The sequence below is a fragment of the Sphaerodactylus townsendi genome, linkage group LG05 (assembly GCF_021028975.2).
Source record: "Sphaerodactylus townsendi isolate TG3544 linkage group LG05, MPM_Stown_v2.3, whole genome shotgun sequence".
NCBI lineage: Eukaryota > Metazoa > Chordata > Lepidosauria > Squamata > Sphaerodactylidae > Sphaerodactylus > Sphaerodactylus townsendi.
In genome coordinates, this window is record NC_059429.1 from 63,028,462 (window position 1) to 63,081,313 (window position 52,852).

The 52,852-nt window shown below is 43.7% G+C and overlaps 1 protein-coding gene across 1 annotated transcript; it reads right to left on the reverse strand.

The window, feature by feature from the left end:
- Positions 1-3,288: 3,288 nt before the first annotated feature.
- LOC125433500 lies at positions 3,289-8,707 on the reverse strand. The gene is made up of 2 exons (XM_048498041.1): positions 7,525-8,707; positions 3,289-3,679 (listed from the first exon to the last, which is right to left on the reverse strand). Exon 1 carries the CDS (start codon positions 8,427-8,429, stop codon positions 7,653-7,655), a length of 777 nt encoding a protein of 258 aa, XP_048353998.1. The 5' UTR covers positions 8,430-8,707; the 3' UTR covers positions 3,289-3,679; positions 7,525-7,652.
- Positions 8,708-52,852: the final 44,145 nt, after the last annotated feature.

The window sequence follows — 52,852 nt, forward strand, 5'->3', positions numbered from 1 at the left end:
CAGATCAAGGAGGATCAAGATTGGTAGCCATAAATCGACTTCTCCTCCATAAATCTGTCCAAGCCCCTTTTAAAGCTATCCAGGTTAGTGGCCATCACCACCTCCTGTGGCAGCATATTCCAAACACCAATCACACGCTAGTGAAGAAGTGTTTCCTTTATTAGTCCTAATTCTTCCCCCCAGCATTTTCAATGAATGCCCCCTGGTTCTAGTATTGTGAGAAAGAGAGAAAAATTTCTCTCTGTCAACATTTTCTACCCCATGCATAATTTTGTAGACTTCAATCATATCCCCCCCTCAGCCGCCTCCTCTCCAAACTAAAGAGTCCCAAACGCTGCAGCCTCGCCTCATAGGAAAGGTGCTCCAGTCCCTCAATCATCCTTGTTGCCCTTCTCTGCACTTTTTTCTATCTCCTCAATATCCTTTTTTTGAGATGCATGCGACCAGAACTGGACACAGTACTCCAAGTGCGGTCGCGACCACTGCTTTTATATAAGGGCATGACAATCTTTGCAGTTTTATTCTCAATTCCTTTTCTAATGATCCCCAGCATAGAGTTTGCCTTTTTTACAGAAGCTGCCATGCATTGAGTTGACATTCCCATGGAACTATCAACTAAGACTCTTCTTAAACTCCCTTTCCTGGTCTGTGACTGATAGCACTGGACCCTGTGAAGGCAGTATGTGAAGTTTGGATTTTTTGCCCTATGTGCATCACTTTACATTTTGCTACATTGAACTGCATTTGCCATTTCTGAGCCCACTCACCCTAATTTATCAAGGTCCTACGGAGCTCTTCGCGAATCCTTTGTGGTTCTCACCACCCTACATAATTTGGTATCATCTGCAATCTTGGCCACCCCGCCACCCACCCTTACTTCCACGTCCTTTAGGAATAGCTTAAAGAGCACTGGTCCCAAAGCGGATCCTTGGGGACACCTACTCCCAACATCTCTCCATTGTGAGAACTTCCCATTTACACCCACTCCTTGTTTCCTGTTTCTCAACCAGTTTTAATCCATAGGAGGACTTCCCCTCTTATTCCTTCATTGCTGAGTTTTCTCAACAGGCTCTGGTGAGGAACTTTGTCAAAAGCCTTTTGGAAATCCAAGTAGACAATGTCCACCGGTTCACCCCTGTCCACCTGCCTGTTTACACCCTCAAAGAACTCTAGTAAGTTTGTAAGACAGGATTTGCTCTCTGCAAAAGCCATGCTGACTCTCTCAGCAGGTCTTGCTTTTCTACATGTTTTATAATTTTATCTTTAATGATAGATTCTACTAATTTACCAGGAACAGATGTCAAACTGACTGGCCTGTAATTTCCCGGTTCCCCTAGATCCTTTCTTAAAGATTGGTGTGACATTGGCCATCTTCCAGTCTTCAGGGATGGAGCCTGATTTCAGGGATAAGTTGCATATTATAGTGAGAAGATCAGCAATTTCATGCTTGAGCTTTTTAAGAACTCTTGGGTGAATGCAATCTGGGCCAGGGGATTTGGTAACATTTAGTTTATCAATGGCTGCCAGAACTTCTTCCTTGTCTACCACTGTCTTCGATAGTTCCTCGGATTTGCCTCCTAAGAAGCTTGGTTCAGGTGCAGGAATGTTCCTCACCTCCTCTTGGGTGAAGACAGATGCAAAGAATTCATTCAGCTTCTCTGCAATCTCCTGCCATCTTTTAGTACACCCTTTGTTCCTTTGTCATCTAACGGCCTACCGCTTCCCTTTGCTGGCTTCCTGCTTTGATGATGTACTTAAAGAATTGTTTGTTGCTGGTCTTGATCTTAGCAAGCATGCGTTCCTCATAATCCTTTTTGCCTCCCCTTACAGCTAACTTGCTTCTCTTTTGCCACCATTTGTGTTCCCTCTCATATCCTTCATCAGTAAACCTGGACTTCCATTTTCTAAGAGACGTTTTCTTTTTGCTGATAATTTCCGCAACCTCTCTTTGTTAACCATGGTGGCTTTCTTTTGGACTGGGTGCTGCCTTTTCTAACCTAAGTGAACACACATTCCAGCTGAGCTTTTATTACTGTGTTTTTTAAATAACCTCCAAGCATCCTGGACAGTTTTGACTCTCTTTGATTTTCCCTTTTCAGCTTCCTGGGCAAGCATCAACCCCCTCATCTTTGAGAAATTTCCCTTTCTGAAGGCGAATGTAACTACACGAGTAGTTGCCAGTTGTTCGCATGATGAGATACTGAATCTGACAGAATTGTGGCCGCTGTTCCCTAGTGGCTCAACAGCACTGACTTCGTGCACCAGGTCCTGGATCCCACATAGAATTAGATCTAGGATCACCTCTCCCTGGTTGGTTCCACAACCATCTGCTCTAAACCACAGTCATTTAGCATATCCAGGAATGCTCTCTCCCTTACTATGATCTGAACATGCATTTTTCCAGTTTATATGGGGATAGTTAAAATCACCCATTACCACTACATTTTGTTTTGTTGGCCTCTCTAATTTCTTTTTTCCATCTCAGAATTCTCTTGTGCACTTTGGTCAGGGGACCTATAATATATTCCTAATATTAAACTGTCCTTCACACCTGGTATTGATATCCACAGTGATTCTGTAGGGGAACCAGCTCCCCTTGCATTGTCTATTTTATGTGATACTATGCTCTCTTTGATGTAAAGGGCAACTCCACCCCCAATGCACCCTGTCCTATCCTTCCTATAGAGCCTGTAGCCTGGTATAACAGCATCCCACTGGTTCTCCTCATTCCACCATGTCTCCGTAATGCCCACTATATCAAAGTCCTCCTTCAAAACTCTGTACTCTAGCTCCCCCATTTTAGGTTGAATGCTTCTACTATTAGCATAGAGACACCTGTATATCCTGTCTCTGTCCTTAACCTGGGATTTATGTGCTTTACCCTCAAGTCTTTTGCAGACACTATCCCTTGTCACATGCACATTGCTATGTTCCTCGCTTGTATGTGGTTGATTTATTTATTTATTTATTTATTTATTATTTCGGCTTTTATACCGCCCGATCCCCGGAGGGGATCTGTCTGCATCCCCATAGATACTGTATTCCGAACTGAAGTCACCTCAGCTCCTGTCGGCTTTCCCCCAGTGATCAGTTTAAAAGCTGTTCTGCCACCTTTTAATGTTGAGTGCCAGCAGCCTGGTTCCTCTTTGGTTAAGATGAAGCCCGTCCAGTTTGTACAGGCCTGCCTTGTCCCAAAAGGTTCCCCAGTTCCTGACAAATCTGAAACCCTCTGCCTTACACCACCTTCTTTTTTTTTTTATTGGAGAATTTTTTTTATTTTTTTTTAAATTAATAAGTTTATTAGTAAATTAAAATATAATACAATAATAGATATCTTGCATTATACATAAAAAAACCTTACTGTATATAAAGTTGGAAATAATACATCGTTACAATCTAACGGCATATTTCTTAAATTTTCTTATTTAAATTCTCCCATAATGGGGAGTATGTTTGCCGAATAGTTAAGTAGGCTTCTCTTCCTTATTAACAAATTAACAAATTAACCTATTATCAAAATACGGAAAATATAACTTTTAGAGCTTCACTTATGTAAACATTACACTAATAATTTTGAAAACATTCAGCGTTGAATTTGACTAATTCATTTCTGTCTTGTTTTGAAAAAAAAGGTTTTCAGGGGTGTCCAAATATTTTCTCTTTTCTTTGTATCTTCTTCCTGTAAAGATAATGCAATGCAATCCATATCCATAAGCATGTAAATTTTTTCTAACCATTCATCTAAAGATGGAACCTTCTTTACTTTCCAGTTGGCTGCAATTAGTAACCTTGCTGCCGCCGTAAGGTAAGTTATAAGCTTAGAATGCGGTTGGAGTTCTTTTATGTTGTATAGCCCTAACAAATATAACCCTGGTTCCATCTTATATTGTAAATTAAGAATTTTTTGCATTTGAGTATGTATTTTACACCAAAATCTCTTAACTTTTTTGCAGTGCCACCAAGAATGGATGAAGGTACCTACATCTCTCTTGCATTTCCAACAACATATTGGGTATGTATTGTTCATTTTCGCTATGGCTACTGGAGTTAAATACCACCTATGTATCATCTTGTATGCATTTTCTTTTATGTCCATACTTAGAATGGATGTATTTGCTCTCTTCCAGACTGTTTCCCATTCATTTAAATCAATGTTTCTTCCTAAGTCTTTGGCCCATAGTAACATAGTATTTTTCACTAGTTCGTCTTCTGTTTCTAGGTCTATTAGATACATATAGATCCTGCTTATTAGTTTTTTGTTGCCTTTAGATAGAATCTCATCGAATTTAGTGGGTTTATGGTGGAAACCAGTATATTTTTGGTCTTTTTTGAAACAGTCGGTGAGCTGCAAGTAGGTATACCAATTGCATTCTTTCCCTTCTATTTGGATGTCGGTTCTTTCTTTTAATTTGGGTTTTCCTCCATCAAATTCTAGTGTTTCTTTATATGTTGGCCATCGGGTGTTTCTCGGCCAGCCTTTCATATTTATTGCTTCTAGACTTGATAGCCATAAGGGGGTAGTTCTATATAGCAATAATCTATATCTATCCCACACTTTGATTAATGCTTTCCTTACGTAGTGCTGATTAAATTATCTATATTTTTTGTTCTCATCTATTAGCCAGAGTCTTTCGTGCCAGCCATAATTTAAGTCATAGTTTTCCAAATTTAGGATGTTTATATTGGACAACTCTACCCAGTCCTTTATCCAAATTAATGCATTCGCCACATAGTATAAATGTAGGTCTGGCAAAGACATACCTCCCCTTTCCTTCCTGGAAATCATTATTTTGTATTTAACTCGGGGTTTTCTCCCGCCCCATATAAATTTGTTAATATCTCTTTTCCATTCTTTGAAGGGTTTTAAGTTGTCTATAAATGGAATAGATTGTAATAGGTACATCAGTTTGGGTAGTATTGCCATTTTGACCAATGCAACTTTCCCTAGAATGGATAAGTTAATATTTGTCCATTTGTTTAGATCTTGTTTAAGTTTTTTCCATAATCGTACATAATTGTTCTTATAAATGTCCTGGTTGTTTTTTGATAAGTTGATTCCTAGATATTTAACCTCCTGGACTATTTTACAGCCTGATATCTCTGCCAATTGAGTTTCTTCTTTTTTATTCAGATTAAATGCTAGAATCTTTGTTTTTGCTTGGTTAATTGTGAACCCTGCCAGGTTGCCAAATTCCTCTATTGTCTGCCAGAGATGTTTAATTTTGTTTATTGGATCGTCTAAGATGATCAACGTGTCATCTGCAAACGCCTGTATTTTATAATTTATTCCTCCAATTTGTAATCCTTCTAATTTTTTGTCTTTTCTGATGTTTTGTAGTAGCAGTTCTAAAACCCATATGAATAGTTGGGGGGAAAGTGGACATCCCTGTCTCGTACCTCTATATATATTAAATTCATCATGAGCTTCACCATTTATTTTTAAAGTGGCCTTCTGGACTCTATATATTAATTTAATTATATCCAAAAAGTTCCCTTTTAATCCTATTTTTTCAAATAGTTTTAACATAAATAGCCAATTAATTTTAATGTCGCCTTTTCACATCTAGGAAAAATGAGGGCAAGTTTTTATTTGGTTTAGCTTTCAGGATCTCAATAATGTCAATAGTCGTTCTGAGGTTATTTTTACTATGTCTGTTCTTGCAGAAAACCTCTTTGCTCTTCTTTTATCCACTTTACGGATAGTTTTTTTTAGTCTTTCTGACATTACTGATGTCAGAATTTTATAATCGACATTTAATAAGCTAATTGGCCTAAATTTGTCTACTTCAGGGATTTCATCTATTGTTTTGGGAATTAATATGATATGATTTCTTTTCCAGGTATCTGGGATATCTCTAGCCCAAGTTATATTGTTGAAGAGTTCAGTAAGTATGTTCAAATTTTCTTCTTTGTATGTTTTGTAAAATAATGATGTAAAACCGTCTGGACCTGGCGACTTATTTAATTTTAATTTATTAATTGTTTGTTCAATTTCTGTCTCTGTAAATGGGCAGTTCAGCCCCTCGAGGTCTTCTTGGGGTATATTTATATGCTTGTGGCTGTCTAAGTAACTATCTATCTTTTCTTCTGGTACATCAATTTTTTGATATAAATTAGAATAATAATCATTCAGTTCCTTAGCTATTATTTTTGGGTCTGTTATATTTATACCATTTTTTTAATTATATTAATAATTTTACTCTCATTTATCTCCCTTATTTTTGAAGAGAGCCATTTCCCCGATTTATTAGCCTGGGCATAATTGCGATATTTGATTCGTTTTAAGTTTTGCATTAGAGATCTTCTATTTCTTTCTTCCAATTGTTCTCTTATTAATTTTATATTCTTTTTCAGTTTTTTGTTTAGGGGTTTTTTTTTGGAATTCCAATTCGAGATTTTTGAGGTTTGACCATAAATTTTGCTCTGTTGATCTCCAGATTTTTTTCTGTTTTATTTCTTGGCTTATATATGAGCCTCGCATGGTAGCTTTAAAAGCATCCCAGGACATATTTAAATTATCTATGGAATTTTTATTTAAATCCCAAAACTCTTTAATTATTGTTTTGGCTTTGTTATGATGTTCTTCCATTTTAACTAGCCAATTTTTTAATTTCCATAGTCTGGATTTTTTCCTTGTGCCAATTTCTAGTTCGATCGCATTGTGATCTGACAAGAACTTTGGCAAGATCTTAATATCTGTAATTTGTTGGTTAATCTTTCCTGTTGCCCAAACCATGTCCAATCTTGAGTGTATTTTGTGTCTATAAGAGTAAAAGGTGTAATCCCTAGAATTTCCATTTTTGAGTCTCCAAACATCCTTCACTTTAATTCTCTCCACTAGTTGGAAAAAGATTTTTGTAAGGACATTATGTCTCTTTTTTGGTCTATTTTTTTTACTTTGTCTTGTTTCTTTCCTATCTATTTCGGGGTTTATTAGGCCATTAAAGTCGCCCATTATTACTAAGTTGTCTTCTGTAAATTCTAATAGCTTGTTTAATAAGGTAGAGTAATAATTGTTTTTCTTGCTTGTCTCTGTTGGGGCATAAATACCTACCAATATAGTTTTTTCACCCCTTATTGAAATTTCTATTATTAAAGTTCTTCCTTCATTGCCTGTAAAAAGTAGTTTTGGGTTCAGATATTCTTTTACATAGAATACAACTCCCCGTTTTTTTTTCTTACTAGAAGCATGGAAAACTTTCCCCAAGGTATCATTCTTAAGTAATCCCACGTCATTCTCCTTAATGTGTGATTCTTGGAGACATATTATGTCATAATTTCTCTTTTTTAGATATTGGAACAGTTCTTTTCTCTTCCTAGGATTGTTAAGGCCATTTATATTATCAGAGTATAGTTTACAATTCATAATTACCTTTGGTTATAACAGATAACAAAATTAATAATATTTCTTTACTCACTAATACCCATCAAAAAAAATTTTCCCTTAAATTCTTACTATTACGTTCTGCCTTTTAACTGTTTTTACAGATAATAAATTACAAATAATAAATTAATATAGCTTACCCGGGTCTGTGACCTTAGCTACATAATAAACTAGGTTTGTGAGTTGTCAAAAAGGCCTGTGCTTTTTCCACCGAATTTATGAGGATTCTTGCCTCCTGAAAAGTAAAAGATAGACCCTCCAGAAGTTCCTATCTAAATACAATTTGGTTTTTCCTCAATACCTCAACCAGAAACTGATAGTCTTTCCTTTTCCGTAAAATATAACTTGGGACCTCTTTTAAGACTGTCAAATTTTGTCCCTCGAATCTTAATTTATTTTTTGAGTGGAAATGTAGTATTTCGTCCCTCATGGACTTTCTTACACAGTTTATAATCACATCTCTAGGTAGTTTATTGTTGCTGGCATATCTTGAGTTAATTCTGTAGAGACGATCATATTCTTTATATGTTTCTTTTTCCTCCATTTCCCAAATTTCAGCCAATATGGGTGCCAGTTTGAGGGGAAGATCTTCTCCCTTTTCTTCTTTAAGTCCTCTTATGCGCAACATTTTTTCTTTTTGTTTTAAGTCCATCAGTGCGATGGTGTTTTGGTATCCTTCCACTTGCTTCTGGAGGATCTCATATTTATTGTTCATCACCTCTAATTGGTCTTGATTGCTTTTAAGGGTCTCTTCGATTTGGCCTATGGAGCTCTCCATTTGTTTAATTTGATTGATTTCTGTTTTCATATCTTGGAGTTCCATGTCTATTTTGTTAAATCTGTCCTTGGTATCTTTATCCAATTTGTTGAATCTTTTTTGCGCGTCGTTGTCAAGTTTGTCAAGTTTTTCTTTAGTGTCTTTTTGAAAGGTTGTTATCAAATCTATAAGTTGTTCCATTTTTGGATCTGTATTTGTCTTCTCTGGAGTTCTTGTTTCTATGGCAGCTATACCATTGCCATTAGTTTTGGTCTTTCTTGTGGCCATTAAATAAAAAACAAAATTAATTCACCTAAAAGTGTCTTTCTATTAAAATAAAGTAGCAGAATTCGCCACAAGTTCTACAGTGCACAATTACTCTTTCAATGACTCACTATTAGCCGTATTCAAGTTCTTACAGTCCGTTTTGCAACTTAACCGTTTAAGCAAAAAAGAAAAAAGAAAAACTGTATCTCCAATAGACCAATCCTTCGTCTGCAGCAAAATAAAAAAAATATTCTCTTCTTAAATCAACCGGTTACAAAGTTATTAACTCACTCGTCAAACTTTTCGCACAGACCCGCTCCGTGATTTGTTTTCACACTCTCATCTTGCACTTCCTGACTATCTAGGAGTTCTTCTTTCTATCATTCCTCTTCCCCTCCGCAGCCGGAAGTGCTTGGAGTCTTTGTTTACAGTCTCTGTACTCCGCTGGTTGGTTTTAAAGCGGTAAAGTCTTATTCTTAAATTACAGACTTGGTAATAGGGGTATAGAATTTTCTATAGTCAGACTACCCCCTCAAGTCCTTTAAAAATATTCGTTTACTTTTCCCAAGCAGGGCATAAAGAAACGGACCATACCATTGGCGGTCCCTTTCTAACTGCTCTTAAAGTTCTTTGCCCTGCCTTCCGATTGTCTTGTGAAGTCTCTCTTTTGGTAAGTATAAACTTGGATGGGTGTAGTTTCTTTCCGTTCATATGGAAGATGTCTTTCGTCGCAGACCTCTTTGTCTCTCTTGTAAATGTTTCCTTGAATTTTGGAGAGTATGTTCTTCCAAAGGTCGGCGGGGCGAAAGGCACGGCAGAGGGGGAGGGATTCTTCTCCCTTGCTACCTCCCAATGGTGGCCGTGATGGAAGCCGGTTCTCTCCCCCTTCACAGGTCGTTCAGGAGAAGAGTCACAGCTCCCCTTCTACGGTCTTGTGTGGCTGGTAAAACCCCCCTTCAAGAGAAGGTATATTCCATGGGTTAATGCCAGCAAAAGACAGAGAATAGCAAGGATTTGCAGCGCCTGGAGTAGACGCGACAGCGCCTGGAGTAGACGCGCCTTACACCACCTTCTCATCCATGCATTGAGACCTTGTATCTCTGCTTGCCTAGCTCACCCTGCGCGTGGAACGGGTAGCATTTCTGAGAATGCCACCTTTGAGGTCCTGGACTTCAACCTGTTTTCTAGCAGCCTAAATTTAGCTTCCAGAACCTCCCGGCTACATTTCCCAATGTCGTTGGTGCCAATATGGACCACAACTGCTGACTCCACCCCCAGCACTGTCTAAAAAGCTCTATCTAGGCGAAGAGTGACATCCTCAGAACCTTCGCACCAGGCAGGCAAGTCACCATGCGGTCATCAGCCTCTCACAAACCCAACTCTACATTTCTAATGATCGAATCACCCACTACGCAGGGAGCTCCCCACCTCCCGAGGGTATCCTCAGTGCGAGAGGATAGATGATCACCAGTTAAGGAAGGGATCCCATCTAAGGGAGCATCTTCCCCCACCTCAGACTGGCACCCTCCGTCCCCAAGACCTTCATTCTCCATGACATCTGAAGAGATGTCACCTTGGGAGTGGGACCCGGCTGTTAAGTCCCTGAAAGCCTCGTCTGTCACCCTCTCTGCCTCTTTCAGCTTCTCCAGGTCTGCCACCTTGGCTTCAAGAGAACGCACACGTTCCTTGAGTGCCAGGAGCTCATTGCAGCGAGGGCACACCCACGACTTCTGTCCTAGTGGCAGATAGTCATACATGTGACACTCAGTGCAAAACACTGGAAAGCCCCCCTCCCCCTGCTGGCTTTCTGCCTTCATATCTGATTTGTTTAGATATTTAAATATTAATAGTTCATAGTTTGCTGGCATTTTTAAAGAAGAGGACTTCCGTCTGAGATTGTTCTTTTTCTTTGTGTAAATGAAAACCCCTTGAATTGCATATGTATTCTGAATGAATATGTTTCAAGTCTGAGTCATGCACAACTAAGATGAATCTATCCATCATACACGTTTAGAGTAAAAACCTATATTTGCTTTTCTTTTTATCCATACAGATTCGATCACCATAGCCGGTTTGTCATTTACTAAATACATGGGCTCAGCTCTCTGGGACCCCAGCTCATCAGTTATCAAGTGAGCAGTCTGTCATAGAAGCTTCGCATATCATCTATTACTGTCAGAAACCCAGAGATCAGAATCTTCCTTGAGTGTCTTATCCTTTGATGACTTGGAAATAGAATGGCTGTAAAACCTTGTTTGTATAAGAAAGAAAAATACATGGCCTGAAAGCAGAAGAGATAGGTCTTATCTTTCTGACAGACCAAACAATAGGTTTGGATATACTTGGTTTAATACTAGCTTTTCAACTTATTCAGAAGTTCTCTTGGTACAAAATGTGTTCTGGCCATATACATTCACTTGATAAGTGATACTATTCCCTCTGTAAGTAAAGGTTTGACCTCCCGTGCTAGATTTCCTATTTCAGCTTTTGTGGTTATGGAAATTGTTTCTGAGAGGGTGGGAGTGAATTCCTAGAGTGGTTATGCAATTGTGTATTGGGCTCTTCTTGGCAATGGATGTGGGGCATTTATTTGAAAAAGTTAAATGTCTGAACAGGTCCTAAGTTAGTCATAATATGTGTCTGTCCTATACTTCAAGGTTGGTAACAAAGGCAGATTCTGCATGGGCCAAAAACAGCGGTGTGAAAATGGTGTAAACCCTTTTACACCATTTTGAAACATTTTACACTGTTTTCACACAGTTTTCACACTGCTGTTTTTGGCCCATGTGGAATTGGCCAAAGTTTGTCTGTCTGATTATTTACTGTAATATTTATACCCCGCCTTTCCTTTTGGGATCAAGTCTGAAGCCTTCCTCCAAGCTAAAGAGCCTTCTTCCAACTTCAATGGCTCCAAAAGAAGAGCTGCTTCAACTAGAAGAAGACACCTTGAGGATATTTGGATCCATTCCACTATATTAATGTTAAGTTCTGTGTGCCACTCTAATGTTTCACCCTCATCTATGGCAGGCATCTTCAGAGGCAGGTGATGATGAGATGTGTTTCTCTCCATGGCACAAGTACAGTATAGTAATGGGCCAAGTAAAACAATGACCTAAAACTATAATAAGAATCCATCAAATGTAATTGTTAAAATGAATATTAATGGTGGTGAGGTCCAAAGCCACACTAAGAGGTTTCAGAACTATTTAAAAGTATTAGGCCGTTTCCGCACGGGCATTTAATGGCGGCCTGGAGACGGCAAAAACGCCGTCCCCAGGCCGCCATTCGCACAGGGGGTGCAGGTGCATCGCAGCCGCCGCTTCCCTCGACCACCACCGACCACCCCGGCGGTGTTTCCCAGAGCCGGAAGCCTTGTTGGGGAAAATGCCGCCGGGCCACTGCCGAGCTTAACAGCAGCGGCTTCGGCGCCTCACCCCACCTCGCACTTACCTTGTCCCCGGCCTCCGCCGCATCGCCCGAGGTTCGGGGACTTCGCCCCATGTTTCACTGGAGCAGGCTACAGGGCTGGGTCCCCAGGCCACCGGCGATGCGCCGAGGCCCGACATACCAGGGTCGGCTAAGACCGGCGTCATGGGCGCTGGCTGGCCGGCTCTTTCCAGGATTGTCCATGCGGACAGTTCCAGCGTTGCCTGTGGTCGGGCTTCCTGGAGGGAACAAAGCGCCGACCGGCGGCTTCCGCGATTCGTAAGCGGAAACGGCCTAGGTAATTTTAAGTGGGCAAGGTCTGCTCCCAAGGCTCAGTTTCTGATAGATGACAATCTACATACCAATAGCAAGATGATCCAATGCATAACTACTAGCACAGGACAGCACACATTGAAATCAGCATGGAGCTTTGTTAACAGCCTTTCAGCACAGCACTTCTTTCCAGTGAAGAGATGAATGTTTATTTTGGCTGTTGTGGGACTTCTGGGCTGTGTCGCTGTGGTCTGGTAGTTTTAGTGCCTAATGTTCTGTCTGCTATGGCTGGCATCTTCAGTAGCATACCACAGTAAGAAGTGTTTCTCTTCGAGACACAGTGCCATGGAGAGAAACACATCTTCCTGTGACATGCTATTGAAGATGCCAGCCATAGATGCAGATGAAACATTAGGGGCTAAATCTACCAGACCACAGCCACACAGCCCGGAAATCCCACAACAGCCAGTTGATTCTGGCCATGAAATTCTTTGACAAATCTCTGGTTTGTTTACAAGCAGTGTCTCTTTAGCAATGCAAAGAAGTCTTGTGGCAAAAACAAGGAACCAAGCTTTGGCTCATGAAGCAGTTTTTAAAAGTTTGTTTAGGACATTTTATTTATCCTACCCTTCCTACAATGATCTCAGGAGTGTTTATATGCTTCTCCCATCCTTATAGCAACCTTCTGAGATGGGTCACAGAGAAACAATGAGTGAACTAGTAAGTTACGTGTTATATGGATGGGTGTATAACTTCTTAGAAAGCAAGCCTCGGCCTATTTAATTTAAAGGATGTTGCTGCAGACAAGATGGGGAATGGTTACCTCAAAATGGTTGTCTCACCCTCACCTCTCTGCCATCAGTGCTCACATTGTGCTTGTGAAGGCAGTGTTTGTCTGGATTTGGAGTTCTTGGGAATCCCCCTCCCCCAATATTTTTAAATGGTAAAGAATTCCCATTAAAATTTCCATGGCTAGGGGCAAGTATAACTGCAATCCGAAAGGAGAACTGATGCCTCATTGGAAGTGGCAGAAGGGGAGTGCTGCATCTGTGCCACCAGTACCATATACAGTGGCATGGACACCAGTGCTGAGGCATTTATCCCAATGGCCAACTGCTGCAGCACCCAGACCTGGAAGATGGGCCTTCGGTAGCTTGCTGCCACTACAAATGCCTGCATCAACATTCCTGGAGGCAGAATGCACTTTCGCCCCCAAAATGCACTTTCACTCTGGGAACACCCATTCCCAGCAGCATAGGCTTACTCCATCAAAAAGGGTGATAGAAATCATTTTAAGCTATGGGCTTTCCCAGGGGAATAAAGATTTTAACCTTCTCCTTTGGCACACTGCTGATTGCTGCTTTGGAGGCAACACAGCAGTGCCATCCCCAGGCACCACTCTACCCACCCCCACGCCGCTATAGGTTGGCCCTGGTAAATAACAGTGTCTGAGTGTTTCAGAGACAGTAAAGTAACCACCTCCAGTGTTCACTCTAGGCCAGTGTTTCCCAATCTTTTCGACATCACGGTACCTTGACCTCACTCTTCATATCTCACGGTACCCCTGCCACCCCTCACCTTCCCCTCCCAGTGCCCCTGCTTGCCACCCCCCCACCTTCCCCTGCCAGGGTGAAGGGAAGCACGGTGTGGGGGGGGGGGGTTTGCAGGAATTGACTGCTGACCTTGCAGCAGGCCCTGCCTCCTGGGCCAGCTCCATGTCCTTGCTGGCGCCAGCAAGAGACACCACAAAAGTGAGGGGGGCGGTAGTGTTGCCGCAGTACCCCTGGGACCAGCTCATGGCACCCCAGGGTACCACAGAACCCTGGTTGGGAATCGCTGCTCTAGGCAATACACAGAACAGAGTTAAGTAGCTGGCAGTTTTGTACATGAAAAAGTAGTCTTTTTGTCTCCAATGCACACTTTGTTCTCTGTAATTAATAAGGAAGAGGGAACACTTGCATATGAGTCCTTCACACTGATTTTGGGGTCAAGTTCTCTATAAAAGAGCACATAATTGTTCATGTTAACCCCTTTAGTGACATCATAGTGGAGATTTTCTAGATAATGTAACTTGCTGTGTGGTCTTGCTGTTTTTCTTTCTTTCAGGCAGATGAACAGGAGTCCAGAGCTGACTAAAACTTTTCAGATATCATCTATGACACTGATCTTGCACCTCACCTTAGCAGTAGTGTGCAGACGTCAAGATCCTAGGCCTAAGGCTGAAAAATGAGCAGCTTGCAGGTCTCAGCAAAGCCTGCAGGTCTTGCAGCAAAGACCTTACGATTGAGCTTGCAGGTCTCAGCAAAGACCTTACGATTGGGCTTTGGAAAATGGAGGAAAATTCCTCCCTTCAGTCATCAACAAGCTGATGGGCAATGAAAACAAAGAGCGGGAAGTCTCTTCTTTGGTCTTTGAAAAGGGAATTGACTTGGAGGGGGACAGGGTATGTGCTTGCGGTCCTTTTCCAGTAAAGCCCTAGAGTTAGAGTGGTGGCAGCTCATCAAGCCCCTTACTCACTATAAAACAGGAGCGGTGTGTGGGGGAAGGGATCCATGGAAAAAACTTCCCATCCATCATGGCAAACCTGCAAAGCCCCATCTCTTCCCACAGCAAGAGCTTTCTTCCCCTGCTTCATGTCTTAGACAGATTCTTGCACTCAGTCTGCTACTTTTGGCATTCCCAGATATATTCTTATCTTAACACTATCTCATCACTTAATACCGAAAATGTATACATGCCTATTACTCTCTAATAATATATTTCTCTGGTGCTCCATCCAAACCTCCATAGGTAGTAAATTTCTAACCACTCATACTGTTAGCTTCTCCTTAATCAGTTGTATTTGCCACTCTGGTTAAAATGCAGCATTTTATTAGGAACTCATCCCCTACTCTACTTAAGAATTTTACAAAACAGGTTAATTTTTTACCTTTCCAATATCTCTTTTAAATAACAGCATATTTTCTGATCCCCCCCCCCCCGCCCGGTTGTTGATCTAGCCAATTCTGACCATCTAACACCCCCTGGTTTGGAGCCATCATGGTATTGTGTTTGGAGTCCAGATTAGGAGAGGGTAAACCTGTGTTCAGATCTCCACTCGACCATGAAACTCACTTGGGCTAATCATTATGCCTCACTCTAGCTGGCTTCAAAGAACTGTTCTAAGGATAAAATGTGGGTAGGAGAAAGATCATGCACACTGATGAGAGCTCTTTTGGGAGGAACATTTTAAGTTCACTAACACATATAATATATCCTAGAAAAAACCAATCTTTAGCTGTTCTGACTGTAAATGTAACAAGGTGCTTAAAAAGAAAGTGGGGGCAACGGTTTAAGGATGTCTTTTTAATATTCTGTTAATGTAGGTGTAGATATTGAAGCATCCTGGATAGCCCAAGTTAGCCTGAGCCTGTCAGGATCAGCCATGGGCTGTTTTGCAGAAGAAGGTAATGTTTCTTTAAAATCACCACATGGTGTTGGTTGTGTGTCTTGATAGAACTTAATTATTGTATCATAGATAATGTCACCATCTAGTGGCAGAAAGTGGCACTGCCAGCAAAATGGAAAATTGTGCTTAAAAGCATTTGTTTTTTCAAATGTGCAAATTAGATGTTTGCTTTATTACAATTTCTTAAGTAACTTATAAAGTTAGATATTAATATTTAAGGTTGTAACTATTATGCTACGTTGACAAATTCTGTCTTGGTCTGTCTTGACCTCAACATTTCAGCTTCTACACATTGTGCCAAGGGTTTGGGTCACCAAAAGTATCACTTCAGGAACTGTGACTTGTCTGGTCACCTCTAAACCATTAGACTTTGGGGTGGAATCTTAATACTGTGAATGCACTGCACATAGGATCTGGTCACATTCATGTATCTTTTCTGTTTTAATCAGCTATATTTTTGCCCAGTTGTAGTATACAGTGACCAGATGGTCACCTTTGAGATGCAAGACGGGGAAGCGGCCGTGTGTGCGCGCGGCCGCAGAAGTGCACAGGCTTCTGGGGCTTGCCGTTTGCCGCCCTGTGACAGGGTGGCAAACGGCAAAGCTTAAGCCCGCACTCCTGGCGATCAGCACGGGGAGGCTGCTGCACTGCCTTGCGCCCCCAAGGCAGTGCAGCAGCCTCCCAAAAATCGGGACAATTTGTAGAACCCGTGGGACACGGGACAAATTGTCCAAAGGCGTGACAGTCCCACCAAAAGTGGGACGGCTGGTCAGCCTATTGTAGTATGAAGATGGGAGGCAATGCTAAAACATTTAATTGAGATCCCTCCCTTTTGAGCAAGGGAGAGAAAAATATCCTAGGTGGAAGAAGCTGATCCTTGACTCAGTGGCAGGGGAGGGGGGGGGGATGGTGCCCAGGGCAAAATGGTGCCTGCCCCCACCCCCTGCGGCACCCTATTCCCATGCCCCCACCCCTCCCATTTACCTTAGTTCAGCTGGCTGCAAAGAGCAGCCAGCTGAAGAAGCAGCCTGTTGGGAACTACACTTCCCAGGAGACCTTGCGAGCCCCAACTCCTGCAGATGCCTCCCTGAACTAAGGTAAGTGGGGAGGGGGAGGGATGTGTGTGGCAATTTTCCACCCCCACGTGACCTCAATGGTGTGCCCAGGGCGTGGCACCCCCATCCCATTGCAGCTATGCAATTGCCTTGACTTTAATTCAAGGCAATGAAATACAGAGAGAATTGTGACCTTGTCAAGGACTTATAAAAATTTCTCAGGTGTGAGAAAAATCATTGACCCCCCCAGTTCTTTGAAGTCTCACCTGTTAATGTGGGCATTCCCTTCTTGAATGGAAGGGGGGCAGTGCCAGGCTTAGCTATGTATGCTACCTTTCACACAGCCTTTCACTCTCATGTCCAGAGGTAATCCATCAGATCTCCTTTCCTGTGCTGTTACACCCTAATGGCTGCATTCAGTCTAGTTTGACATGACTTGGCAAGGAATATGTTATCTGCTTTTCGTAAGCAGTCATGTCTCAGTTCATTATAGATCATAAATACAAAGCTGTTTCTGATATAAAAGACTAATATTACTCCTCCCATTCTTCTTCTCCAAATTGGATCACTTCCTAAAGAAGCCAGCTTTCCCCTGATAACCCTCAAACATACGAGGAACCAAATGTTTATCAAGAGCTTCTCCACAACTTGTCACTTTTCTTTCATGTCAGCTCTTCAGCTCTTTAATCATTTCAGCTTTACCTGTGTCTTAATTTCAAGTTGATTTACCAATGACATCTTTTTGTGTAATAGCAATGTATTTCAGAAACAGAGTAACTTTTATCATGTTACGCCTTTTATTGTGGTTTCTCATATGTACACCAGACACCTGACTTTCTGCTGAAGAACCATGCCAATTTCCAGCATCAGGGTAGTAGCGAAGAGAGAGCATGCAAGATTATTCATAGATATTAGAATCCATATAGTCCACAACACACCATCAAGAACACACTATACCAACATTAACCTTGAATATCTTTGCCTTTCTCATTGTATATAAGTCCTAAATGATCCATTAGCAAACATTTTTGCATGTTAATTTTAGTTAATAGCTATCTAGCAGAAATAAATGGCCTATGTGAGGGGTATATATTATGTGTATCATAAATTTGGGTACAGTTTCTAGCCTCAGTGGGCCTGTTTATGTCCAGGGGAACATGCATTTACATTGTTTTATTTCTCTTGCATAGTACAGTGTAACCCGCTCCCTGTGGTGATATGTTGACTTAGTTTCATTTTCACAATTTTCCACTGCCTCTTCAGTCTTGCATTTAAATAGTCTCATTTCTTTTTGATATGGTGGCATCTCAGCAGAGGTATAGTCTGACCAACCCTAACATTTAGCCATGATATAACATCATTACTGAAACCTCTGCATAGAACTTTTACTCTGCTGGATCTTAGAAATACTCAGATTTTGATGAAGAATTGCCTCCAGCTGCTTTATATATCGATGGGGAGTCATAGCTTCTGCAGTTCCCCACTGGATCTGTAGTACCATGGTAACAGTAAGCACTTCCAAAACAGTAAATGTCAGCACACTTACGGTGAGCCATGAATGCCTTTCATGAAGAAATCATAACCCCCCCCCCTTCCTCTTGCATATTCAAATCAGTGCTATGTACAGAGATGCAGCCAGTGTTCTGTTTCCAGTGTTGCTCCTGTACAAATAGATATTATGTCAGTTCAGGTCTTAAACATTCAGAATTGAAGCATTTTTATTTTATTGCCTAAAATCAGTTTCATGAATTCTTAGCTAGTTGCTTAGAGCTTTGAGGTAATATTTGTCTCTTTCTGAGACCAGTGCACACAAAATGGCTGCTACATCAAAACTGCTTGAGACTATATGCTTTGTTGCAACTGCCTCCATGTAGCAAGCCACTGGTGTGCAATGACCTGTCATAAGAGCTAAAGGATCTTCTTCATGATTCTGTGCTTCTACCCCCTTCCCAAGGGTTGCAGCAATGTGAAGGAAATCGCCCATGGTGAGCTGCTGTTCGTATACTGCTTTGTTTCCGGGAAGTATAACAATTTCAGTCTTCTAAAGGCAACTTCCTCACACACATTGGTCCTTAGAGTTTGAGAAGCAGTACATTTTACAAGTGCAAGATTGAAGTCCAGAACATGCTTTCACCAGCATCTCTTAAATGTAGATTACTCAATCTTATGGTTTGCTATCATTCAACTGTTACACATTTCTCATATATTAATTTGGGATTCCTGCTCTTTAAAAGGTTTATGTTCCACCTGTCCAAAAACCACCAATGTTGAGAGAAAGAGGCTGTTGAAAACAAAACTCAGTTCATTTGGGAGTGAGATTGGCTGAGTGAAGTTGTGGCAGAAGAGCAGCATAATGCTGACTGAAGACAGGTCAATTTATATGGAAGAATCCCAATGCCTGAACAGGGAAGTAGTTCAGAAGTTGAACTGAAAAGAAAATTTGTAACCTCTACCTGATTTACTTCAATGTCACATTCAAACCATAAATATAAGTTAACTCCTCATTTGTTTAACCCTGTGGGATAGATGTGTATGGCTGCAGGGAAAGCGGAACACACACACACAAGCTAAAATGTTTGCCTATAGATATAGATATGAATAGCTGGTGGCAGCATGTGAATGAAGCAGTGTTTGAGTCTTCAGTCACAATAGCTCTGCACAGTGGCAGAAAGATGATTATTAAAAGGGACTGTGATGTCTCTATGAGCGTGAGAGAGGGCCTGGGATATATGATCATGGCTACGGATTGGTTCCGGTTCCGGTTCCGGCACGTCCGTGTGAGGCAGTTTGTTTTTTGCTTTCCGTCACTCTTTTCAGATAAGCACAGAATTTATTTTCTCTCTATTGCCATAAATATAGTGGGAGTAAAGTTGTATGCTATCTTTGGGCTGTTATATTATGAGGAGACAGAGAAACAGCAAATTAACCTACTATGGGTCATAAAAACGTGGGAGAGATAATGAGAAGGGTATCTCCTCCAAAGCCAAGCAGACAAAGGTTGACAAATTTTATTTAGTACAAATATCGACAACAAATCGCTATGGAGTATTACAGGCTGAGGGAGATGAAGAGAGTTCCCCTACAACCAACACCCGTAGAAATGAACAAAAATAAAAATACAGGAGACAGAACTTCTATTGTGGAGGAGGAGCTACTCACAAACAAGTATGCTGCAGCAACCAATGCAGCTGGGTATGCCCAATTGCTCTTGCTGACAGCTGAAATGGTGGAGAAGATATTTAAAGCAATACAAATTTTAAATAATAAAATAGACTCTGTTCCCAAAATAAAAGAACCAAATGCAATTTAGGAGGCAGAAACTGACAACTTCAGATGAAAAGGGACTGATATTTAATGAAATTGAAAAACCGTCACAACCAATGTTTGCAACAAATAAGATCTGTCTGGAATTTGAGAATAGCAGAACCTCCTCTTCACAATGTCTGATAAACAATGGGTGGAAAGGTATTTGAAAGATTTATTGAGAAGGATAGCTATACGCTGTGATTTGAAGACTATAGAAATACTCCCTACTCAACCAGAGGAAAAGAATAACTCTGACTTTTTACTCAAATCATATTCTCCCAATTTTAATGACCATAAAGAAAAATGCTAGAAGGAAGATTCTTTTTAGGTGAATATTTAACAACGCCTTGCTCTGGCCATTAATATCCAGGTTAAATAAAAAATAACAAAAAGCCAAGTTAATTCCCCCAGAGAAGATGTTATTGCAACAACTAGTTACAAGGAATTCTTATGCCAGTCAAAATGAACAACATACTGAGAACGAACAGAGATAATGATCAGATTTTACAAAATAAGCAAACATATCTGGCATCACTCAAGGCAGATCAGATGGATATCATTATGAGACTGGAGACACCAAAACAAGAATTAATTAATTGCAATAAATGACTCTCTGAGGCCAATCAAAACTCTAAGAACATACTGGAAACAAACAAAATAGAAAGGATAAGATATCACCAGACACCTATAAAAGAGAGCAAGGAGAATGGAGAGAAAGAACGTGATAATTATATGTAGGTATGCAGGGAATTATAGCAATGCACCAGAGTGCATTGATCTACAAAATTATCCACACAAAGATGGACTCAATTTACTGATGCTATCTCCTCCCATTCATGATCAGAAGGTGCCTACAGAAAAGGAAGCCTCATCATCACCTAGGCCAAGAGGCAGTACATTGCAGGGAAACCTAAAGCAGAATCAGTATGATCTAGAGTTGGACTCCTATGTCCTCAAAAGTTTGAAGTGGGAAAAGAAGTCTGGAAAGTCCTGGGCTAAAGAGCTGACATTATTGGAACTTGAAAACTCACAATTTGATCAAGGGATAAAGTTCACCAAAGAAAATAATGATTTAACATCTACCCTTAAGGAGAAACTATCCTATGTCAATAGACAATCTAAAAACAGTGGATGAATCTTTATAGATAAAACAGGCCATCTCAATTTGATCACAATTGACAATCAAGCTAATCAAATAGGGATTCATAAAAATTATACAGAATCGACCAAAGTAAAGACAGACAATATACAACCGCCCCTCGTTATGTCCACAGATGAACACTCAGCTCAATGACTATTGTTAAATTGCAATGAAAACTGTGAAAATGGATACATTAAACTTATCTTCTGGAATGTAGCAGGATGGTATCACTGCCTCACTTCCTATATAGATGTCCCCTTCCTTCAACAGGACTTTAATATCATTGCCCCACAACAAACATGGACAGACCACCCTCCTGAGCTCGACGGCTTTCAGAGGTATAACTTGGGTGCAACACCAACGAAGTTGGTAGAATGAAAAGAGGCCTAAGTGTATTAATATCCACTTCTATAAATGCAAAATGTTCCCTGAAACTCAGTTTGCTCAATTAGTCATGTCTATCCACATAACTTGGGCAGAGGCCAGTCTAATTGTTATAAATGTGTACTTGCCTCCCATGTCTAAGAAAGCACAACTAGAACAGAACTGGAGTGCTTTAAAACAATACGTAACCCAAATGTCTATGGAATACCGCTAATTTTAATTGCAGGTGACTTAAATGCCCGAATTGGTTCTCCCCCCACAAGTGTTTTTATTAGTTACCTTATATAATGAGCGACATAAAAACAACATACATATAAACATTTCATTATGATGAACAATTGAGGAAGGAAATTGCATTAAATAGTAAACAACATAGAAGCAACATGCAAACAATTAATTATTGACATAGCAGTTAACATACAATTAAGAGAGATGGAGAGGGTTGAAAAGGAGAGCAAGGAATAGTGTGTAAAGGGTGAAAAACAGTGGGAGATGAAAAATTGAGAAAGGGAGAAAGAAGAGAGGGAAGAAGTAAAGGGAAGAGAAGAAAGGAGAAAAGAAAAAGGAGAGAGAGTGAGAGAGAGAGAAAGAAAAAAATGTATTTATTCTACAAACTATAGGGGTGGCTTCCCCTGCTTGATTAAAGAATCTCCCGTCCGGTTTCAAAAATTGCCAAGGTAAGATTTAACTTTGATACAAATATTCTTCTGATTTCACTATTATTTCATAATTTCTCTTTCTATATTATCCTTGTAACATTTTCATAATCCATTGATCATTATTATTGTTTTCCAAGTATATTATAAAGTCTTTCCAAGTTTTTGGGAATTTACTGAAAGGTAAATCTTTGATTCTTGTGAATGAATATCTTGTCTATGTAGAAAAAAATCTGTGAGTCTTGAAAACCAATCTTCTAATTCTGGGCACTTGTCCAGTCTCCATGTCTTCGCTATTGTTAGTCTAGCTGCTATTGAAATATATAAAAACAGATTAATGTTCGTATTTGGAATTTTCTTAATGCCTAAGCCTAGCAAGTGCAATTCTAGTGTATTCTCAAATTTGATGTTTAATATTTTCAATGATATCTTGTGGATTCTTGTTCAGAATTTCTTAATCTTTGGGCATCCCCACCACATATGAAAAAAAGATCCTATACTTTAGTGGCATTTCCAACATAGAAAATTATTATTATTGTAAATTTTAGCTAATAGTTGTGGTGTGAGGTTCCATGTGTGTAGTATTTTCAAAAAAAAATTCTCTCAATTCCAGGCTGGCTGAAAATTTACTATAGATTTTAAAAGCATCTTCCCAATCCTGCAGTAAGATGTTCTTGTTTAAGTCTTGAGCCCATTTTATCATAACTTCTTTAACTATTTCTGTTTCTGTTATTAAAGTTAATAATAATTTATAAGTCCCACTTATCAGTTTTTTGTTGTCCATTAAAACTATCTCATCTATTTCTATTAGTTTTTATTTAATCGCCAGTCTTTGAAGTCTAGCTTAAATTGTTGAAAGATGTGCTGATAAGTGAACCAGTGACACTGGTCTCTTTCTATTTCTATGCTTGCTCTCTCTTTTACTCTGGGCTCTCATTTTCCCATAAGATTAAGTCTCTATAGGTAATCCATGGTTTGTTGTTAGCGTTTTGTGTATTTAAACAGCTTTCTGTTCTGGAGACTCAGTGACGTATTTTTTGGTAAAGTTATATTTATAATAATTCCCAATTTTTATAAGTGGTTTTTTAATTAAATGATAATTAATTTCATACGTGCTTGTTTTGTTTGCTGGCCATAAATATTCATGTCACCCAACTTTGTTATTAAAGCCTTCTGGATTCAATAGAGTATTGTCCTCTGAAGTTATCCATTTTCGGACCCATAAAAGTGCACAGGCATCGTGATAATTTTGTTAATCTGGGAGGGAAAAACCTCCCTTAACTTTGGTCTGAATTAATGAGGAATATATTGTTGAAGGTTTTCATGGCCAGATTCAACTGGTTGTGGTGGGTTTTCCGGGTTGTGTGGCTGTGGTCTGGTGGATCTTGTTCCTAACATTTCACCTCCATCTGTGGCTGGCATACCCCACTAAACATTCCCTTCTCACTGGACACAGTGTGTAACAGACTTTCCTCTCTAATACACCTCTGAAGATGCCAGTCACAGATGCAGGCGAAATGTTTGTCCTTACTTCTGGTTGTGTTTGCTGTTTCTTTGGGGAAGACTATATGCCAATAATAACAGCCATTTCTTTTAATTTGGGGTGAGGTGAACTTTATTTCCCCTTGAAAGAGGACTTCTGTTTGGGTAAAAGTGGGTTTAAGCTGACATTTCTTCCTGTCTTACTTTCTGCAGGAAAACTGTTCTTGTAGTTAGTAAGTATAAACAATTAGTGAGAATGGGAGAAAGAAGGGGAAAAAGTGTTAATGTCTGCATGTTTAGCTGTTGTTGCTTTTCTACAGTTCAGAATCAGACTGCTACAGTATCTAACCAACATGCCAGAGCGGCTGTATTCCTTGAAACTCTATTGTGAAGCTTCCTTGTTGCTAGCTTCTCTTTCCACCTCCCTCCCTTGGCTGATCTAGTAATCGATCTTGTTACTTTGTTAAAGTAACCAATGGTTTCCTTTCCTGGCTCTTATGCAATATTATAGTTAAACTTTCCGGAGATTAAGGTTTTTAAAGTAAGTTTAAGAAAGAAAAAGGAAAACAAATATAAACTAAAGATCTATAAAAGCTACAAAAAGGCTAGTTTCTCCTTTAAACAGGTATTTGCAAATAAGTGTTTTCAGGACCAAACAATGATCCAAGGTAGTCTTTCCCTTCATGAAGCCGATCTGTTCTATACCAATGGGCTTTTTTTAATCAAGATCCAGGTGAGAGGATGATTAAGTAAAGATTTGGCATACAATTTGCCTGAAATTGACAAAAGATTAATTGGTCTGTAGTTGGAAGGTAAGTTATGGTCCCCCTTTTTGAATAGAGGAATAATAATGGCATTAGTCCACACTGAAGGAACTAGACCTGAGTTGTTCACCATGGTGAATAATCTGGCTAACAGGGGACAACCAGTTGGGGAAAAGTTTATGAAGTTCAGCCAGCACACCATCCGGTCCGGGAGCTTTATTGGACTTAAGATCTTCAATTAATGTCCTTATTTCATCCTCTGATACAGGTAGCCACCTAGGAGTGTCATTGAGCAAAGGGTGATTCTTATGGTTTCTTAAGTAAAATACATTGCCATCTGAAAGGTACTTATAATTTGCTGCCACCACTTGCTGTGAGCCTAGAGAAATGATCTTCACTGGGGTTGCCTCAAATGATTATTGTATATTATTGTATATCTGTGCCCAGCAGATGAAATTTACAGAACTTTTCCAGAAATTAAAGTATTTGGCAGCAGCTTCCAGTTTTAACTTATTTCCTTTCTGGAGGCTGAAGTTGAGGAGCACAACAGCATTTAAACCCTATAAAAATTCACATCCCATCAACAATGTGAAATACAAAAGATATTTTAATTCCTTAATAGATATTAATAACATTGCCACACTGCAAGCAAATGAAAATCTCATATTGCTATGGAAACTCTACTATTCCTCTACTATTTTTCTGTTGGTGAAGAACGCTAGCCACCACCCCCTCACAACACCTCTTTCAGTGGAAGAAACTTTTATCAATAAAAATTTGGCAGTCACTGGGATGGGCAAAGTTACAATTCCCATGATGGAATGCAAGGATGTGAATGCATGAACAGTTTGCCTGCTTTCAGCATCAACAAACACTGAGTCAGGCATCTATAAGGGACAGAGAGACACCTCACTTTTGTAAGTAATTGTGAAAACACTGTGAAGTTTTATTTTAAGAATACCGTGAACATTAGGCAGAGGAAGGCAGCAGTGGCTGCAGATGGGGAGAGTCTTCAGAGAAGCAGTATGAAATCATGAATGGCTTTTCTATTTGAATCTATTTGTGCTCAGAAGCCAAACATGGTGCCCATCTCAGCTGGTCTGTCTCAGCTGGTGAACAATCTATGGCCCACTCCACACGGGTCATTAAACAAAAGTTTAGAAGAGGGAAAAATCCATTGTAAGATCTTACCCCTAAAGTGAGTCTGCCCTGTGTTATTTCCCCCAAACCAGTTTTTTTGAGAATCACGCTATTCATGAGTCTTTTGAAAAATCCTGGGTTGCAGCCACTTGCGACTGAACAGCTGGGCAGCAGACACTTTATTTGGCTATGCTTTCCTTTTTTAAAAAAAATTGTGGCTTACATCTACATAGCCACGCAGGTGCAGATGGTCGTATCGTGGTATTGTGAGACGCCAGCATGGCTGTAGGGTTTCATTTGTGTATGCCTGCGTATCTACGCATTTGAAGGCCTCACAGCAACCCGCATTGTTTCCGTGAGCTCCAATCGCTGCCTGCATGAATGCATGCAAATGCGAAAACAGGAAAGCGGGTTATTTGACCCCAACTGCAACCCACTATACATTTGCTGTGTGGAAAGAGCCAATGAGTCAGTCTGGTGAATGACTGAGCATTATACAAATTATTTGTCTTTAATATATTTTAGTTATACACTTGTTCCATCTAAACAGGTGGCAGTAAAAGACTCTGCAGTTCATCATCTCCAAACTGGGTTTATAGGTTAGAGAAATGCACACTGGAGTATTATGGATTTTGAGAGTGCTCTGGGTTAATTCACCTATTTAAAAAGAATCAGGAATTAATACGAGTATTCTTAGCATCCTAGAATCAAATGCTAATGATGATCACAGTGTGGTGTGATCATTATACCACTCATTATTTTAATAATAAAATGCATGATGGTTAAGAGAATGATTTTATGAATCTGATCACATCCTCTGCTTGTGTGTACCCACATGTGGTTTTGTGTGATCCTCAGCGAAAAGTAATTGTAATTTGGATGATAAAAATGTTCTGCAATTCCCAAGATTCACAACTTTATGGAATATCTGGAGGCACATGAAATTCTTAAGATGGAATCTCTGTCTAGTTTGTTCTGGCTAATTAATGTTTAAATGGGGGTGGGAGAGCATAGTGAATCAACACAATTTCTCAGCTTGATAACAGCTATATAGAAGAATAGAATGTTCAGTGTAAACATACCAAACATTTAAACACATCTAGGATAATAGAATATAATTATTTGTTGAGGTCTCATTTGTTATGTAGTGTCTAAATGCATTTGTCAAAGGATAAAATTTACAGAAAGAGTGTGGTATTTTTGTGGGGATCTAGTGCACAATAAATTAATGCTAGATGTTTATCAATAATATGCCTTGGAATGGCTATCTTTTAAAAAAATAAATGTGAGAATTCTGTTGGGAAATAGTAGATTTTACTCTAAGAAATAACTTGAACATTTTGGCAACCGTAGCACTTCCTTTTCAGGCATAAATGGGAAAATATAGATTAGGCAAATTGTTAGGAATAGATAACATGCTCAGAAAACAATAGAATGGTTTCTGTAAGGAAAATCCTACAGAGCAAAGCATAGTCTGTACAAAAAAATATGGAATTCTATAAATTTTTCATAATTAACTCCCCAGTGAGATTTTATAAAGACTTCAATTTGCCTTAATGTCTGCACTAATTTGGGTTTTTGCCTTCTGTTTTTTTAATTGATACATCAGTATGGCTTTCCTTTCTAATAGGAGAATTAAAATACAAACGCTACTTTTTCAGTTGAAGGTACTCTTGAATGACAGTTTGCTTGTTTAAACATGTAAGGCAAAAAGGTTACCTCTTCTCAACCGTAGAAACTGAATGATGGATAGGGTTTCCCCCCCAATATATATCTTATTATATATTATTTTCCCTTTACTTATCAGTTTCTATTACTGATTCTTGAATACCTATCAGTTTGGCTCAAGTTCTGTAAGCAAGGAACCAATTTTTTGTTGAGCCCTTCAGCTGTTTGTAAACAAACAATATAATGAAAGGCAAATGGGAGCATTTTATCGGGAGCAACAGCCGCAGAAGGCCATTGCGTTCACATCCTACATGTGAGCTCCCAAAGGCACCTGGTAGGCCACTGCGAGTAGCAGAGAGCTGGACTAGATGGACTTTGGTCTGATCCAGCTGGCTTGTTCTTATGTTCTTATGTTCTTATCATGTGCATTGTCATATTCTAATGGCAATTCTAACTCTCCCCCCCAGCATCTGTCCTGCATCTATTCACACATCAGCCAGCAGCAGTTCTGTCTCACCTGAAGTAGATTTCAATGTATTCACTCACATTCAGCCTCTCACTCCCTCTGAACATCGGTATAATACTGGAGAGACATGTTGGTGACAGTGTGTTCCAAACGTCCAGATTAGCTCCTGCAGTGGTTTCATGTAGATGTTAAAAATCATAGGGGATAACAGAAAATCTTGTGGAGAACCCATAGTACTAATAAGAAATGCCACTGAGAACACATGCAAACTCTGTTAACACATGTAGTCCTAGATTTCTTTGTCAGGGAAAGTTGAAATGAGTACAAACTTCAGCAGTACCTCAGGGAGGGACTTAGAATGACAGACAGTGAGAGGGACAATGTTTTTAACTCTATTGAATGCATAAAATTAACAGTAGGGAAAGTATGAAATGCAGGTAAAATGAAACAGCAATATAAAATACTAAATTTGGGGAATTACTGTAATGCAAATAGCTAGATGGCATTCAAAAATTACGCAAGTATTTGGAGAATGAGAAACAACAAAGCAAGTCAGATGATTCCTAGTGGAAGCTGTGGAAAAACGTATTTTCTTTGGCTTTCTAGACTGAGCAAAACCTTCACCTGCAGTTTTAAAAAGTTATTATTTCTTGACAGAGAGAAGGGGGGTGGAATCAAGTCAGCTGTTCTCCAGCTGTACCCCACCATGCTTTAGAAATGCAAATAGAAGTCCTGGCCTGAAACCATGAAGGGGTCAGCTCCCACCCCAGCTAAAAAGGTGAGTCACCAAGTGCCAATACACCAAGTTTTCGTCTACATTTTCCAAATGTCATCCTCTTCTTTTTGCAAGAGAGGGGTGCAATAACAGGGGCTGCATGAGAGCAGCAGCACTGCTCACCCGGAGCCAGGAGGAGGCCGAGGAGGGCCAGGGCTGGCAGGAGGGACCGGGGGGGGGCTTGCCGGGGCGCATGGTGCCTGGCTGCCGCATGGCCCATCTGCGCAGGGTGAGGGGGATGGCCAGCATCTGTGGGGGCACGGCAAGATGGCGGGGCTGCGAGGCTAGCTTGCCGGCTGGCGGGCACAGGTCGATTCTTTGGTTGGGGCGGTGGCCCGGCCACATGGGAGGGCGCGAGAGCTGCGACAGCCTGGGCTCGAGCATCCTGTCTCGTGCAGCCCTGGCCTCCTCCCACCCCCGTGGAGGGGGGCAGCCAGAGTGCAGGGGGATGGGCCGAAGTGACCCCTGGGGATCAGAACCATTCCTGCAGCTCCAGCCAAGAGCCGTCTCGACATCATCGTCCCCCTCAAAAGACCAAGGCTGCCTGCTCGCCTCCCTCTCTCACCTGCTGCACACACGGAGCCAAGGAGCATCCCAATCCTGCCCTCCCCTGCCCACCGAGCACCCCCGCCTCAGGTGCCCTTGAGAGGAAGAGCCCTGACCACCATCACCACCATCCTCCAGCTGGGGACGGAACTCCCTCTGCTTCTTTGTGGGCTGGGCGCGTTGGCAAAGCCCGGCTGACCCGGGACTCACTGCCCGGCCCGGCCTGTTCACCTCAGGAGCCAAAGGGGGAGGGGGTTGCTGCCCTCCGTTCCTCCTCTCCGCCCAAGGCCAGGGGATGCCCCCCGTTCAGGGGAGGCTGCTGGGGGGGCGGGTTGGTGCTCAAGATCCAGGCAAGTTACCCCCTGTCCCTTCCTTTTTGGCCAAACCGCCCCTGGTCGGAGCAGCCGCAGCCTGACCCCAGAGGCGTAAGGAGGCAAACCTACAATGTGTGCGTCCCACACAGGGGGGCGCCCAGTGTAATGCGCACCCCCTGTCCCCTGGTAGCTTCATCTCTGAGGAAGAGTAAGAAGTTTAAAAAACTAAGCCGAAAGTTTCATATGTTGCCTGATCTTCCAATTAAATGCAGCTGGAGAAGTTCCAAAGGAGCAGGGTGGGGTGGGGATCAGGGTAACAAGAGGAGGATTTTTGTCCAGTGATTTTGATAAGGAAGATCTTTGAAGATCAAATCGAAGTTAATTTAACTCTTGCTAAGATACCATTTTTATCCTGTTTTCCCTTGGCCATACTAATGAGGCCAAATCTCATCATTAGTATTTTTGGAACTTTTCTGGCTTTGGGCCAAGTTCCCAGAATTCAGTCTGTAATTAAGCAGTTATGGGATATTTTCTGATCTGAGGAATATTAAAATTATGGTTCTGATTAGGGGGAATTCAGAATTCTTTTATTGTTTGGTTTGGATTTTTGTAAAGGTAAAGCAGAAGATGACAAAAATGGTCATAAGGTAGGAAAGAGGGAATGGTGGGTGCAAGATGAGGCAATGAAGAAGGCAGGATGATTGAATCTTCTGGGTGTGATGAATAAGTTTCCTGAGTGGCAAGTATGTTTAAAAAAAATTGAGAGATGGCTCATATTTCGGTTTTCAAGGAAGGCCATGTTCTTAGGCAGATGCTGATAATAGAAGGTAGAATAGTGTTCTGCAAACCATGATTGTTGTGATCTGAACTTTCATGAGGCCTCAGGAAGCCAAATAGTTGAACTATTGACAATGAGTATCTACATCCCAAGGCGAACCTGGTATAACGGAAGGCGCTTATATATTCTTTTCTGCTTTTCGCTGCCACCAAAAATATTTTTTTTTCTCTATAGCCCACTCAAACTGATTTTCACCAGACACCACCCTTTGCTGGGGAACACACAGACACAGACAGAAATAATAAACTGGACAGGTTTATAAGATGAACACAAAACTTAAACTTTTATTGCTGGCTTTAACAGAGGCTTCTCAGGTAAACTGGAGAGGAAATAAGCGTATTGGTTGCAGAGAGAGAGTTTGCTTAAGCTTAACGGTTTCAGGCACTTTACTTCAGTTACACAACGTATGAACACTCGCAGGTGTCACTTCACTCCAGATTTTACTTTAGGAAAAAAAATGTTTCTTTACAGATGTTATTTTAGAGGTTTTACACTCTCTTCAAAAATAAAGTTTTCAGTCCGCTGTTCCTCACCACCAAAATAAAACACTCAGTCTATGCCCAGTGGGATTCAGGCATAACAGCCTCCCTCTCCCACACTCCCAAAATCTAGCTTCTCTGCCACAGGAATTGGGCCTCCCAAGACTGATGTTCACTGGAGGACAGACTTTCAGACTTTACAGAGGTTTCCCTCAAAAACACAAAACAAAACACCTGAGGGCGGACACTCTCCTCCAAACTCAGGGTTTTCGATGGCCTAATAGCCTCCTCAGCTATTCCTAATCAACAGCCGTGAGAGATCTGGCAGATTCTCCTCACGCTTCTACCAAAAAGTACCCGAGGGCACACAAGCTCACCCAGAGCCACAAGTCCAAAGACTCCAAAAAGAAGAACCCTTCAGCACTCAGGCTGACAGTATTTATAGTCTCATCCAATTTTTCTCTGGCCAATCAGGGCTGGCCAGGGCTTAACTCTTTCAGGGGCGGGTCCACCCTGTAATCTGAATGCAGGATAAGTGCATTTGTCACACCTGGCTTCTTCCTTATGAGTTTCATACCCTGATTTCCTGTAGCCTGACTTTAATCACCATTAGTATCAAACATGCAGTCTCTCCCACAATCTCAGACAATTTACAGCCTGTGATCCAAACTCTTGGCTCCCTGCCCAGGGCTGCCTTGGGCAGTGCAATAGGCCAATGGTCAAGAAATCAAACAAAAACCCTTCAGCAAACATCATTTGTGACTTATCTTCCAGGAAAGATTGAAATCAACACAGGACAATACTGCCTTTGCTCTTACCAGATAGGTTGCTCAAAAGGCTATCATGGTTGATATTATTGAATGTTGTTGCAGGACCAGGAGAATCAACGGGGATATACTCTTTCTGTCAGTAGACTGAGATCAAAGGGGGGCATCATTGTTTTTACCACAATCTAAGTTGTTATGATACATTCTTAAAAATTACAACAATTATTACAATATTTTAAAGGTATCCAAATGGGTATGGAAAGTGCATGGTGACCATGCTTTCTATATTAGAGAAGTTACTTGCTGGGGAGAAAAGTCTCTGCCCTAAATCCTAACCAACCACAAAAAATATGATCACATTACAGTTCAACCATGAAACAAAACTATGAAAATCAATTTTCTTGTAAAATCAAAATAATTTGTCCTATCCTTGTGACATTTGATAATAGAGGATACTGTGGTAAGCAGGATGAACTGTCCAAATATCAGACAAATGGGATGGAAAATGACTCTATTAAAGCAGTTTATGGATGCTTCCTATCATTACATTCTAGATAAACAAATATATGTTCAGCCTTTTTTTGTCTGGTGGTACAGATGATGTCAAAATCTAATGCCCCAGTGAGATGTGCTTTACTTTTAGTGTTAGAGAATTTGTTGTGTACATTTACTGCATTTCCCTCTTGTTCAGTTGAAAAATTTAGATGTTATGCATGTTGAATGGCAACTTGCAACAGGAGGCAGGGTGAGGCACTTTGTTTGCAGCTAGTAAGGAAAAAAATCAGTGAGGAGAGAGATGTTAAGCAGGGACAGCCCAACACAAGCTGCAACTCTTTCTTTTATTTATTTACATTGTTTATGCCTTGCTTTTTGCCATCATTAGGGCCACCAAGGCATCTGACTGGCAAAACAAGTATTATAAAAACACAACTTAAAAACCATTAAAACCAAGCAACAACACATCACTAAAACAATTAGCCCCAAAGCTAAAACACACATACAAAAGCATAAAAACAACATCTAAAACATAGGCCAGGAAGGAGGGATTCTGAGGGAATGCCAGATCACACATGCTCTCAGTTCCACTTGATTGGGGACACCCTGGTCACTCTTTTCCAAGCAGGGAATCTGGGCATTCAGTGAACCTAGACTTCAGCAACAAGTGTGGTGTGCCAGGCCACGAAGGGTCATTCCTATGTCACACCAAGCCCCTGCCGTACTCCCCCGCTGCCCCTCTGCTGAACTCCCCCTGCAAAATGCCATCCTGGCAAAACACAACCCCAACAAACCTTTTCCTCCTCTCTGTCTGAGCGGTACTAGTCAGCAACACACAGGAAATAGGACCTCCCCACCCCCAGTGTGTTTCTGGCCAGTGCTATTCAGAGGAGGGGAAGGTTTTTTTGTGGGGTTGCAGGGATATCAGGAGAGCGGCAAGGGTGGTTTGGTGGGGGGAGAGCAGTAAAGGTAGTTTGGTGGGGGGCAAGGCGTTCAGCAGGGGCTGGGCTGGGCTGGGAGAGGAGGAGAGAGGGCAGAGTGGGAGCCAAACTGGTGGGTCCTTGGGGACTTCCTCAACAGTTGGAAGAATAAACTGGGGGGCAGGGAGGAGGAGAAACAGAATGGAGCTGGTTGGATCCCATGGGAGTAATCACAGGTAAGGTGGGAAGGTGCAGAAAAGCACTAATTGTAATTCTAAAAATGTTGTTTATGTGTTACAATGTTTCTATAGTCTTTATTACATTGGAAACACAACAAGGAGTGTCAAAACATGAGTTTTAGAACATGTCTCTAGGATCCCCCATCAAGACATAGAGGCACCCATGGTGAACCACTTCATCAGTCATCAACACTCTAGAACATGTCTCTATGCTTTTTTGCTCTGACAACTGTAACAACATCAGCGAAACAATGCTTTAATGTTCATAAAAGACTTCTCCAGATATATCGTTTAAATTGTGTGGAACTTTTTGAACTTAACCAGAATCTAGCTACCCCTATTCATTTGAATGTTGGTAGTTTGTGGTTAGTGGTTACAGCTATGCATTAATCAGCCCCACAGGTACTTAATTGAGATTTTTCCCATAGTTAGTAAGGACTTGGTGGGCAAACACTAGTTTGAAGACAATACTGTCCTAATGTGGTAACTATGAATTTTATATATTTACTCTATGGTATCTTTTGTTATTATTACACAGATCTCATTCTGTCATTTTGTTGTTTATATTGTGGATAGTATATGAATAAATTGTTTTGAGCAAATTTACAGTAGAATTTAGAGGGTATATTCACTCTGTAAATGCATGATTTGGCAATTTTAGAGTCAGTTTAGGAACAATTCCACTGATGTGCTACCCCCCCCCTCCCTACCCCCCATGCTAGGATGCAGCATCAGTTCCCTCTAGGCCATTCATGGTGTTGTGTAGCGGCCAGAAATGTAGGCTTACACCTTTTGGGTTGCATAAGTCTACTGAGCCTCATAGACGCTTCTCGGTTGTGGGTAAGATTTTTCATTTTTCAAGCCTTCCCATGCCACCGGGAAACCTCTTTGGAGGTGTAGTCAGGTGTGGCTGTGATGGTGCAGCTGGGTGCCCAGCTTTTGGATGGGGCTGCCCACCTCTTTGAACCCAGGGGGATTTACATCTGAGTAAACATGCAATGTGCTGAGCTGCACCTCAGTTTCCAGTGTATTGTACATATTTAGGATATAAAAGTGTAAAATAGTACTTATAAAAATAAATATTTACTCCCAAAAGTCAATCTTTGATGTTTAACATTTCTGTTGCAGTAGGCTCCATGTGTAATGACTTTCTGGAGAGCTGGCATGATGTAGTGGTTAAGAGTTTCAAACAAGTATCTAGAAGGCCCAGGTTTAAATTCCTGTATATGCCATGGAAGCTTGCTGGATGCCCTACAACTCTTTCTCAGTCTAACCTCCCTCACAGGGTTATTGCTGTGATGATAAAATGGAAGAGACAAGAATGCTATAAACCACTTTGGGTCCCTGTTGGAGAGAAAGGCTGGGTACAAATGAATTTAATAAAGACATGAACACACAAGTAAAAATCAGTACTTTCCCCAGCAATGTTATAAAATAAAAATCAAATTATTTTCATAATTTAATTGCAATTCTAAGAACTTTTTTCTGAAAGCACATCTTTGACCTAGTGCACTGAACTTTTCTTTGATCTTATCTTAACTCCTAGACTGAAGATGACATTTTATTTAGATATGCCCAACTTTTCTCCTGAATGAGGGACCCAAAGTGACTCTCAACATTGTTCCCCTCCTTCATTTTAAGCCAACAAATCCTAAAATGTAAAGGTAACCACTATATCACACTATACCAGAGACAGCTGGGAGAAATGTTTCCTGGGTAGCCTACTTTCAGTCTCCATTTGCTAACTTTAAATAGCCACTTGCTAGCTTTATATATGCTGGCCTGAACAGGATCCCTGCGGGTTTTGGGGAGGGCACAACTTCAGACCTTGCCCTGGCCACTATTTTCTGTAGATATGCCCCTGACTGTGAGTTCTGTTTTTGGTGTAGTCAGGTTCTTTGGTTACTCTTTCTCCTAAGGTTCACCATGAGCAAACAGGAACTGTGACAGTTTGGGCAGGAAAAATCGTTGCACTAACTCTGGAGAAGAGGGACGTCCCAGTCGGTTCCTTAGCAGCTAGAAACTTCTATTCCGAGGCTGGCCTGCATGTGCACAGTCCGAATATGTGTCTGCACAATGAACAGCAGTTACAGGTAAGTGCAACCCTGTTTTATATGAGAAATAGTAATCTTTTTAGAAAATATGGTTTCGAAATCAGTCCCAATGACCCCAGCACTTCTCATCCAGCACCATTGAGCAGTAAATTTGTCCCTGCTGTTGTGCTAGCTAAAAGTACAAGAGTAAACTTAAATACATTTCTTATTGATTTACTTACTAAAGAGTTATTGTGATATTAAGTTATTGTGAACTATTGTCCACTACACCAGATGTAAGAAATAGGCTCTATATTGGTACATATATGCATGTATGTACAAATATAAAATTAGAGACATTGTTTGGATCAATGTCATGTGGAATCTTTGTCTGTGGGCCTATAGTGGCTTTTGGCAGTCTTGATTAGGTCCCTCAGGGCAACATACAGTTCAAAAAGCATTAAAGTCATCTTTAAAAACAATATCTATATATATAAAAAGCAGAGGCGTGTCTAGGCAAACTTGAGCCCGGGGACAAAACCTGATTTTGGCACCCCCCTCCCCCCGAAATAATTTTTTTTTGACGTTTTCAAAATGCTTTCAAAACGCTTTTTTCTGATTTTTGCACTTGGTCACCCCAAAATCACCAGCACATGACAGCTCAAGCCCCTGGCAACCTGTCTGAACACAATGATCACATATCCCATGCTAGTAAGCAAAGATAAAATCCCCAGCACACCACCTATTGGAACTGAGATTCCAGAAAGGAGTGGGCCAATCTGAGTATAATGCCTTCCAATCCCAGACACAAAAGATAGTCCAGCAGGAATTAAACATCACTGACAGATCCAGGAGAATCCACAGGTATCCCCAACTCTGCGCCCCTATCCCATGTTATCCATCAGAGCAACCCAGGGCCTGAAGATGATTTACCTATAACCTCCAAGTATCTGTACACAGTCATTCTTGGAATAACTACGGTAGATCCTTTCAGGTTCTTTACCTGCTTCCCAAGAAGGGCTTTGGGTTCCTAGACTATTCTTCAACTCTCAAGGAAAATCTTGAAAAGGTCTCTAAGTGGCTTACAAACTTCTTCCCTTTCCTCTCCCTACCTTGTGAGGTAGGTGGGGCCGAGAGAGTTCTGAGAAAACTGCAACTGGCCCAAGGTCACCCAACAAGCTTCATGTGGAGGAGCGGGGAAACAAATCCAGTTCACTATACTGGAGTTCACAGTTCTTAACCACTACACCACACCGTCTCCAAAAAACTAGGCGATGGGGAACGGGGCTCCCCTCTCTTTCGCTGTCTGAAAGGACGCCATCCATTTCTACCTTCTCTTTTGGATCAGGAGCCAGCTGGGACCGCCTTTCACTTTGCAGGGAACTTGACAGTGTGTGTTGCTGTTGTGGGAATGGCTCAGCATGGGGAGAGGAAAGGAAAAAAGAGGTGGATCCAAAGCCAAATGGTTGAGTCTTTTTTTAATCAGCTTCCAAGGGGAAATTGGGGAATTTTTGCCACATACCCCCTTCCCAGATATTGCTATCCTGGGAATGGCTCAGCCATGGAGCAAGGGAAGGAAAAAAAGAGGTGGATCTGCAGCTAAACAGTTGAGCCGCCTTTTTTTAAAAAAATCAGCTTCCAAGGGGAAATTGGTGAGTTTTTGCCACGCATTCCGACCCAGATAAGAGCAGTGAGGGAGATCTGAACCTGGCTGTTTTTTTTTTTAAAAGGGGCAGGTGCTAGGGGTTCCTTTCCTTGGCAAATCCGTTCAGCTGCAAGCAGCCCTCCAATTCCTTCCAACTTTCCCCAGACTTTGCAAGCAGAAGGCCCCGGGAGGCGGAGGAGAAGCATCTCCCTGCCCTCCAAGGGGCTTGCAGGTGCCGCCCAGAAGAGTGCGATGGGGCTGCGTTCCCCCCACAATGCTACCTCCTTCTCCCGGCGCCTCTTCTCTTGCCATTCCAGCTGCCTCTTTACTAGGCTGGGATGGGGCAGCAGCAGAGGCGAGTCCTTGGCAGGAAGGGAACAGTCCCAGGATTCCTTTTGGAAGTGGAGAGACAAACCAGCAAGCAGGAAATCAAAACTAGCTCCCTCCACCTCTTGCCCCATTACAGAGGTTGCAGCCGTGGAGTAGGACTTGCAACAAGCCCTCAGGCACCAAACCCCAGGAGCTTTCTTTGCTCACATGGAACTCAGCCAGGCTGCACGCCGATCAGTTGCACCAGGAAGCCTGCCCCCCATTGCAACTTGTGGGGCTTACTCCCAAGTAAGCCCACTTTGAGGGCCGCCTCCCATGCTCCCTCCCTTGCATTTTGCACTGCCTCCTCTGGAACAGTGATCCAGCCAGACAAGCATGGCCACTACGGGCGGCTGAGTTCCTGGGACTCTGTCTGCAATGGGTGCAGGAGGGAGCTCCGTTCAGGGGTTCTCCTGCAACTTTTGCACCTCCGCTGGGACTCATCTGCAGGTGCAGGGTCTCTGGGAAAGAGTCACTTGTCTTGAAGTGGAGGCTCCTTGGACTGAAGGAGTGTGGGGAAGCAGGCCAGGGGTGTGGGGCCTATTTTCTGCCGCCCCGACATGGCCCCCAGCTCCCGGCCAGGAAATTTGTCCCCTTCCCGCCATAGCTCCGCCTGTGACTGAAGCCTGTTCAGAGGAACCAAAACCTTCTTTCCTCCTGCTCCTGAGGAATCACAACCGCCTGGCTGGGCGGGGCACGTGGGGAGCGATGGGCCAGCGGCTGGGCGGGTGCCGCCGCTGCGGACCCGTGGTTGACCTAGCAAACAAAAAACAAACCTTCCTTCCTCCTGTGGCCGCTGCCGCCGCCCTGTGAATACACTCATGGAGGAGCAACAAACGCTGCTGCCGGGGGGGGGGAGCCTGGGACTCCCCAGCTCCATGCTGCTGGCCAGTCAGTCAGTCGGGAGAAGGCTTGTGATGACGTGAAGCTGGGAGGCGGAGCTCCCTCGTCCTCCTGCTGGCTTGCTTACTCGGACTGGGAGGTAGGGCTGGCCCAGTGGGCCACCGTACACAGTGGGCGGGGCTAAGGCGGCCTGAACTGACTAAGTGCTGTGTAAAGCAGCTTGCCTGTCGCTTTCTTGCTTGAAGTGGCTTCACATGATGGTGAAGATGGTGCAGTCTGTGGGGGGACATTTTGGTGCCCCCCACGTGACTGAAATTGATGTGCCCAGGGACAAGAGGTACCCCATGTCCCCAGGTAAAGACGCCAGTGATAAAAAGCTGACAGTGTTTTTGTTGATGATAGTATACCTCAGTAACTGCTGGGCCAATTCCTCTGAAAATTCCCAGCCACTATAGTCAGCCAGGCGAGAGTGTTCTTAGATGTTCACATACCTGAAATTTCACATCTGGCCCAGGTAAAACACTTTTTTCCTGGTGCTCCCTGGTGAAGGACATGCAGCTGCCTGTGTGTAACTGTCACCCTTAGAATGTTCGTACTGCTTAGAATGTTCACTCAGATGGCCAGATATGAGCAGTGGAAACAATACATAGGCAGTAACTCCAGTGGAAGTGAAACATACACACACATACACACGAGGGAGAGTAAGGGGTGGCATGCATGGGAAGAGAAGTGAGGGAGGGAAGAGAGTGAGGGGCGACATGCAAGAGATGGGAGGGAGGGGCCAGGCACCCTAGATTCCCTGAATACTGTGGTTACAGTTAAGAAAACCAGGCACGCATTACTCAGGAGTAAGCTCGGTACAGCAACCGTGACATACTTTGAATGGCTGCATCGCCCCCCTCAGAGGGTTTCCTCAGAAGCGACACCCATTGCCACCAACCAAACTTTCTCCCAGGTAAAGGATCATGACCAGCCAGCCTAGATGTATGGGAGGGGTGCCTTTCCATCCCCCCCAAGGAATGCAGGCACACACATCACTGACATCGCACAGTATCAGGCTGCGTGTTTGCATGAGCACGTACTGCTGGCCCCTGCAATTGATTTGCTGCTACTGTTCCTTTCCCATTTCACCACAATAAGTCACAGCAAAGCGTGGCCGGGGCCTGCTACACGTTGTGCTACACGTTGTATCCATGTGGATCCGAGTACATGGAGATGCACGGAAACAGGGCTTTGCTTTAATTGTCCATTTCTTTGTCTCCACGTAGAGTCGTTCTGTGCATGCTCGCGGAGACGTGGATCCATCAGTTTGGAAAAAAATTCCCGCCCCAGCACAATGCTGCAGCCAATCAGGATAGCCCCTGAGCGGATCGCACGTTTGATCCGCCAACAGTGGGGACTTCTACGAGGCTGCAGCGTTTCTGGGAACAAGGGGGCAGGAACTGCCATGGGGACCATGAAACCATGCTCAAAAGGTCCCGAATCTAACCAAACTGGTTTATATCTACTTACATTGTTGTACAGCATCTGTACTGCTTACTTAGGATACAAGTAAATTTAAAAGCAATTTGTAATGTGTGAATGTTAAAGACTCTGAAGATTGTGCAAGCTTATAGACAGCTTTTCTGAACATTGTAAGTCACCACTAAACTTGGTATTTTTCCATGGTTCATTGATGGCCTTTTGTAAGTTCCTGTCTGAATTGCCTTATATGTTCCACAGACATTGTGTGGCTGTAATTGTTAAGTCACTGTTAAGAAAGGTGAATGTTTAATGGCACTTTTAACAAAATCTGATAGCTTAAGTCCCCTGTGGAGCAGTTTGACAGGCCCTGGGTGGATATGTTTTATTATCATTATTAATTGGTACTCTGTAGATCAGGACTGAGGAGTATTAAGACAAACTTGCCTCCTTGCCTTCATTCTCTTTGCTCTCAATCCTGTGCCTTTGATTATGCTTGCCTTCAGTCATGTACGTTTTTAATATAAAAGGTTAAAAAAGATAATTACTGTGCAAAGAAGGTTACAGGAACATTTTGAAAAATATGAATTTCATGTTTGACCTTACATGCACTTGTATCCTCCTCTCTCTGTCACTTTTTATATGTCAGTATGCCAAATTGGAATAGTAATAGAGAAAGAAGTTGCTGTGTAGATTTGCTGTTAGAAACCTGGAAAAACACACTTGCCTAATTTCTCCTTTGCATCTTCTTCTCTATTCAAAAGATTTCCAGTATGGTTAGTAGGGGTGGGCATTTGGTAAATCCGACAAAAAAAAAAAGCTGGAAAATACCGTGTTAGTATTTTCTGAATTTTTTTTCTCCTGGAAAAAAGGAGGCAATAAAAGGGAGCCAAGCAAGCGGATCCCGAAAAACGTGATTTTTTTGGCATTTTTTTGAGTTGCGTTGGCTTGCCACCTTTTTTTTAAAAAAAAAACCTCTCTCCCCATCCTCCCTTATTTGCTGCCAGCAATTGAATACTGGATCCAGCCAGCATTCAATTGTATGCTGTACCTCTGAAATCCACGTAGAGTTCAGGGGCATGGCATGCAGTTCAATACTGGGCTCAGCCTAACCAGGTTCAGTGTTTAACTGCAGCCTCGACCTGTTTGGGTACAGCTTTATACTGCTGCATCTGCCTCCAAAGTCCATGTGACTTCAGAGGTGGAACTTTGAAGATGGAGCTGGCAATATAAGTCTAGACCTAGCCAGGCTGAGCCCACAATTTGATTCTGCCTGACTCCAAACTTCACTTGGGTCTTGGAGGCAACAGGCATTGCCTGCACCATCTTCTATCTCTGAGACCCACATGAAGTTCAGAGAAAGGCATATTTTTCAGGTTTGGGTTTAATAACCCCAACATTTTCTGGAAAATTGGGGGTTTTTTGAAATTTTTTGGGTTTATTAAACCTGAACCAGAAAAATACTAGTAATTTGTTTTGCCTACTCCAAATGGTTGATATTACTTCATTACTTCTTTTGTGATTGTAATGGAAATATATATAAAGAACATGAAGAGATGCAGTCCATCTATCCTTACTGACCACATGTTACCTGTCCTTGATTAATCATTGTCCCTATTTTGACTTTGAGGGATGTATTGCTAAAGTTTTGTTAGTGTGAGTTGCTAGAGGTGTTCTTCTGAAGAGTTCAGATTTCTCCCCCAGAGTTATTAGAAACTAACACTCTAGTGAGAAACAGATGCACCATCTCAAAGGTCAGCTCATGTACATGAACACTAAGTATTCAATGATTTTCCCAATCTGAAATGACTTCAAGGAACCATTATTTGCCCTCTTGGAGAAAACTGTACAAGTAATGCTATAGCTGCCACCTGCATGTCCACTCCGGTTGGGAAATATCAGCTCCCTGAGACTACTTCAAGTCAGAAACATGGTGGAGGCTTAAACTCCCTTTCTTCTCATACTATGGTCTTAGTTGGAATCCATCATCCACATGCCTAATTTTTATAGTGAAACAAAGTTGGGAGCTCTATTCACTGAATTCCCAACATCTCATGTAGTGCAGCCCTAAAGTGTTTCACACATTGTGGACTATAGTATAATGGTCATGTTTTTCTACTATAGCCTCACCCAAAGAATGAAGACACTATTTAAATTAATGGATGGCGGGAAAGTGCAATGTTCAATGTATTTTAGAAGGCTTTCACGGCCGGAATCACTGGGGGGTTGTCAGTGGCGTAGCACAAAGTGGGCGGGGGGGGGGGAATATGCGATGCACTGGGCACGCACACCTGTGGGGGCACGGCAAGGGTGTTTCAGGGGCATGGCGGGGGTGTTCCATGGCGATCTGGGGGTGTTCTTGGGTGAGGCGGGGGCGGACGGGGGCATGGCAGGAGTTCAGAGATCACGTGTGCCCTGGGAGTAGTTCCCCCTCGCTCCACCCCTGGGTGTTGTGTGGTTTCTGTGCTGTATGGCCGTGTTCTAGTCGCATTTTCTCCTGACGTTTCACCTGTATCTGTGGCTGGCATCTTCAGAAGATGCCAGCCACAGATTCAGGTAAACATCAGGAGAAAATGCGACTAGAACACAGCCATACAGCACAGAAACCACACAATACCCAAGTACAGTGTTAATTCAGAGAATTTTGGCTTTTGATAGAACTCCGTATTAGTGTGTACCTGTTTTCATCTGTGCAATATTGGAGGGTACACACTATCCATGCAGGGACTGGTCCAAGCCTATAAATAGTCTCATTTACATTATAAGTGTACCCTTTTCAACAAAAAGAACTAAGTAGAATTGTAACTTCGTCTGCCATGTGCTGGACCATCTTTGTTTTAGAATGCTCTGCTTGGGTCCGAGTGCTTACCTATTTCTGCCTTCAGGTTTTCCTAGCATGATTTTCCGGTGACTCTTGTCTTCTAATAATGTGACCAAAGTATAATAGCTTTAGTTTAGTCATTTGAGCTTGTAGGGACAGTTCAGCCTTTATTTGATTCAGAACCCACTGATTTGTTATTTGGGCAGTCTATGGTATTGTAACCCTTACTTCCAACTCTACATTTTAAAGGAATCTACTTTCTTCCTGTCAGTTTCTTCATTGTCCAGCTTTTACACCCATACATAGTAATGGGGAACACTGTGGCATAAATTAACTTGATCTTGGTTGCCAGTAACACATCCTTACCTCGAAGAATCTTTTTGAGCTATGATTCTTGGGTGCAGTCTCTGTTTGTTTGATGATGGAGCATATGTTTGTGTATGTGTGTTTTATGCTCTGTGTTTTATTTTGTTGATTAACTATGGAAAACTAAACTGTTGTTGACTGCCCTGACCCCAGTTTATGCTGGGAAAGGGTGGGGTAGATATTAAATAATTTTTTAAAAAATCCTATATCCTGAAAATTCTGCACACACATGGATAGTAACACTGGTGCAAGTCAAAGCAGAATATTGCCCTCAGCCTTTAACATCTCATTAAGGACAAACAGGCTTTTAACTAATGAAAATTCAGCATTTATATTAAAAGCTTCATCATGATATATGGACAGTGGGGCTCTATTGTCCTGAATAATTGGGAATTTTATTTGTCCTTTTCTACCGGGGTAACATCATGCACAATACTGCAGTTGCTCTAAATGAAAATAATTAATTGTGCTATAAAATGTAAGTATCCAGGGTTTTTGCGGATAAAGCAACAGCAACTGTGAACATTAGTGTTTCTCTTAGGGCTGACCTGAAATATGGCCAGGAAATTATGTTCAAATATCAAATGATGAATATGCAGTAATGGAAAATGCTCCACAGTGGGAAAGTGAGTTTTAGTGTTACATTTTGTTGATACAAAGTGCAGGAAGATGAAGGACACCTTTGAAGATGAAGATGAAGAATACCTTTGAAGCTTGCTACTTTGTCATCCCCAGTGAAGCCTTTGGAACAAACCTAGAGCCCTCACAACTCTGAAGGACTTCAGTCACCAGCTAATCCACTGAGGTTCTTCAAATATAGCAGGAGCCCTGTTAGAAACATGTTCCCAAAAAGCAAAACTCTTCTTCTGAATGTGCATAATTTCACCATTTAACCTTTGTCATTTTAGCTAATATAAGGAATTGATATCAACACTTCTTGATCTCACTGCAGCGTTTGACACAGTGAATTGGTCCACTGTGGATTGGTCCACCTATTGGTCCACCACCTTGCTGATGTTGGGATACGGGGAACAGCATTGTGTTGGTTAAACTCGTTCCTATGGAGTTGGGGGGAGGAGAGCTCCTGACGGCACCTTATAGATTGCAGGGTGCCACAGGGGGCAATCCTCTCTCTGATACTCTTTAATATCTACATCCGCCCCCTGGCTAAGCTGGTCTAGACTTTTGGGGCTGCGGTGTCACCAGTATGCGGATGACACCCAGATAGTTTTGATGATGGCGGGTCATCCGTACTCAGCCCCTGAGGTTCTCCAGTGTTGTTTTGAGGCCATGGCTGGTTGGTTGAGAGCGGGCAGGTTGAAACTAAATCCAGCAAAGATGGGGGTTCTGTGGGTTGGTCAGGGAGAGATGCCAGCTGATTTTGGGCTGCCTGTTTTAGCTGGTGAGGAATTACATCTGTCCTCATCAGTGCGAAGTCTGGATGTGACTCTGGACTCCAGGTTGTCTTTGGAAGCCCAGATTTCTAAGACCGCCCAGACTGCTTTTTACCATCTTCATCAGGCACTCCAGTTGGCCCCATATTTCTCCAGTTCTGACCTTGCCACAGTAATCCATGCAACGATCACCTCTAGACTGGATTATCATAACTCGCTCTATGCAGGCCTTCCCTTGAACTTGTCCGGAAACTGAAACTTGTGCAGCATGCTGCTGCTCATCTCCTGGCTGGGGTTTCGAGCAGGGACCATATTACACTTGTCCTTTATCAACTGCATTGGCTGCCGATTGAATATCGGGCCATTTTCAAGGTTCTGATTTTAACCTTTAAGGCCTTGAGCGGTCTTGGACCTACGTACCTGAGGGAACACCTCTCTCCATATTGCCCGACTAGGTCCCTCCATTCATTGGAGGTGAACCTTCTGGGAATCCCCAGCCCGAAAGTCACCCAGCTGGCCTCCATGAGGGCCAGGACTTTTTCAGTCCTGGCCCCAACCTGGTGGAACAAGCTCCCCGCAGAGATCAGGGCCCTGTAGGATCTAAATGAATTCCTCAGGGCCTACAAGACGGAGCTGTTCTGCCAGGCCTTTCCATCATGCCAGCTGGGTTAAACCATCAAGTTTTATCATGGCCTCCTGTGGGTATAGATAGAGAAGCCGCCATCTTGGTTTTAAAGTTCTTAACGTGTTTTACAGTATTGTTGTTATGTTTATTGGGTTTAAATGTATTTAACTTGGGATGTATTTCATTGTGGGTTTTGATGTACGCTGCCCTGAGCCCTTCCAGGAATGGGCAGCCTAAAAATCCAAAATAAATAAAAATAAAGGAAAAAAAAACAGGATAGCATTAGGATGTATGTAAAGTCCTCTTCCCCCAAAGCATCTTGGAGTTAAATTTGGAAACTAAAAGAAAGATTGTTATGGAGATGGTTTCAGAGTTGCAGAGTGGTTGTAAGAGCAGTCGTAAATTTTAAACTTTACCTTCTCCTGGAACTTTATCTTCCCTTGGAATGTATCTGAGACACTCTCCTAACTCTCTTGTGTGTGAGTTAAATTTGAGTCTTCAAATCAGTGACCCATCCCACTTTCTCCACCTGCTCAGAACACTTCATATATATCTGTCAACATCAGCATATACTGCTTTTCTCAACGTACTATTAGTTATGTAACCAAATAGGATTTGTGAAGAGCAAGATGGAGTTATTTTGGTACTTTCAGGGCAAGTAGCTATAGAAATGCCTCCACTGGTGGTGATAAAACTTCTTAGAGTGGAATTATATGTTTATCATCAAAGGAGCAAAATTTGAAGAAATTAAAACCATGCTGGTTGTGAATTACTCTTCCCTTGCTACCAGAGTAACGTTAGCTTAATTAACTATGGGCGTTTCCCCACTTACTCATAGCTACTCTCAGCGTGCGTCATTTCTGGCGCGCGCCCGGGCTTCCCCGTTGCATGGATCAAAAGGCGCCATTTTGAAGAGCGCCAGGAATGATGCGTGCTGAGGGAGCGTGACAGCAGCAGCGTCGGGGCGGCTGCGTTGTCGCCGCCCCTGTAGTGGGGAGTGCCGGAGGACCCCGCGCTACTTGGCTACAGTAGTGCAGGGCAGAAGGTAAGTGGGAAAATGCCCAATGGTGCTGCTTTCTATAAGTATCAAGCAAAACACAGTAATACAGAACAGTTACTATGACACTTATTTGTACAAGCCTACCCATAAGGAGTTATCCTGGTGGTATAATAGAGATGTTTTAAGCACCGTTAAAACAAATGCATGCATGAGGCTTTTGAAGCTTGGAATACATTGCTTGGTTGGGAACTCACAATTATGCAAAATCCTTTTCTCACCATTAGTGTGACATTCACAATCTGCCAGCAGAAACCTCTAGTAGATTAAGTGAAATGGGTTTTTAAATTGTATGTTATTGACTTTTCAATTATGCAGCAATAGTGGGAAAGCTACCAGAGGAGATATAGATTATAGGATATTTGTCCCAAGAAAGATCTGCAATCAAAGGGAAAAGAAGGGGCCTGGGATCATTTGGTATGAATATTTACTGATTGTTAATGAGGTGTTAGGTGATCTATAGATAAATAAACAAGGTCTGTGGGCCAAGGAGCTGTTTGGTAGACAGACTACAATGGCATTAAAGAAGAAATCATTCTTGATGGCCTCAGTAAGAGGGAAGTAAATCTTTATAGTCACTGTATTTAGTCCACAAATGAAACACTGAAAATCATCATGTAGTACTATTCCATGAAATTAGTTTAGGCATTTTACATTCTACATGGGCAAACGTGCCTTTCTTTTGTAAATGCATTTGCTCAAAATACAGAGGAGGTTGGTAGGGAGGCTAAACAAAAGCAAAAGGACCAAATCAAGCAGGATATGGATTTATTGTCAAAGGACAACTGGAATCAACTGGCTGTTGTGGTTTTTCTGGGCTGTGTGGCTGTGCTCTGGTGGTTTTATCTCCTACTGTTTTGACTCCAGCTGTTGCTGGCATCTTCAGAAGCATGTCATGGTAAGATGTGTTTCTCTCTGTGGCACAGTATGGAGTGATTTGTGTGGTTGGGTATCTGTCTGTCCTCCTCTCTGGTGGGAGGGGATGACGCACATCCTTAGCCTTTATTCTGTCGATTCACTTGTAATATCTGGAAAAAAGACAGGAACAGAATGCTGTCATGGTGACAGAACAGACGTCAGTTGTTCCATATCTTAGTGTGTAGTCGACCCACGCGGTCAGCGTAAGAACGAGACGAGACGCGGAGATAACATCTGGTGGAGATCGCCAGCAGCGGGAGACCGGAGGTCCGTGTTCCTAGCGAGTCTCCCGTCTGCCGGTTCCTGGCACCTTTTATTGTTATCCTATTGGGGGGGCGTGGAGGGAGGGACGGGGAGTTCGGAGAGCTGAGGTCGGGAGATCATCATGTGATGCATGATCTCATCTGGCTACGATCGGAGAAGGGCGTAAGCGTCCTGAGCCTAATCCTCACCTGGGGCAAGGCCATTGGCGCTGCGCCCGGTGATGGGGGCAGGCAGTTCATGACCCGTGACTCATGGGGATGAGAGTGAGGAGTGGGATGCGACCAGCAAGGTCGTAGGGTCCGTTACATGGCCCCAACGTTCTACCACGGTGCTGCTGGGTCAGCAGTGCATTACTCACATCTCCTCCTTCTTTACATTTTAGAGGCAATGAAACGCTTAAGGGCGATTTAAAGGGATCGCTTGCCTCCTCTGCTGCCTTGTCGAGCTGTCCAAACTGCTTGTGTAGCATTAGAACTTGGCTGCGGGTAAGGGAAATTGAGGGAGCTTCTACACACGTTACAGGCAATATTAGACACGCATTGAGCGAAGGAAACAAGATCCGATAATGAGGCATACAATTAAACCAATGCAGAGCTGTACAATAGCACTCAACCATCCTCCCGCAGCCAGCTCCAGAGGGCTGACCACCACTGGGGCAAAACATCATACTTCCAGATTGGTTACAACTTGCAGCTCACGACTTGCCATGTGAATCAACTGGGAATTATCAGAAAGATTAAAACAACACATATTATGTACATTCTCACAACCTTGGTGGTGTAACGCAACAAACAAGTAATCAATAGCTGCACGATTGTTCAGGGTCGCTGGATCTTAAGTTCCTGCTGCCTCGAGGCCAGGGCGCCCAGAGCGGTGGAGGTGGAGTTGATGGACTTCGCGGGGCACAGGCCAGCCGGCCAATAGTCTTAGCATTGTAAGAAGCGAACCGGGGACTCCCACTAGGGAAGTTGCGAGGGAGACCTAACTCCGCCGAGAGGGCGACCGCTACCGCCCGGCTGCAGGAGGGTCGAAGGCAGCTGAGCGGCGGGCGGGCGCCTGGGCTCGGGGTGGAGCCTGGGGTAGGGACGATGGTGAGGCTACTGAGGCAACAAAGAGTTCGGCAGAGAGTCGAGGCGGGAATATAATTAAACGCGTTCTCTCCCCACAGGTCCAGAACCAGCCCCTGGGGAGCAGGATGTTTCGAACATGGGGAATGTCCTCCCGTGTGTGCAGTTCAATTGGCCGAGCCGATGAATGGGCCCGGTCGGTTCCTCGCCAATAAAGGCCGGTGATGCGGGCGCAGGTGTTCGATTCGTGGTTAGCGACAGTCTTGGTGCCAAGGGAAAGAGCGCCAGGCGGGAGGGTTTGGACGACAGGTCCCCAGTCGGCGCTCATAGAGTACCTGATGGATGAGGCATTCATGAAGGCTTTAGCCCAGACTCCGCTAGGAAGTCTCCGGGCGCTTGCAGGCGGGGAGCAGGCAGGAGCTTAGCAGGCTCCCCGACTCTAGAGTACTGGCCCAGGCAGAAGGGGATGAGACGTTGGCAGCGGCAGCAAACTGCTCCCAGATGTTGGTCTGGTGAAAGCTCGTCAGGGGTGGCTCGTCGCCATCGGCAGGAGGCAGTAGAGCAGGCAAAGGATGGTGGTCGCTGAGTTGGCGGTAATGATCGCAAGGAGAGCGGCACAGAGGTTCTCGGGTGTCTCGGGGTGGTCTTGCTGGTGCAGCTCTAGGAGCTTGGTTGGTGGTCGCCTGGACGCCTCCCCAGGTCATTGGGTCTTTGGGCGCTGGCGGCAGCGTTCCTGTTGAGATCGCTGTGCGGGATCCTCTAGAGAGATGCGTTCCATCTCCGGGATGGGGTTGGTTTCCTCCTGGCTTCATTCCATGGGTTGGCCTGTCATGGTGAATCGGAGTCCCACAGGGACCTGTAGGAAGAGGGACTGAAACACACCCCCCCTTTTCCCAGTTACGGGGGAGGGGCAGTCCCGCCAGGCTCAGGGGTTTTAGAGCCGGATGGCGGGAGATTGGGATCAAGTTTAGTGTTTAGAATTTAGTATAAGAAGGAAGAAGGCTTTGTTTTGCAGCCTGTGAAGGTTGCTTTTAATGCAATCCTCCTGGGGGCCGCCTACTCCTCTTCTTTAGTTGTTTGACAGGGAGGGCAGGGAGGTAGGCGACCCTGGTGGAATTGGCTTCAGAGCATCATCAGGGTCGCGCCAAGGCGCAGGGTCCGAGCCTCGAGGGGAGGGAGCAGGCGGTCCTGGGGGGATTGTGGGTATGCATGCTTAATCAGCAACACAAAGGGGGGGGGCTTTGGAGGCGCTTTGGGGGGATGGGCGATCCGGGGAATGAAGCAATCAGGCAATTAGAGGCAAAATTCCCGCTACACACAAAGGAAGAGGAGGGGGGGGTTCTTTGCAAGGGAGTTGCACTTACCGTGGCTTTGGTGGCTAATGCAGGAAGCTGGATGGTGCTAAAATTTTTTGATCGAATTATCTTGGGGAATTGCCGCCCCGCCGAGACCGCCTCTAAGGGAAGCGGCCAATGTAGCGCCTGGCTCAGACAGTCATTAGTGGGCGCTGGGCAAAACACCACCCACCCAAATCATGAGTGGATCTGTGTTTGCAGCAACCCCTTAAGCTGGGGCCTGTCCTGACAGTGCGGTATCAGGACGGCCCAGATTTTAATCCAGGGAGGGCCAGTCAGCCAATTGGCCCTCCCGCCCCTACTGGTTGAAAAACAGAAAGAGAAAAGCGAGGGAGAGGGAAACAGCTTCCCACGGAGATAGAGAGTGAACTTCTGAGGTCACAGTTGGGATCAGTGATCCGTGATGGCCTTACCCATCCCAGACCAAAGTCGCTTTGACCTGACTCGGCGAGGTCCCTTCCCCAGAGATTGGCGTGGATGTCTAAGGCGATGGGGAAGCGGACTGTGAGCTGCCGCCGAGCCCTGGGCTGTTGGACCGTGAGCGGGCTGGATGCTCCGTCTCATGGTTTGTCTCCCCACCCCCCCAGATGTGCGGGCAAGCCTCGATTAGGCCACTGGGTCGAGAACCCTTTCGGCTGCTCTGATAGCGGTAACATCAAGCGCCGGTGTCCACCAGGCCATTTGAACTTACATCCTTCTATGGCGAGCTCCAGGTATGGGCGGAGCTCCCCGATAAAGCGTCTCCACGCTCGCGGCGACGGTGGTGTAGGCTGCGCCATGTTGGCTGCCTCGCTGGGGCTCGTAGGCCTTTATTGGAGTCGGCCGACGGGCAGCGCATGGGGCAAGAAGAAGAATCAACTGAGCGCAGCTGGCTCGTAGGCAACTCCTGTGGGATGTTTGTCCAGACCTGGAGATGGATGGGTCCTTAGTGCGTGGAGTCGATCACTCGGGGGCGATGGAGCAGTCCCCTGTTCAGCTGCGGCAGAGGCCTTTAGGCAGCACTAGCCCAATTGTCCCGGTAGGGATGGGCTCGTCATACTGGGTTGGGGCGACAAGAACCTCGTGGGGGAACTTAAAGGAGATGGGCTGGGTGCATGCGAGATGCCACGAGAAGGGGTGGTTTTGGCAGGGGCCTTGGCGCTTGGGTCTGCTCTAGTACTCTCCCTCCTTGGTCCTGGGCTGGGAGGCGCCGGGCGGGAGTTTCCCGACGGGCAGTCGCTTTCTCCAGTGGAAGCCTTTCTGTGGCAACGTGGGCACCGGTCTTAGGTGGCCTTCTCCTCCTGGGGAGGACCCTCCATCGCTGTAGGCCCCACCGGGCTGCCTACACTCCCTTGAAGTGTCCGGGTCTGCCGCAGTTAAAGCAGTTATCCTGAGGCTGCCTTCCGCCGGTGGAGAGTGCTGGCGCGAGAGGCTAGCTTGGTAATGCGGAGGACCCGATGTCCTGGCAAGCCTTAAGCATGTCGGCCAGTTCAGGATTTTGCCCAGGCCCGCGGATCGCCCTGCACCTCGCGGAAGGGCGCTCTTCATGCAGCATGAGGAGCTCGCTTGGGCCTCCTCGCTATCTACCTGCCTCCTTGAGCCTCCTGGAGCCTGTTCACAAACTTCGGCATAGGGCTCTTGGGGTTTTTGCCGGATGGAGGAGAAACTCTGGGTTGGCTGGCGGGCGTTGGGGAGCTTAACAAATGCCGTATAGGCGCAGTCAGAGGCGACCGTAACGGTGGCCTCAGGCAGGACAGTCTGATCGGTGGGGTTGGCAGGAGCAGCGAAGCCGTAGAGCTGGGCTGGGCGGTGTAGGCCACCGGAGGTGGCTGCTCTGTTGAAGCACTGCTGGCGGAACTCACTTTCCCAGACCACAAATTGTGCAGGGCCTGTGAGCACAATGCAAAGGTAATCTTCCAGTCGTCTGGAACCATTAGGTGGTTCCTTGCAATGGCCGCCAGCATGCCTCTCACGTGAGGGGCTAGTGACTCCTACGGCCCCGCATTGCTTTACGGAGCTCAGTGAGGATGTTATAGCTTAAAGGGCTGTACTTTCGACAACCTCACTTAATGGCGCCACCTTCCCCCTCAGTATCTGTGAAGTGGACGGGCAATAAATGCAAGAATCTCGGCATCGTCTTCCGTCAGGGTTTCTCTTCTGCAGATCGTGGCGTAGCTAATACGTTCTGCGAGAGTTTTGAAACCAGCCATTACGCGTGGCTGACGGAGGTGCAGTGGCTTCGGAAAATGAAGGCGGAGCAGGGGGGCGGCTGGAGCCGGAGAAGTTTGGAATTGGGTGAAGGAGCGAGGGCAGAAGGAGGACGAAGCGCCCAATTTAGTGGATAGAGAAAAATCTCGGGTTGGAAATTGAAGGTGAAAGATCGAAGGAGGGCGGCCTACAGCAAGGGAGCCATAGGTCTGCAGGCTGATGGCTTACAAAACATTGTCTCCATCGCCAGGCAGCCGGCGATCGGGCGCTACGAGGCTCTGCGAAGCGGCAGTGCCGATGTTTCTTCCCAGTCCTTAAGATTCAATGTCCCCCCCTCCGGGTGTACTCATGGACATTGAGCTTCAATCTCCTCAACCAATTTGCGCAGCTCCCTTCTTTAATGGGACCCCGCCGCATTTCGTTAACGCCAGTTCGGCCAACGCATTTGTCATAAGCCCTGCTTTGCAAGCTCCCATACTCACCGTGTTCCGGCCGGACGAGAGAGTGTCCTAGGGACGCTGTCTCTGGATGCCGATCCAGAGGACAGGCGTGCATAACGCGGCCCGTGGTCCCTGGATGCGCCGATCCAGCCGGACTTCGTATCGCCCTTCCCAGCGACGGTGAGCAGGGTGGAGGTTCGAGGATTCCCGGGTTTCGGGCACCAGCCAGTCGACCCACGCTGTCAGCTTAAGAACGCGACGACGCTGGAGATAACATCTGGTGGAGATCGCCAGCAGCGGGGAGACCGAGGTCCGTGTTCCGGCGAGCTCCGGCCTGCCGGTTCCTGGCACCTTTATTGTTATCCCATTAAAGGTGGAGGAGGACCGGGGAGTTCCGGGAGAGCGGGAGGTCGGGAGATCATCATGTGATGCATGATCTCATCTGGCTACGTGCGGAGAGGAGCGTAAGCGTCTGAGCCTAATCCTCACCTGGGGGCAAGACCATTGTCCCTGCGCCCGGTGATTGAGCCAGGCAGTTCATGACCCGCGGACTCATGGGGATGAGGAGTGGGGGTGCGGTGCCACCAGCAAGGTTTAGGGTCCGCGATGCCCAACGTTCTACCACGGTGCTGCTGGGTCAGCAGTGCATTACTACATTAGTGATATTAAGTGCATTATGTATTGTTTATGTAATTGTCCTTCATTGTTGAATCATCTTTCTGTCCTTGTTAGTCCAGTGGCATTAAATTAAGACCCACTAATTTTACTGAGACTTATATATGTCCAACTTTTGGATTAGAAGCATTTGCCCACCCAATGCCACTTTCAGGTAGGTTACTGGTATTCTCATTTTGTAGATGGAGATCTCTGGGTGGAAAAGTAATTTTTTTTCCTGTGTCAAGCGTTTATAATTAATGTAAAGATACAAAGGTTTCGCATTTGTTCTGTGATAGAGCATTCTCATCAAGACTACTATACTATATGTGTAAAGATAAAATTGCTTGAACTAACTGAGGT

Excerpts from the sequence above, each read along its gene's own strand:
- LOC125433500 (XM_048498041.1), bottom strand. The coding sequence starts at position 8,429 with ATGGCCACAAGAAAGACCAAAACTAATGGCAATGGTATAGCTGCCATA.